At 36.6% G+C, this 63,659-nt stretch overlaps 1 protein-coding gene and 1 pseudogene across 1 annotated transcript; one reads left to right on the top strand and one right to left on the bottom strand.

Annotated features, from left to right (window-relative positions):
* Positions 1 to 15,101: 15,101 nt before the first annotated feature.
* On the bottom strand, positions 15,102 to 32,630 carry LOC111901088 (puromycin-sensitive aminopeptidase-like; annotated as a pseudogene).
* A 3,984-nt stretch (positions 32,631 to 36,614) lies between these two features.
* Positions 36,615 to 42,611, top strand: LOC128126899 (protein FAR1-RELATED SEQUENCE 5-like). The gene is made up of 8 exons (XM_052765063.1): positions 36,615 to 36,771; positions 36,855 to 36,907; positions 37,041 to 37,089; positions 37,210 to 38,008; positions 38,089 to 38,254; positions 41,716 to 41,907; positions 42,007 to 42,259; positions 42,340 to 42,611. The coding sequence occupies exons 1-8, from the start codon at positions 36,615 to 36,617 to the stop codon at positions 42,609 to 42,611; spliced, it is 1,941 nt and encodes a 646-aa protein (XP_052621023.1).
* Positions 42,612 to 63,659: the final 21,048 nt, after the last annotated feature.

Below are 63,659 nucleotides of genomic sequence, written 5' to 3'. Positions count from 1 at the left end.
TGGAGGATTTTGTGGTGTTCTGCGATGCATCCATCACGGGTTTAGGGGCGGTCCTCATGCAGAGAGGACGAGTGATAGCCTACGCATCGCGACAGCTGAAGTCGCATGAGACGAGATATCATACTCATGATCTAGAGCTAGGAGCGGTGGTGTTCGCTCTCAAGATATGGAGACATTACTTATATGGGGTTCGTTGTACCATATATACGGATCACAAGAGTTTGAGAAACATCATGGATTAGCCGAACATGAACATGAGACAGCATAGGTGGCTGGATTTAGTCAAGGACTACGACTGCGAGATCCTTTACCACCCCAGTTAAGCGAACGTGGTGGCGGATGCTTTGAGCCGCAAGGCAACTGGGTCTTCCACCCTAGTAGTGTTGTATGAGGATAACGGTGGATTTAACGCTTATGAGCTTGATCAGGGGTCCTCAGGTTGAGGGCATGCGACCGGAGAACTGGAAGTTGGAGAGGATCAAGGGTGAGAACACCTGGTTTGTGCAGGATAGTCGGGGATTATTGACCCGATGCGGTCGGGTGTGGGTTCCGATGTCTGGTGGGGTCAGACAAACAGTCATGGAGGAGGCTCATAAGTCTCACTTCTGTATTCACCCGGGACCACCAAGATGTACCGAGACTTGAGTTTGAGTTACTGGTGGCCATGTATGAAGCGAGAAATCGCTTGGTATGTCGATAGGTGTTTGACCTGCAGGATGGTCAAGGCCGAGCATCAGAGGCCGAATGGTATGCTACAGCCTCTAGAGATTCCCATGTGGAAATGGGAACAGATCACGATAGACTTCATGTCACACCCCCAAACCAAAGATGGCGGAAACGTCCGAGGGTGGAGGACTTCATGTATAATATCACAACAACGAGTATAATAGTGCTCAAAGTAAAAACAACCAACATAAATATAATTGAAAAAGTTACACCATAGTATGAGTTTACATGTTTCTAAATCAATTACATTATGTTGACAAAAATGAAATGTTTAACGTCTAAGCGTTCCATCCTCAAAAGCCGCTGATTTCCTGTTTTACTGATTCCCTGAGAATACAAGTAGTTTTGAAAAAGTGTCAACAATTAAGTTGGTGAGTTCATAAGAGTTTTATTTGATAAAGATGTCATTTTCCTTGTAAAAGTGAATGAGTATGATTCCAGAAAATCCAATATTTTCTTTATAAAATGTGTAAGGAAAACTCCTATGTTATGCAATAATGTACCCTAGAAGGACCTATAGATTTCCTCTATAATCACCCACGGTATATAAGTTATATAAAATTTAAGTTAGATAAACCGTCGAATATAATGGGTCTGCCCTAGGTCCACAACCAAACAAGGAACGAGAAGTAAAGCGGGCCCACCAATTCTAAGTCGATCACAGCTAAATTCTTATATAACGCTAACATATACACTTAGCAATTATAACCAGAAAACTAACAAATTCAAGATGGATTGTAGTTCTAATATCATAAAACCATTTTGTGTAAACCCGGTACTTTGTAATGTACCCCTTTAGTTATGAAAACCCGGTACTTTGTAATGTACCCCTTTGTATAGACCCGATACTTTGTATTTGTACCCCTTTTATATGAAAACCCGATACTTTGTAATGTACCCCTTTGTATAGACCCAATACTTTGTATTTGTACCCCTTTTATATGAAAACCCGGTACTTTGTAATGTACCCCTTTGTATAGACTCGATACTTTGTATTTGTACCCCTTTTATATGAAAACTCGATACTTTGTAATGTACCCCTTTGTATAGACCCGGTACTTTGTATTTGTACCCCATTTATATGAAAAGAAAACCTTTCGTAATGAGTTTGAAATGTAATTGTAACATAAACTATACCTATTATAGTTTATCATAATGTTTGTAATGCATATGCAACCTAACTATACCTATTATAATTTATTAATATTATTTGTAAAGGTAGTAACCCCTTGTATATGATTCGTACCTTTAGACTAGGGTAAATAATATGTACTATCAACAACATGTATATATATATATATATATATATATATATATATATATATATATATATATATATATATAATAAAACACACCTTGCTCAACAAGCTACAAGGTGCAAATGAAATTGTTTACCATTTTCTAGTTTTAACCTTGTTGTTTATGTTCTTACAAAAATCATAGAAAAATCATTTGAAGTCGAAATCAGAATCCGTAAATTCTGAGAGCTTATAAAATATGTCTATTTTATTCATAATTTTTATCATGATTTTTAGTGACCTTTAACTTGTGTAAAAATGTCCAACTTCACAGACTGGTCTGAAGTGGTTTCTAAAATGATAGGATGTTTTGTAAAAATCGCCATAAATTGTAGAAAAATAGTGTGGAGATGCGCAAGTAGTCATTTTAAAGGTATTAACCTAAACTATTTGCATATTAAACAGTTTTGGAAAATAAAAAGTTTATGAAGGTCAAAATAGTCCGTTAATGGGACTCAACTTTCCTGTTGAAAGCTGATGATAGAGTTTAAGTTATATTATGGTGATTTAACTTGCATTCCCCCATGAAACTTGAAGAAAACATGAAAATGTAGGGGTATGAACTCACCTTGTGTGATTTCAGTGGATGTATGTCGAATAAAAGAAGTGTTCAACTCAAGAACACTTAGAAGATGCCTTGAAGATTTGAAGATCTAACACAAATATGAACGAGTTTGTGTAAGAAATCTATGATTTGAGTAGAAAGGAGTGAAATGATCATATGGAGGATGATAATACTTACCAAAAGTAGAAGAAAAGTTTGGAGAATAGCCTTGAATCTCAAAATTTAGAGAGAGAAAGTGAGAGAGAATGGAGTTTGTTCTTTGGTGGAAAAATGAGAGAAATGTGAGGAGAAAGGGGAGTTTTCCAGCCTTTGATCAAGGATGTGGCTGGAAAAATGATGGAAGGAGTACAATCAAAGGACTAGGTATGGTGGAAGGACAAGGGTTGGTCATGGAGTGGGAATGGGTGGTTGCTTGTGTCATACTCTAAAGTAAAGTCAACACTCCACCAATAATATCCCACCCACTCTTCTTGGATAAGGATTATACCCCAAAAACGTGATTAATTATGAAGTATCGGGTTCTATATGTTAAAATGTGATTTCGGGTGAAAATCCCGTGATAAAATCATGTAAAACGGGCCTAAAATGAAGTCGTAGTCGAAAACCAAGTGAATTTGGCCTATCTGCGAGAGTTCTCGGTACTGGGCCTTGGTTCAGTCCCTACTGTTGTTGGGCCCGAAGGCGAAATGGAGCGAAGGGGAAGGGGAGGTTTGGTCCGAAGGGACCTTCGGGTTTAGCTCGCAGGCAGCTTCGGGTTCGGTCCAACACAGGCAGTTTCGGGTTCGGTCCTTAGCACCTTCGGTCCCTATGGTTTTGGTTCTTAATTGAGAGGCTTCGGTTCTAAAGGCTGTTTTTCCAATAATTAGTCTGTTTTAAGTGGTTTTTGACCCGGTTAAGGGTGGGGATGACCCGAATGATTTCAAAAAGTTATAGGAACTTCTGAGAGAGATTTGGGAGAGATTTTTAATAGAGAGAGATAGAGTGAAAGAGATTGGGAGAGACTTCTTTTGTGACCTTTTTTAGTGTCCGGCTTCGCAACGCAATGCCCGTAAACCCCGTTAAGCCATGTTCAAGGATCTTACACACGCCCGATGAGTATGCAATAGTGTTTTATCGCTTTAGTTCATTACTTACCACAGTTTTAGGTTAAAGAAATGTAGATACACGAACTTTCCAAATGATGATTTCTCATTAAAATAGTGAGTTGTACAGTAAATACATAACGTAAACCCTAGTATACCAGGGTTAACGGAGTTGACCGGTTTGACTTGTTGACTTTGTTTGACTTTGACTTGACCAGAATTTGATAGTTGTCACACTTCATTACAAAGTTACCGAGGACGGCGAAGGGATTTGATGTTATATAGGTCATCGTTGATCGATTGACCAAGAGTGGCTATTTCTTGGCTATTTGGGAGAGTTTGTCAGCCGGGAGGTTGGCCGACATGTACGTTTGCGTGATCGTGTCTCGCCATGGGGTTCCGGTCTCCATCATGTCTCGCCACGCGGTTGCATTTTAGCACGACGTTCCATCCATAGACCGACAGTCAGAGCGAGCGGACCATTCAGACCCGCGAGGATATGTTGAGTGTGACAACCCAAAAATTTCCATTCTGTAAAACCATCCATAGCAATCGAAGTCAAATCCGTTCTGCTAACTTTCAAACTTTTGGGATAAGTTTGAGTATTTCAGGATTTACACTTAAAGGGATATCAGGAGAGAGGATGCACTAGGGTATTGTGCAACTCTGTTTTTCAAAAACTCATTGATATTAGAGTTCAATGCCTGAATAAAATATTTTCTGCCAAAAACCCTAGGGGTATATATATGGTTCTTAGCCATATTTATTCATTTCTTACATTTCCAACTAGAGAAAAGTCGATTTCTCTCTCAAGGATCTTCATCCGTTCACCCCCAATTGTAAGTACATCGACCCTAGAGTGTATTAAAAGGGTACTACATGACTAGATAACATGGAAATCATCCATAAAACCCAAGGAAAGGGTGTTCATGGCCCAAGATCCTCTTGGACCGTGAACACTAAATTTGAGGCCAAAAGTGTGCCTTATGCCCCTATAGACCTTGGAACCGAACATAGAACAACCCTTGACATATATAGGCCTTAAAAACACTAAGAAACAAGGGTTAGAAGAGAGTTCACGGCCAAGGATGTTCTTGGGCCGTGAACTCCCTTTCATGGTGCCAAAATGCCCCAAATGCCTTCCTTAAGCCAAGAGGCTAGCCTAGCACTTTACCTTGATGTGTTTAGGACTCAAAACAATCAAAATACCATCACCCATAGGTGATTACGGCCGCAAACACAAGCCAAAATGGTCGAATGGCCGAAAACTCAAGTTAAGGGTGTTTTGATGCCACAAACACTTCCTAAGGCTTAGACTTGAATTTAGGATGCTTCATTATGACCTTTAGGACCCTCATAAACATAAATGGCCATGATTTTACGGTTGTAAACTCATTTGGGCCGTAAACACCTCAACAACTCCAAAGAAGGTGGTCTTCCTCATCCTAGGGTAGAGTTAAGGTCCCTAAATCATTCCCTAGCCTTCAAACTTGCCTTCATACATGAGTAACCATGAGTTTACGGCCGTAAACTCCCTTGGGCTATAAACCCATGGTAGTAAACTCATGTGAGTGCCATTCTACCTTCCTTTGTTGAATCACATGTGATTCCAACACTTGGTCAAGGTGTTTCCTAGTCCCTGAAGGTGTTTCCTTTCATATAGTTGTTATAAACACTATATTCATGCCGATGTGTGTCATTATATATCATTTAGGACTTATTGTGTCTCGGGACTTCATTCGTGGAACTTCTCATCCTTACACGCATACCCGTTTGAATCACCCACAACAGGTGAGTTCATACCCCGTAATGAATCATTTAACTATTTTAACTGTTTTAAGGGGGGGGGGGAATACAGGTTGAACACAATGATAATTGTGTAAATGTTTGTTGTTAAACATACTTCAAAATGTTACTTATGTTATTTATAATTTGTCAACACATTTCAAAACTCGTTTAAGGTTATGTTACTTTATTGTTATACAAAACTTCGTTATTAAAGTAAAAGCATAACTTAGTAGAGAAATGAGTCATTTCAGTAACAGTCCAAGTAGAGCATTAGTAAACTATTATAGGTATAGTTTAGGAGAATGTTATTCATTACTTCTAGTACAGTGAAGCACACAAAGAAACAATACCACAACAGAACAAACAGTGAAGAGAATCAAACAATACCATAACAGAACAAATAGTGAAGAGAATCAAACAATACCAGAACAGAACATAACAAACAAGTTAGGTTGCTATAGCATGAGAACACACAAACAGGATTTAATTATACTAATGAATCACTAACGCATTAGTGATAGTTATATTGGGTATACATGATCATATAAATTTAATGTGAATTACACAGCTTGTAAGAAATTGTTGGGGTCGCGTTTGGTTCCCTCAATCTCTTTACATTAAGAGCGTTTAGTAAGGGTTCTAGCTTTCACATTATGACCGTAATAAAACAAATATGTTTTTAGGTTATTAGTACATCCGCAGGTCATTATAAACGACATATGTGTACTTACTTCTCCCATTACTTTCATAAAGTGTCGGTACCACTTGAAAGTTGATCTATTTTCTAGTCAAGATAGTTATAAAGTAGGGAGAATATACTTCTACATTTGACAAAGGAACAGTCGGGTTTAACTCAAAACAGAAGATGCCTTGGTAGAAGGCTACGATTAAAGGTTAGGATCATGATGCTAACTTTATGATTCCATAATGTATACCCTATAGGATACATATATGCTAGTAGATTCCGACAACTAATAGGATGTGTGCTCTTTGCTGCAATTCCTGTTCCCGTTGGATGTGGGCTTGCATTGAGGTCACCCAATCTATTATCTACCCGAATCTATATATATCTATGCTTAGTATACATTAAGTCATCATAAGGGTACCAGGTATGGATCAGGTCATAGGACACAAAGTCAACGCACAGTTATTCTAGTACAAAACTTACTTATCAAAGTCAGTATTTTTGGTAGACAAAACTAGAGATTTCCCAGAAAAGGGCTTAATCCATTTTATTAAGCCAGTACAGTTTTAGAGACTTTAGGTGAGTTAACTCTATAACACCTTAGTTTATACACCATGTTTATATATAAAACTAATATCCAATAGATAGCTAAATGTGTGTTTTCCCCCCGACGTCTTGTTCCTGTTGGATTGTGGGCTTAGGGCAGATTCACCCAATTAACTTTCTACCCGATATCAGATTATATATAGCAATATAAACAAAGCTATTATAAAAGTAATCACCGTAGTCATTATTTTACTATAAGAAATATAGGTTTTCTTAAAAGAACTCTCCATTAGATATAAAGGAACCATTACAAATAACTCCATGAGTAACAAGTGAATACACCAAGGTTATGTATGACAATGATCTAACAACCAATGGAATGTGTGCTATCCACCTTACTTGTTGTTCCCCATTAGGTTGTGAGTTTAGGGCAGATGCGCACAATCGATTGTTTATTTACTCTAATTATATATAACTTGTACCCACTTAGTACGCATAGAAAGGCTTGTAGTGTCATTTTACTTAACTTCCATTAAAGTAGGAAATATAGGATTTTCTAGAGGAACAGGCGAACATTTCAAAACAGAACTTACCACTTACATCACTTGTGCATATACATTTTCAACCACATTTTATAGCTTACTCATATCACTAAAATCTTATGAACTCACCAGCTTAATTGCTGATCAACTCTTTCAAATAACTTGTATTCTCAGGAGACTATTAGACAGGTGCTCGTGCTGGGACTTCAGAAGATGGAGCTTTACAACTTCAAGTCATGTTTTGTTATTTGTTTATGACTTCTATGTTTTGTGAACACACACATTGTAAACACTTTCTTTCTAAATGAAATGGTTGGTCATTACTTGCTTACCCTATACATATCTCGTGATACTTGACATGAAGTCCTCTACCCCTGAACGTTTCCGCAGTTCCGGTTTTGGGGTGTGACATTGAGGGCATGTGTCATTGACTTCGGTGGGAGTTGGGATTCCCACCTACCGCTTGTAGAGTTCGCTTACAACAACAACTATCATTCCAGCATTGGCGCCCCGCCTTTCGAGCTGTTGTATGGGCGGAGATGTTGCACCTCGGTTTGTTCGGGTGAGGTTGGACACATGGTGATGGGGCGGACAGAAGTAGTCTTGCAGACTACCGAGAAGATTCAGCAGATTAGGCAGCGATTGCAGACCGCCCAGAGTCGGCAGAAGAGTTACGCCGACAGAAGACGATCTGAGTTAGAATTTCAGGTGGGTGATATGGTACTCCTGAAGGTCTCACCCTGGAAGGGTGTGATCCGCTTCAGGAATATGGAGAAATTGGGTCCCCATTACATTGGGCCGTTCAGGATCATTTCCAGGGTTGGCAAGGTGGCTTACAGGTTAGAGCTACCAGAGGGGCTTTGTCGGATCCACAACACTTTCCATGTTTCGCAGTTGCGGAAGTGCATTATGGATCCGGAGGCAGTGGTGTCGTTGTAAGATATTCAAGCTGATGAGCGCCTGAATTACATTGAGAGGCTTGTGGCCATTCTGGAGAGGAAGATGAAAGTTCTGCGGAACATGGAGATACCTCTGGTGAAGGTTCAGTGGGAGCATCGGAGGGGGTCCGAGTGGACATGGGAGCCAGAGGCAGAGATGCAGGAGCACTATCCGGAGTTGTTCGCCACGACAGACTTCGAGGACGAAGTCTAGTTCAAGTGGGGGAGAATTTTAACGCCCCGATTCTCAGGTATTGATTCTATAATAATTTTCTTGTTTTCAAGGTCTACTCGACGAGTTGGTTGCCCTAATCGTCGAGTAGCAGTGGGTTGGTCCGCGTGATTTAGTGACCTACTCGTCGAGTCCAAGAGGGGAATCGACGAGTAGGAGCTGGCAGATGAAACCCTAAATTCCAGGGTCTTACATCCTATTTAAAGGATCATTGGCCTTCCCCAGCCTCCCCTTTACAGCTTCTTGGCACCCTTAAACCCTAAATCGTGTGTGTGTGTTTCTTTGGTGGGTTGAAGCTTAGAAGAGGAATCTTAGTGAAGAAACATTTGGGAAACAAGTAAATTGAAGCAAGGAAACTCATGGGAAGCAAAGATCTACTCCAGTAGACACCCTTTTTGAAGGTATTAGGTTGTTACCTTGGCTCATTTCATTCTAGATCTCTTTTGGGTGGATTTTAGGGCTTTCCTAGTATGTTTGGAAGCTTTGCTTGTGTATAAGCTAAGATCTAAAGTTTTAGCTTCAGATTTGAACTCTCTTGGTTCTCTAAGTCCATAAAGCTTCCAACTTTTACAAAGATGAGACTCTCCTTAAGTGCAAAACCTCCATTGCAAGCTTAGTTTGTCATTTTAAGACTTTAGGGCCTTGCATGCACGTAAAGTTTGCAACTTTACGTGATAAACATGCCTTGGGGGACTGGATCTAAAATATGGAGCCTTTGTATGGTTTAAAAAGCCTCTGTATGGATGAAGGACTTAATGGACTCGGCGAGTCGGATGAACGACTCGGCGAGTCTGATGAAGATTGCCTTGGGCTCGGCGAGTCAACCGATGACTCGGTGAGTCGGCTAGGGTTTTCCCAACCTTTGGACATGTATGAACACGGGGATTTGTACGGGAAAAACTCGCCGAGTTGGCCAAGGAGTTACGACCACTGACACTAGGAACTCGACGAGTCACTCAAGTGACTCGGCGAATTGGTGAGTATGCAAGTAACTTGGCGAGTGGTTGGCTGTACTCGACGAGTCGAGGTCAACATGGATTGTTGACTTTGACAGTTGACTTGGACCTTGACCAAGGGTTGACTTTTGGACTTTTGGGACATTTTGGGAAGTTGGAAATTTACAAGCATGGTTCTATGGTGCATTTAGGTAGTGGAGTTGTACCGGCACTCCAAGAGCTTGAGTTTATCTTTGAGTCGACAGTGCGAGGTGAGTTATCCTCACTATACCAATGGGTTTAAGGCACCAAGGCCGACCCTTTATATATTTGTATTTGGATTATGGCATGATATGTTTATTGATTACATCCTGGTAGTTAGGATGTGGTATGCTTATGCTTAGTGACCTGGTTAGGTCAGTGTCTTGGTTATAGGATGATGTTATGTTAGTGACTGGTTAGGTCTGTATCCCGGTTATTGGGATGTTGCTATGAATAGTGATATGTTAGATCAGTTTGACTGTTATATGATATGAGCTAGCGTATGATATTTATGTGCACTTGTTTGTTTGAGTGGGGGTTGGGTTGAGGCGGTCCTGCTTTGTGTTGTAGGCCAACATACCCGGTGAGCGGTCCGGATAGGCTGTAGGCCATGTGAGGCGATCCAGTCATGCAGAAGGCTCGGGAGCGGTCCAGATAGGCTGTAGGCCTTGCGAGGCAGTCCAGTCAGGCTGAAGGCTCATTATGCATGCTATTCTGTGTTTGTTATATGAAGTGGTTATATTTGTATGGCGTTGGTATTTTGGGGGAACTCACTAAGCTTTCGGGCTTACAGTTTCAGTTTATTGTTTCAGTTACATCAGCGGATCGCAGCAAGGCGAAGGCTGATCATACAACTCCTCATGATTTCTTTATGTTTCTGGGAAAACTCTTGTAACGACAAATTTTTCAAAACAAATTTTCATTTTTAAATCATATTTTCAATCACCAAAAACAATATCCAACAACTGTATCCAATGTCATCATAATAAACAAATCTCAGAATCTCAAAAGATCTCAAATACATAAATCCTCTCAGTGTGTGCGGATCATGTCGACTTCTTCCCGCGATCCTCACTAGTACCTGAAACACATAACACAACACTGTATGCATAAATGTTTAGTGAGTTCCCCAAAGTACCACATACAACACATACACCTTTCTAGGCCATAACTCTGTGTGACCCTCCGGTCCAAGTGTCTCGGGGGACTTCCGTCCCAAATCTCGGTAGACCTTCCGGTCCTACCCATATCGACCTTCCGGTCCGTAACCTCCTGACCTTCCGGTCCATGTCCTCTCGACCTTCCGGTCCATATCATCTTGACCTTCCGGTCATTATCATACATAGCATACATAACACATACATATCACATATCAGCATATATCACATATATCTCATAGCATATAAGACCTTCCGGTCACACATAGGTACCTTTCTAGGTACAGTATAGTGAGAAGACTCACCTCGGGTGACTCGATAATCTCGAACTCGGTAAAACTCGGTCTAGCCTCCGCCTAATCACATGGAATAAGCACTATAATTAATACCACTCTCAAGGCTGGACTATTCCCTTTCTTAGCACCCTCATAAGGGTAAAAGACCATTTTACCCCTCTCATGGCTCAAAGACCCTAAAGTTGATCAAACCCTAAAAGTCAACAAAAGTCAACTCTTCGGGTTACGTTGCGCGTACCAAACCTGTACGCTGGGCGTACCTGGTGACCTCATTTAAACGGGAACGCGACCCCCTACGCCGCGCGTACAGGGATTACGCCCCGCGTAACTCCCGATTTCAGACTCCTTAGCTATTGGGGTCTTAAACAGTTAAGACACACGTCCAACTTCTAGATCTGACCATTTCTAAGCCTCTTAATCCATAAAGTTGGTGACTTTAAGCCTTTGCATGGCTGGACAAGTCACTAACACCCATAACATTCTATTTCCAACCCTATAAAAGCTCATAACTCAAGCATGACCCCATAACAATGACCAAGTTGGGATTTTTATGGATCTTTAACACAAATATCACTGAAATGGGACAGATCTAGGTCCATGGAGTCTCTTACACTCATAAAGTCTCCACCTTTGGGACTTTTAACCCTAGAAATGGTCCATGCAACACCAAACCAAAATAAAGTGGAAAGTTTTGAACTTTATACCTCTAGATGAAGCTCCTTCCTCTGAAGATCTCATATCCAAACTTGCACTTCAAGCCCTAGCCTCCACAACCTCCTCTCCTTCTTCTTCACTAACACACCAAGGCACTTTTAGCTCAAAACACTCACACACAAGCTTAAGGACGAAGGAAGGCTCTCTTAGGGTTTCACTCTATGATATGGTGGTTGAGGAATAAGCCTTAGCATCCCTTATATAGTGCACAAGCCAAATATTAGCGTTTGCATCTGGGCCCTCTACGCCCAGCGTAACCCTGGGTACGCCCACCGTACCTAGGCGAGTCGACGTCCAAATTAAGCGCATGAGTACACGCAGCGTACTCCCCAGTACACCTAGCGTACTCAATTGCCACAAAATTCACTCAAGGGCTAAACTTGACAACTTGACAAAAGAGAAGGGTTAAATAGATTTACCTGAATTTTGGGATGTTGCAATTCTCCCCCACTAGAACCAGACTTCGCCCTCGAAGTCTCATGCCGAAAACAACTCTGGATGTTGCTCCCGTATCTCTGACTCCGGCTCCCAAGTTAGCTTGGACCCCCTACGATGCTGCCACTAGACCTGAACTAGAGGCACCTCCTTGTTTCTCAGAACCTTGACCTTTCAGTCCAAGATCGCGATCGATCTCTCAACATAATCCAGACTTGCGTCCACCTGGATATCCTCCTACGACACCACTGCCGACTCGTCGGCTATACACTTCCTCAGTTGAGACACGTGGAAGGTATCATGAATTTGGCTCAACTCTGCAGGTAGCTCCAAACGATATGCTACCCTGCCCACCCTCGCGATCACCCTAAACGGTCCAATGTACCGGGGCCCCAACTTTCCCCTTTTCCTGAATCGGATCACTCCTTTCCAAGGAGACACCTTCAGGAGTACAAAATCTCCAACCTGAAACTCGAGCTCGGATCGTCGCCTATCCGCGTAACTCTTCTGGCGACTCTGGGCCGTCAGCAACCTCTGTCTAACCTGTTGTATCTGCTCTGTCGTCTGAAGCACTATCTCAATGCTGCCCATCACTCGCTGCCCTACCTCTCCCCAACAGATGGGATTCCGACACCTCTTCCCATACAACAACTCGAAGGGAGGCATACCAATGCTCGAATGGTGGCTGTTGTTATAAGAAAACTCAGCCAATGGCATATACGTGTCCCAACTCCCTCCGAAGTCCAACACACATGACCGAAGCATATCCTCAAGTGTCTGAATCGTCTGCTCACTATGTCTGTCCGTCTGAGGGTGGTAAGCGGTACTGAAAGCCTTCTGGGAAGTATGGATGGGTAACTTGAAGGATTAAGAGTTTAATACATTAAGATGGCCATAACAGTTCCCATGACGTGGAGGTTTAGTTCCTAAGACGTGGTGTTAGGTGGTCTTCGCGACTGTTTTGTTGTGAGGTCACCATTGCGGGGAAAAATCTTGGCCACGACATGGTGACCAATTGATGGAGATTTTACCGTTGACTTTTTGACCAAGTTCGCTTTTGGTCAACTTAAGGGGTTTGGGCTTTGGATTGAGAATTGGTCCCTGGTTGTTTTATATGTGACTCGTAGTACCAATTATTGGATTGCGTGAGTTGTACTCTTATCTGTTATGTTGTAAGGTGAGTTCTTTCATTACACTTTGTACTACAGTATGTATATTTGTGTGTAGGATGTTGGTATGTTGTAATGATCGAGTAGATTGGTAGATATGTTATGATTAACTTTATTGTTTGTTTGTTTGCATATATCGACATATTGTGGTTGGGTTGAGGCGAACCTGCTTTGTGCTGTAGGCCAAGATAATTGGGCAGTCCAGGTGTACGGTAAGCCTTGCGAGGCGGTCCAGCTTCAGTAGGCATTACGAGGCGGTCCAGTAGACTGTATGCTCAGTAGAGCGATCTAGTATCTTGTAGGCCTTGCGAGGCGTCATGTGTGCATGTGTTGTATGTGTATTGTTGTGTGGGGTATTTCGGGGGCACTCTCTAAGCTCTGGCTTACAGTTGTGGGTTTAAATTTTTCAGGTACTTCGGATGATCAGAGAAAGGCGAAGACATGATTGTACATATCATCATATGGATTTATGTTGAGAGATGTTATTGAATACTCTAATTTTTATGACTATGTTTTAGAGACAATGTTTTGTATGACTTATGGTTTTTATGAAAATGACTTTTGATAAATCAAATTTTTTACTATGGTTTTTGGGATGTTACATACTACCTCCTGTCCTTTCTCATCAATATAGTCATATCGCGTCTATCTTTATCATTTCCTATGTGTGATTTTGGTCCATTATCCTAGTCCTGGCATTTCTGCCTCTCCCAGCTCCAAGGGAAATTTTTTTGTCCCGTGTTGCTTTTGCTTAAGAGATTCCTGTGTGTGTTGACATAACCACGTGTAACCCATGTAGTACCCCCACTGGCATGAAACCCAAGCTTTCCAATGTTGGATATATGATCTCTAACCCCAAGCGCGTAGCTTTTTTGGAGCTTTATAATATTTGGCATTCACTCATCCGGATATATCTTATGTTGTCTAAGAAGTTTGTCCTCCATGTTATGCACTTCATCACTCTCAAACGCATCCTACGGTACCTCAAAGGCACTTTGATGCACGACATTGACATTCTTCTGCTATTCATCGACCACTTGGTCTCATATTCAGATGTTGATTTGGTTGGTAGCTCCATGACATTTCAGTCCACCTTTAGGTTAAACATATATCTTGATGATAAGATCCTCCTTTAGGTTATACATATATCTTGATGATAAGCTCCTGGTCCTCCAAATGACAACATGTTTTTTCCCGTTTCAGTGTCGAGTTTGAGTATTAGGGGTAGCTAATGTTGTGCCAAAAGTTGGTTGCCTTAAAAATCTTCAACTCAAGCTTTCTTGTTCACTTTTCTGAGCCACTGTTGTTTTTTGTGATAATGTTAGTACCATGAATTTAGATTCAAACCCAATACAACACCAACATACTAAGCATGTAAAAATTGATTCACATTTTTTTATATTGAGATCGATACAAGCATAAACCATACAAGGGTTTTCTATGATATCAAACAATAATACAATACTAACTACCAATTTTTTTGTTCAATTGATAACATGTTGATTGGTTTTTCTTAGTACAAATAAGATCCCTAGCCCGTATTGTATGAATTGTTACATCACACATGAAGAACAAATACTTTTGTTCTATGCAAACTATCAGAGTCTTTCATCACAAAAGCATTACACTGCCTTCTCTTATTGTATCCATCTTTTAATATGTAAGAACTAGTAGAAAGTTTTGTCCATTTTCACACTATACTCGACCAATTATGATATCGATCAAAACCAAACCAAGCAAAACCATCTCCATTTACAAGGTTTGATGACTTTTTTCAAATGTATCCCCTCTAACCGTGATACATAATTCATCACATATATTATACATGACACACTTTGTAAAACAATATACCTTGTTTTTTTATTGTTAAAGTGATCAATTCAATAAGATTATAATGTATTATAATTATTTTAAAAATAAGAACAAAAGGACTAAACCAAGAAAATAGCATTTCTTTTTCACCTAAAGATCTTGAACAAAATATAGGAAATTTTTTGTAAAATTATTCACGTTCTTGCCATTTACCATTATTATAATTCATGTTTATGTGATTACCACTTTGATTCTTGATAAAAAAATATAGATTCTAAGCCAAACTCTTTAAGGCGATTTCATATACGTTCTCTGAGAGCCCATTAGCCGACACAATCATCTCCAGTTGTGCCTGATTTTCCATTTTCGTCAAGAATTAGCAACATACTTTAAATTTATTATTTTTTGTTTATTATATCATATGATAATTAAAGGTCAAGACTCATTACCTTGGCAAGATTTTGGCGGGTATCGTCATAGCGCTTCCATCTAGAAAAGGATGAGACCACCCCAGATGCCATCTGGATCAAGACAAGGGTAAAATGGTAACTTCAACGACCCCATAAGTTTTGTATTGTTAAATGGTTAGATGCAGGAGATGGCAACATAGTTTTGTTTTTTTGATCATTATATACCATCCTACTTTCAGTTCTCCCTACTATAACATTGTACTTTATACAATCTACCTAATTATAGGAATTTACTTTCAATTTTTTTTTTCTTATTAAGACATTGTAATTTGAAAATCTACCAAGTATAACGATGTCATCAAAATACAAAGCAATTTTCAGAGTATAATGTCCAATAAGAAAAAAAACTAAAATACAATGTTGCAATATAAAGAAATGTAAGCAAACAACTACAACAAAGAAAGTACGTTGCAATTCGTTTTTTCTTGCATCTATCCCTATTGTAAAATGTTGTATATAATTTAAGGGTATCTTAAAATTCTTATTTCGATCTGACCCAAACAAAGAAAAATAAAAAAGGTAATTAAGTTATTTTCACCTGAGGGTTTAGTTTGTCAAGCTGTAGAACAAGGTCTCCCACGAATTTGTAACCTGAACCATCTTTAGCATGGAAGTTAACATATGATGAACGAAATCCTCCAATAAGTGAAAACATCTGTCCAAAATCAAAGTTCAAGAAAATACATAATCACATTTAATATATTAAATGCAATCACAAAAGCTATCATCAAAACAGTGATATTCAATTTTAATAATTCTTATTGTAGCCTTAATTGGGATTGGGTTTTAATCATCTTTTATTATGAATTTATTTAGTTTATAATTACAACATGTATAAAGTAGTTTAAGATAATATATAATGTTTAAATATAATAAAAAATTCATATAAAAAATCATTCCATTCCTACATGCTAACCAACAAGCGTACTAGACATTTGAATGTAATTCCTCATTCCATTACCTTGTCCATTTCATTCTTTCCAACTAAACACACCATTAGAGTATGCTTCAACTTTTAAATCATTGAAACCCGTTTATTTTTTCAGTAATTGTTTTCTTTTTCTTCAAATTCTACCCAATTGGTCCTTATCATTCATATATAAACTCAAACCAGCTCATATTCCCATACAAAAAATGGTGACCAAAATGAGACTAGAGTTCTGACCTTGTTGGCATTTGTTAGGTCAAATGATAGATGATCCAAAAGTTTCTTAACGTTCTCAACGTTCCCAAGAATATCCGATGCAGATTGAAGCGAAAGCCACTTGTTAACCACCTGAAAAATCAAGAAAACAAAACCAACATATAAAAAAGATCCCTTTTTTACTTTAATATATCCAAATTAAATTACATAAAACAAAATTTTACCAGGAAGTCATGGTGCCATTTGTTATAAAAGTCAGCCAAAGCATCTTCACGGGCATTACCTGGTTTTTGAGCGATGGTTGTAAGAGCTGAGAATTGATCTGTCATATTTCCTGCACTTTTGTATTCATTCAACACAAGCTCACTCATTTCTTCATCTTCAAGAGATGCAAGATATCCTTTTTTTCCAAAAAAAAAAAGTCAAAATCATAAACATCAACACTTGTCAATATAAAAAAGGGATAAATGCAAGAAATAACAACATACTTTCGTTTATTTGTTTATGGTACTTATAACATCCTACTTTAATTTCTTTCGACTATTAAATTGTACTTTTGATTTTGATTAAGGCATTATACTTCCAAAATTCTACCCTATTATAACATTGTACTTATAACTTTTTCTTCTTATCAGGACATTGTACTTCAAAAATTCTATCAAACTATAGCATTGCATGTGAAAAATAAAAAATATAAAGACACTTTAATTTGAAAAAAACCTACCCTGTTATAAAAAATGATGTGGTTGGTTGGCATTTGTATAATTGGTTAGAGTTTTCAACATATATCATTTTAATAGGAGGAAATTAAATAAAAAAATAAATGAAAATGTTGCTATTTCTTGCATTTACCAAACCACTATCAACAAAAAAAGAGAAAAAATAATACCAAGGGCTGTGTTCTTAAGAGTACGTCTTGCCATATTCACATGATCAAACTTATACTTCTCCGAGCTCCTGTTTTCTTTCACCTATAAAAAATGTCAGCATTAACTAACACAATGTTCACAATTCAAAGGGGGTGGGGGTAGGTAGGAGGCATATTTTTACCAAGTTTATGAATTCTTGCTTCAACTCCAAAGCAAGCTGCTTTCTGATAAAAGATCGAACAACATGAACAACATCAGGGTCTGCTACTTCCATCATGTCCATAATTTCGCCTTCACTAGGGAGTGTTATTGCTTTTGCAATAAATTCCTAAATATAAACGAATCGATTTAGTGTTCAATTACCTCGAATATTGAAAACTATACGAACTAAAAAATCATTCAAGAAAAATACCTTGTCTAGACTCGAATCCAAAAGAATACATTTGATACCATGCACAAATTGTGGATCAAGAACCAATTTATTATATTTTTGAAAGTTAACAACTTGGTTGAGCATCAGTTTCCTTGCCAATATTTGTCCACCTTCCCAACTGCAATAGTAATAATAGTTCAATAGCTAAATCAATAAAATGGTGAAACTACATAACATTATATTCTTTTGTGTTTTGTCCTTTCTCAAAAGTTGATAACTGGAAAAATGGTTTCTTTAAAGTGTCACGTAAACGTATGATGGTGTATTACTAATTTACTACAGAATAGTAGAGTGTCTGCAATGATAATACGGGTTAAATCCAACAAATAACTTGTTTATTATAACATCATTATTTCATTTATTCTATTACAACATTGTATTTTGAAAAGATCACCCTATTTTACAATGCCTTAATAAGAAAAAACTAAAAATACAATCATGTGATATAAAGAAATGAAAGTAGAATGCTATAACACACAATTATATGAAAGTACGTTGCAATTTCTTACCGATTAAATTCATCTGAATCATGAGCAAGAAGGAAAAACAAATCGTTTTCTGTAAGATCAGAGTGTAGGTGAATAGGAGCACTATAACCCCTTAACAGTGATGGAATCGGTTTTTCAGCCACGCCATGGAATACAAATTCTTCTTCAGCCTAAATTTAAGACACAAAAATGATTTAGTTTGTAAGATGTATAACTTATAAAAGTTTTCAGGGCCCTTACGAAGTGTAAAATTACCTTTGTAACCCTGAGAACTGTAGTGTAGACAGGCTGACCACTAGATGTGATGGACACTAACTTCCCATCTTGATAGAAAGATGATAATGGCATGTCTTTCCCACTTGAATCAAGAAGCCCCATAGCTACAAGAATGAACATTGGCTCTTTTATAGGCTGACCTGGCGTAGGTGGCACCGTTTGACTGAAAAAAAAATTACAATGGTAATTTAACCTTAGCCCCACATGATTTCTTTTTGGGTGAGACAAAAAATATAATTTTGTCCCATTAACATCGGTTACGCTCAACCTTTTTGGGTGGATATGACAAAAACTTATACTTTTTGTCCCATTATATATCAGTCTCAATCCAATGCATAGAATGTCTTAAAACCTCACCTAAACTTCAAAGAAAATGTATGAGCTTCAACATTGTAAGAAGATGTAACTTTCACAACAGGGGTACCAGCTTGTGAATACCTAAACACAAGTCATGATTGTTAACATAATGAATTTTTTAACAAAGATTGTAAAAATAAAGGTAGTAAAAGTGAAATACCATAATAAGAAATTAGCAAAATCCACATTGTTAGCATCTCGCATAGCAAGAAAGAAATCTTCACAAGTTACTGCTTGCCCATCGTGCCTTTCAAAGTACAAATTTGTTCCCTAAAACAACAAACATTGATTTTACAATAAAACTAAGTGCTAAACGCAAAAAAAAATTGCAACATTCTTTCATTTGTTTCAGTATTATAGCGTCCCACTCTCGTTTTTTCTATTATAGTATTGTCTTTTGTAAAATTCTACCAAATAATAGTTCTGCACTTCATTACCTCCAACTTTTTCCTTATAAAAATCTATTACCTTCCGAAACCCTTCACTTCCCAATAAAGTTTTGTACATGCGGACAACTTCAGCACTCTTTTCGTACACCTGTAAATATAAATTACACAAAAAATAGGAATTCCTAATTTATCATCTTTTTGTTTATTCATGTCGAAATAAAACTAAGAGTAAACCAAGGGTGAATATATCAGAACCATACCGTTGATGTATAGAAATTGTCCACCTAGAGGAGGGAAAAGAAAAACAATTGAAAGTAGAGGGTAAGTTTTGAAGCTTTAATAGAAAAAAGAGAGGTTTAAAAAACGTAAATGAATTATAAACCTTAATGTAAGAGTGGGGCCTAACAGGGTGAGCCATGGGTCCCGCATCCTAGAAAAGACAATGTTTACTACAATTATTATAAAAAGGAAAAATAAAAACAATATTTAATTGATGTCCAATTAGATTAAAGATGAAAACCCGTGAAAATTGGTATGTACAAAGCTTTGAAACATCACCGATTCTCTTAACTGTACGACTACCTAAATCAAATGAAAATTCCTGCAAAACATGTTATAATCATTAAACACGTATTAATGATATAAATATAATATATTTTTTTTAAATTCTGCAACAAGATCTTACTTGATCACGAAAAACGGTAAGACCTTCCTTCAAACTCAATTGGAACCAATCACGACATGTCACTCTATAAAGGTATATAAAAATTAGAAAGGTATTTCATATTTTTTAGAATATAATCAATAAAAATCACATAAGCGAACCTGTTGCCAGTCCAGTTATGGAAATACTACAATATATAGAAGGGTATACATACAGGTTATTATTTAAGCAATTAAGTGATATAATTTTTCTTTAAAAAAAGGACCAAATGAATAAAAAATCTCAAACCTCATGACCAATAACACCCAAAATTGCAGCATAATCTGCATCTGATGCAGTCTCCGTTGATGCCAGAATAAGCTTAGAATTGAAAATCTATTAAAAAATGAAAAAAAAAACATTAATAAAAAACATTTTTTTATTTGGAAAAAAAAGTTTATAGACTTTATAGCTATATAATTTACTACTACATGTCTATACACATACATTCAAGCTCTTGTTTTCCATGGCTCCCTGTCAATTTAAAACCAATTAAAATGTAAGTAAAGAAATAAAATCCGGACAAATAAAAAAAATTCGCTTACAAGAAATCGGAAACAACCACGATGTTGAAGAGATCAAGATCATACTCTCGCCCGAAAACCTAAAGTAAGAGATGAAAAGACAAAAACGCTCTTAAGTGAAGATGTAAGAAAAAAAAAGACAAAATGAGTATATGGAAAGAAGAACGAACATCTTCATCCCATTTCATGGCGGCTTTGAGAGAATACACGGCGTGTTCGGTTTTTGAGAGATCTTGTGGTGAGGTCCATATTCTTAAAGCAACTTTGTGACTCGAGCATGTTGTGAAAGTGTCATCTCGGCTCTCTAATTGTCCTGCAACTAAGGCAAAAAGATAGCTAGGTTTCTTGAATGGGTCCTCCCAAACAGCAAAATGCTTTCCTCACTGCAGTTGCGAGGACTTAATTTGATAAGCTATATATGGGTGTTTCTTTTTTTTACTTAATGCAGACAAAATGACTTGATTTGGTAATGTATGTATAAGTGTTTTTTTCTTTTTTACTTGGTGAAGAAAGAATGACAAGATTTTGTAAGGTATGTATAGATGTTTCTTTTTCAGTTAATAAAGAATGATAAATCTTGGTAAGGTTTTACATGAGTGTTTCTTTGACTTAATGCACAAACAACGACTTAATTTGGTAAGGTTTAATTAAGTTTCAAGTGCTCCATTGAATTCAAATACTCCATGAGAATGCTCCAAATACTCAAGTCACATTTAACACACACACACACACACACACACACACACACACACATATATATATATATATATATATATATATATATATATATATATATATATATATATATATATATAGACACACACACATACATATTCGCAAAAAAAGTAGTTATTTTTCGACCATAACGTGTGTGTGCAACTTTGCGATGCATTAAACCCGGTTCAAAGTTACAAACTGATAATGCCCCCCAATTTTGCCTCAACCATCCTTTAGCCTCGACTCCACAATCCCTACCACGTTTCTCTTCCAGTGTTATTTGCTCTTATTCCCACATTCTGCAACCACCACAATCTCTCAACCTCTCGTTATATACTCGATCTAAACCATATTTCTCAAGTTAGACTCTCGATCTTCTGCTTTGGATCCCTCTTTCACTTGATTTTCTCTTGTTTCATTTGATTTAAATACATCAAGTATACATTTCTAATTTGATTTGATTTTTTTACAGGTTAATTTAAAGAAAAAAAATGAACAATAATTACAAATATAAATATACCGAGGGCTCAAATATGTAATTCACTCAATTTTAATTAATTGGTAGACTTAATATAAAGAAATGTTAAATATGATTATACATAATAAACGTTTTCAACCGGTACAAATTGTTTGTTATAAAATTATAATAAATGAATTTATATATAAATGTGATGTGGTATGTGATGTGACAATTTTATAGTGTTATACCTATACCTACTAGTCTAAGCCGTAAATAAAGAAGACAGAGATGTGAATGACTCAATCAAAGAGGAATTCACATTCTTAGCTTTGAAATGTATTTGGTAGATTTTCGTGCATGCTAAAATTTCAAATCTTTGCTTATAGATACAATCTCTACTTTTCAATCAAATAGTTTGAAGAAAATGTTCATCTGAGCCTCCTTTTTTTTATTCCATAATCAGTTTTAGCTGATAAAACATTTTTTCCCCCAATTTCTTGCTTTTACTATGGGAATAAAAAGGTAATTTCTCTCATTTTTTTTATGCAAATTATTCTGGAACAAGTTTTTGATGCCCATCTGAATCAGTAGTCTACAATTCCAATCACCAATCCATCTAAAATCAAGAGAGTTAAATTTATTTACTTGTGATATCTTTCTATCTCTTTTTCTTGTTCTTTTATTCATCCCCTGTTTGCAACATTTATTAAACCATGTTAATATTCCAATTTTCGATTATAAAATTGTATTTTTACCTCATTTCCTTTATTTGTAATGCTAATAGAACTTAAGCTTGACAGATAAGTAGGTGTTTAAGGGAATTATTTTTTTATTTGACTGAATACCCAACCCCATGATAGATGGAAGAAGAGGTAAATGTAATATAGCATCTCTTTGTCTGAGACGTGTATGTAATATAATTCAGACACCATATTCTATTAAAAAAAAACAATATCACAATTCAATCCTCCTCTGACTATAATAATACCACAATCCAAAACTCCATTTCACTATATATGTCTTGATTTGTCATGTCTAATAATATCACGATCCAAAACTCCCTTTCATTATGGTGTATCCATGCATTGTTTGTCATGTCTTAAAAGACCAAGTGACGATATTTCCATTTCAAACGTTTATAATTCCATTTTCCAATTTTACCCTAAATTTAAATGTACCCTTTTCAACATTTAGTGGAATGTTCAGTCTAATATCATCATTTGATATTTATTGTTGGTGATATCTATCTTTTCTAATATTTTAAATGTTTTTTTTTTCACACGTTTGATGTGGTTTTCCCGATGCTTAGAGAACTTATGGATTTTAAATGCACAAATTCGTAATAAAATAAAACTGACTTTCGTGGGTCCATAAGTATAAAATATAAAGATGTATTTGGGAAATGTATATGGGAAAAGAATCGGGAAAACAAGATGGAGAAAAAAGTAAAAGAAATGAAAAGAACTTTGAGGGGTGAGGGCAAATGTATATGGGAAAAGAATAGGGGATGTGGGGTTACTTATTCATTTTAGGTCTATTTGGGACTATTTTGTGACGAACAAACATTGAAGATGCTCTATGTCCAAATTAAAAACTTAGGACTTAATTCAAAAAAATATATAATCATATGAACAATTTTTGTAATTTACCTTAATTTTAATGATAAAATTAAAGTAAGACAATTATATAAATAGTCCACATGCTTGACAAAAAATCACATGTTCGTTCCTAACCCATGTAAAATATCCGTACTATCCTTTTTTAATACTTTTTTTTTGTACTTATTTCTGTTTATATTAATGCTATATTAGAAGGCCATCCCGCCCCTTTTCTCCTTTCCCTTCACCACCACCACGATAAATCACCAAAAAATTAGATATTTGGGTTTTTGGATTCGAATAATAACGTTTACAATTTCTAATATTCGGGTTATCACACACACACACGCATATATATATATATATATATATATATATATATATATATATATATATATATATATCGGATATTCAAATTAGTTATGGTAGTTAAAGAGTCGAAAAGTTGGACATCATATGATTTTGAACATATATAAATTGCTAACTCATATAACACATTCACTTGCTTTTAACCAAAATAACACTGTATTTATGATTGGTTTACCAAAACAACATACTTAGTCATTAAATATAGAAATCTAAAAAGGGTTCAACTGGAATAATTAGTTCCAGGTCGTGTGTTTTATTCAATTGATAAAGAGTACATATATACCAAAGACCCAAACAGATAAACATGAAAGAAGAGATCATAATCCTATCAGGAAACTAGGAATAAATAAATATAAGATAAACAAAATAGAAGATAAGATAATCTCGTTCATATTCTTCACTTCCCCTCAAGATGGAACGTGGAGATCACGAACGCCCATCTTGCCCAACAGAGAACGAAATCTGTCAGTCCCAAGTGGTTTGGTAAAAAGGTCGGCTAGTTGATCTTTGGTGTGAATAGCAACTGTAAATATTTCCCCAGACTCAACTCGCTCTCGAACGAAATAACAATCCATCTCGACATGTTTAGTACGTTCGTGAAATACCGGGTTGTTAGCTATATGCCGTGTAGCTTGATTATCACAATAAAGTCGAGTAGCAGCCGTCTGAGAAGCTTCAAGGTCCGCTAACAACCAACGAAGCCATAAAATTTCACTCACTGTAGTGGCCATGGATCTATACTCAGCTTCAGCAGAAGAGCGGGACACAACGGACTGCTTCTTTGTTTTCCAAGAGATAGGAGCACCTCCAAGAGTAATAAAATAACCGGTCTTTGCCTCGTGAAAGGACAACCAAGCCAATCGGAATCACAATAAGCAACCAATGTTAAATCACTATCAGCCGGAAGAAAAATGCCTTGACCAGGCGTAGCTTTAAGGTATCGTAACACACGAAGAGCAGCGATCCAATGAGTTTCCCGAGGGGCCGAAACAAACTGGCTGAGCGTATTTACAGCAAACGCAATATCAGGTCGGGTGACTTGTAGGTATAGAAGACGACCAACAAGCCGCCTGTACTTCCCAGCATCAACTAGGGGTGAATCATCTTCGGTAGTCAAACGAATATTCTGCTCCATATGAAAAGAACTTAGTCTACATCCTTCCAAACCACTGTCAGTAAGTATATCAAGAGTATACTTCCTTTGGCTAAGAACCATTCCATCCGGTGTCCGGGCCACCTCAATTCGAAGAAAATATTTCAGCGTTCCCAAGTCTTTGATGCTGAACTTGCTATCGAGAAAGGTTTTAATTTTAGCAATGTGATGATCATTATTTCCCAAAAGAATAACATCGTCCACATAGATGAGTGCTGAAATAAAGATATCTTTTTGCTTAAATATAAAAAGAGAGTGATCAGCCTTAGAATGTTTGAAACCAATTTGCAAAAGTGCTTCAGTGAACTTGTTGTACCAATTTCGTGAGGCTTGCCGTAAACCATACAAAGACTTTCGTAGACGACAAACTCGAGTATCCCCTTCCTTTGCAAAACCTTGTGGGAGCTTCATATATACTTCTTCATCTAAATCTCCATTAAAAAAGCATTATTTACATCGAGTTGATGAATTACCCATCGTTTCTGACAGCAATTGCTAATATGGTTCTGACCGTCACTAGCTTGGCGACCGGTGCAAACGTCTCATGGAAGTCAACGCCTTCAATATGGGTGAAACCCTTTGCAACTAATCTTGCTTTGTAGCACTCTACTTCACCAGTCGGTTTTATATTTGATTTTGTAAACCCACTTTGAGTCAATGGCTTTCTTTCCAGGTGGCAAATTTGTCAACGTCCATGTGTTGTTATTTTCAAGAGCTTGAATCTACCTTTGCATAGCATCCCTCAAATGCTGATTTTTAACTGCTTTAGAAAAGTGTTTGGGCTCATCTTGAGAAGAGATGGCACTCAAGTAAGCCTTGTGGGAGTTAGTAAAATTCTTATAAGACACAAAATGTGATAAAGGATGTACCGTTGAAGAAGCCGTGTTGACATGAGAGTGAGAATGGTCAATGGAAGGTGGTAATTCGACTTCAAATTCTTGCAATCGTGTAGGTTTGGTTCGAGTTCGCTCAGGACGAGTGTTTTGGGCTGGATGACGGGCTGGGTCAATATCAGATTGACTTGTTTGGGATAATGTTGGCCCATCGGTAGAAGACGTCCTGTCTGGGTTGTGTTGTGGGCTAGCAGAAACACTCGAAGTGTTGTTTGGAACCGGCTGATCAACAACAGGCGCATGATCAGCAGTATCAAGAATGGCAACTGTCTCATTATCATAAGTATTGTCAAAAGGATTTGAACCTGTATGGTTCCTATTTTGATTTTCATCCTCAATATTTTGGAAAGGAAAAATGCCTTCTACGAACTTCACATCTCGAGAAACAATGATCCCTTTGTTTTGGATATCAAAAACTCGATACCCCTTTTTTCCTTGTGGATATCCTACGAAAACACAAGGCCTCCCCCTTTCTTCAAACTTGTCCTTTCTAGCTTTATTCTCCTTGACATATGCCAAGCAACCCAAAACTTTCATATGATCATATGAAGGCTTACTTTTAAAAAGAATTTCATATGGGGTTTTATTTTGGATGGATCGAGAAGGTAATCTATTTATGATATAAGTGGCCGTAAGAACACATTCACCCCAGAACTCGATAGGAAGACTAGCTTGAAAACGTAAAGCTCTAGCTATCTCTAAGAGGTGTCTATGTTTCCTCTCAATTATTCCATTCTGTTGTGGGGTATGGATGCATGAAGTTTCGAGCAAAATCCCATGTTCTTGATAGAATTTCTGCATATAGTTTGAAACAAACTCTCCTCTATTATCACTTCTAATTCTTTTAATTTTTCTCTCAAATTGGGTCTTGATCATTTTGTAGAAAGTTACAAGACCCGAGCTTGCATCTGATTTGTGCTTTAACAAATAGACCCAAGTGGAACGACTATAATCATCAACAATTGTAAGAAAGTATCGGGCCCCAGAAAGTGAAGGAACTCGATAACCACCCCATATATCACAGTGAATTAAGTCAAAAGGTGCAGAAGTTTTAATAAAACTATCTTTAAAAGGTAATCTAGTTTGCTTGGCTTTAATACATGAATCACAATGATCTGTTTCTCCTAAACTATTCAAAAAACTAATATGTTGAAGTCTAGAATTTGAAGCATGTCCCAACCTTCTATGCCAGATTTCAGCATCAACCTTGACTGCCATAGCCTTGATGCTTGCATCCATCTCTTCCATCTTATAAAGACCATCCTTACACCTCCCCATGCCAATCAGCTTCCTCGAGTGTAAGTCCTGTATGTAACAAAAATCCGGGAAAAATGTTACAAAACAATTGTGATTTTTAGTGAATTTACTAACAGACAAAAGGTTGCATTTGAAATCTGGAATGGAAAGGACATTATCGACACTCAAATCACTTGGCAAGCAAGCACTCCCTATTCCTTGAACGGGGATACTGTCACCATTTGGTATTTTAACAGGAGCACCATCAGGTGATTCCTTTAAATTGATTAGGACGGAATCATCACAGGTGATGTGTTCGGTTGCTCCCGAGTTGATGACCCATGGCCGATGAAAGCTAATCTTACCAGCCATGTTAGCCTCATGCTTAGTTTCGCTGCTTAACTGTTGTAGCAACCTTTTATATTGTTCAACATTAAGCCCGGGAATGGGACTGAATTCAACTCCAACTGCAACAGCCTTGGGTTTCGGTTTTATCAGTTTCTTCTGATCGTTTGGAGCTCTTCGTTGTCGATTTTCCCACCAGTCAGGATACCCGATCTTTTCAAAACATCATCAATCGTGTGTCCGCTTTTATTGCAGTGCTTACACTTAAGGTTTTCACGACTGACGCGTTTTCAGGATAATTGACTTCAATTTTTGGTGGTGTTCGTATCTGATAAGCTGCTGCCTCCACCACTGTTTTCTTTGTGGTGCTGATGTTCTTTTGCTGTTCATCTTCGGATACCAAATGGTAGACAGTACCCAAGCTTGGTATGGGTTTAGTGCTGAGAATTTAGGTCTTAATGGTCCCAAAGATGTCATCAAGGCCCATCAAAAATTCGTATATATGTTCCTTTTCTTTGGACTCCATGAGTCTTTTTCCTAAATTGCAGGAACAATTGTTGCAGGTGCATGTTGGTGGAGGCGAGACAGAATCAATTTCATCCCATATTCCTCTCATCATTGTGTAGTAGGCAGACACTGATTGATTGTCTTGTCTTATAGTTGTTAGAGTTCGTTTTAACTCATAAGCCCTCGGAGCACTTTCTTTTCCGAATCTCTCTTGGAGGTCTTCCCAAATCTGTCTAGCAGTCATTGCGTATTTTACGCTATTTCTGATTTCCTTTTCCATGGCGGTAGTGATCCATCCCTTCACAATAGCGTCACTGCGCAGCCATGCTTTGTAGTCTTGTGCATCCTCTGCCGGTTTTGGAAGAGTTCCATCGATGAAGCCGACCCTATTCTTGGCGATAAGAAAGTCACTCATCTCCCGAGACCAGTCTGCGTAGTTGTTGTCGTTTAGAGTATCATTCACATGCATCTGACGTGGATAATCAGTGGGGTGAATGTAATACGGAGAGTCTGGATCAGAAGAAGGATTCTTGGTTTTGTCTTTCCCACTCCCTTCAACGCCATCTATTGGTCCTGCCATGGAGAAGGTTTCCGATTTTGCGATTTTGGCGGATCAGAGGACCCGCTCTGATACCATATAGAAATCTAAAAAGGGTTCAACTGGAATAATTAGTTCCAGGTCGTGTGTTTTATTCAATTGATAAAGAGTACATATATACCAAAGACCCAAACAGATAAACATGAAAGAAGAGATCATAATCTTATCAGGAAACTAGGAATAAATAAATATAAGATAAACACAATAGAAGATAAGATAATCTCGGTCATATTCTTCATTAAATGAAAACAATTCGTTGAAGTTAAACCATCGTCGTTGTATTTTGCTATTATATACATGGGTGTTTATTTTTTACTTAATGAATAAAAAATGACAAAATTTGGTAAGGTATACATGGGTGTTCCTTTTTTTACTTGATGTAGCAAAAAAATTGTAAGCTATATACGAACTATTTCCCTTTTACTTGATAAATAAAGAATGAAAAACTTAGTAAGGTATATACAATTATTTTTTTACTTAACGTAGAAAAAACGATTTAAAACAACTAATACTAATTTGTAAAAGTGTTTATTAGCTTCTTCGGTGTAAAACGGAGATTAAAAAAGTAATGAGATTAGCTTATCCAGTATCAAAACGTAATAATGTGATAAGTTGTTTTTTAGTATTTGACAATTTCTGCTTATAATGTAAAATGAATATATATATATATATATATATATATATATATATATATATATATATATATATATATATATATATATATATATATATATGTTAGGTTCTTGTGAGACGACCTAATTTTGTGAGACCGTGAGACGCAATCCTAGCCACTCATTTGGTAGATAAAAAAAACATTTTAAAATGCAAAATAATTGAAAATTTTTGATTTTTTTTTCAAATATTATTTTATGAATTTATATTTTCCAAAAACAAAATAAAAAAATACCAAAAATAATAAAAAATACATTTTTTTTACATATTTTAGTAGAATATTAGATATTAGTATAATCTACATATTTGACAAATCTAGTAGAATATTCTAACATTCTAAAAATCACATTAGAATATTTACAGTGTAATATTCTATTAGAATATTTCACGTATTTTTCAAAAAAAAAAAACGATAATTTTTTTTATGTAATTAAAGTTCCGAAAATAATAATTTAAAAAAAGAATTTTTGGATTTTTCATTTTATTTTGCATTTTAAAATTATTTTTAGATTTGGTCTCACTGTCTCAGAAAATTAGCATGTCTCAAATGAACCTGAACATATATATATATATATATATATATATATATATATATATATATATATATATATATATATATATATATATATATATATATATATATATATATAGGGCTAGATTATTTTGTTTCTTACATTTATTATGTGTTAGAATACACCAATAGAAATTTAGTAAATTAAATAATTATTTAATTAAATAAATATAGATATTAAATGATTTCTATAATTATACGTATATTAAATGATATCCATAATTATAATTTTCTTTTTATGGAAACAAACTAAATTCCTCATTAATCTCAACAATAACATTCTTTCAGAATGAATTCGCATCTATGTGTTTATATATGAGTTCGTATTTTGTTTCAGGACCCACCCACTTAAACTACAATAAAGTTGTATGGAATATGATGAACAAGAGTGTATTCTACTAAAATATACTCTCATTCTGCTGGAATACACTCTAATTCTTCTAGATATGAATTCATTCTGAAAGAATATTATTGTTGACATTAATGACAAATTTAATTAGTTTCCATAAAAATGAGTTATAAGTATGGATAGCATTTAATATACATATAATTAATACTAAATTCCTATTGGTGCATTCTAGCACACAATAGATGTGAAAAACATTTGAACCTATATATATATATATATATATATATATATATATATATATATATATATATATATATATATATATATAGAGAGAGAGAGAGAGAGAGAGAGAGAGAGTTAATATTGTAAATGGTGTAAATAAGGCATACTTTTAGGTATGTTAGAACCCATTAACTTATGAAAAACTCCTTATTTACGTAAATAAGCACTTATAATTTTAATCTAGCCAAACACTGAAAACTACTTATTAATGGTGTCAAACTATAATAAGCACTTATATATATATATATATATATATATATATATATATATATATATATATATATATATATATATAGAGAGAGAGAGAGAGAGAGAGAGAGAGAGAGAGAGAGAGAAAAGTAGGTTTGTTGAGATTCCGAAAACATAAAGATATTGAGATTCAACCTCAGCCATATATTTCTCATATAGTGCTTCGACGCATCAGTGCGACAACAGAGTTATAATCATAAATGATTATTCAGCGATGACAATTCCTTTTTTCCCCACCACCATAACCGCCATTACTGCCACCTTCGTCGCCTATACCATCGTCATCTCTGCACTAACCACCATAATCATATATGATTAATCAATTTGTGAACAAACATATATATGTATAATCATTTATGATTAGACATAGATCTATAAACATGTATAATCATATATGATTATACATCTCTGTTATATAGACATTTATGATTATACATATCCCGTTGCTGTCGGTACGATGGTGCATTAGAGATGCAATGAGAAATATATGGCTGATGTTGAATCTCAATATTTCTACTTTTTAGAATCTCAAGTAATATATATATATATATATATATATATATATATATATATATATATATATATATATATATATATATATATATTGAGAGAGAGAGAGAGAGAGAGATCTGCACAAACATATCTATGGGTGTTGTTTTTTAATTTAATATAGAAAGAATGAACTAATTTGGTAAACATTGTATTATTTATATGGAAAGAATTTTCACCTCTAGGTCTCCTTGCTCAATGAGGTTTCCATTGGACAACAAAACAGGGTAGAATGACTTGTCAGCCTCAATACGACAAGTATATTTCGCCAAAATATCCGGGCGATCCTGAAAGCAAAATAATAATAATAATAATAATAATAATAATAATAATAATAATAATGATAATAATAAAAGAAAAATAATAACTAGAAAACAAATCAATAATCCCTTCATATAATGAACCTGAAAATAAGTTATCTTTCTGAAACCTTCCGCTTCACATTGTGTGCAGAAATTACCAGACGACTTGTAAAGACCCTACAATACATTACAAACATTAATCAAATTTTATTAATTTTTATAAAGAAAAAACTTGCATAGTAACTTTTCTTTTACCTCAAATGATGAGTTCTTTTGTAAAACTTCGGTTACGGTTTGCAAGATAAAACTTCCACTTGGAGGTGCTTTGAGAATTAGATGCCGAACATCTAAATGATAATCTCTCTCCTTAAGAAAAAGAATGTAAGATTTGGGTGTTGTTTTTTTAACTTGATGAACTTATTGAGGACATAACTTAATTTGAAAAAGAATGACTTAATAAATAAGCTCAAGGAAACGAGGATTTCCACATTAAGTAAAACTTTTCACAAATTTTCTCTTTATCTTTTCGTTCCATTTCCAAAATGCATAGTCATTTTCTCAATTTACAAATAATTAACATCATTTATCAAGAAACTTAATGGGAAATTTAGTGTTTCCATACCTCCAATTCATTTCCATTAATCTTAACCGAAATCAGCTTGAGATCAATCCCATCCAAAACCAATGGAGCAGGGACACCTGTCGAAACAACATCCATTCACTAAACAATCAAGAAAATAACATAACTTTGACTCTGTTACACATATTTTCCTTTAATTAATACTATACGTTATTAGAAGTTAATATACTTATTTTGGAAAGAAAAAAAGTGTATCTCAATGAAAATCACAAAGCATATATACCATCGACTCTAGGAACAACACTGATTTTTGCACACACGATCGTCTTTTCTTCACCCAATGAAAAACTTAAATCCACCTGAATAAAGAATTCATTAACACAAAACAAAAACCATAAAGATGCAAACTTTAAAAAAATAACATGCATTTTAGTTGAACAAAGTACAAACCGTATCAAAGTAGAAATCGGGTAATTTGTAATCTTTTAGGAAAATCTCTTTAGGACCCTCCATTTTCGATTCTTCAAATGATTTTGACAAGGATCCGGTTGCCACAGAACAAACGAGTTTCCTACTCGTTTAATTAGTTCTCTAAAAACCAAACATGAATCATTATTAATAAAGAATCTTATCTGTTAGTTAGATATGTGGAATCCTAGTCTCCTAGATTATACCTAGATTATTATATATAAAGGTAGCATTAATAGGAAAAAGACAAATATAGTCCCTATACTATCAATTTATTCAGCTTTTTCTATAAAAAAAAGTATCTAAGTATTTACTTAAACTAGTTTAAGTAAAAAAGACGAGCAGCTGAATAACGATATGGCAATCGGCAACTTTCGTGGAAATTTTTATTAAGTCAACCAGATAACAATCGTCAATCAAGAACACAAACGAACTTAAAGATTAATAAATGGTATTCGGTAATCACATGTGCAGACGAAATCAAACCCAAGAGACAAGTCCTCGGCAAGCTCGGACCTTTGCAATGAAAATCAATCGAGCCATGGTCAACTAATCAAGATTCCAGTAAATTCGCAAAAAATGTATAAATGATTTCAAAAAAAAATCCAGATAAAAATAATACTTAAAAAAATCTAACCCTTTTAAACCCTTCCCTAATTGATATAATCGACTGTGAAGTGAGCTACCAGTTGGTGTTTCTTATACGGCTTGTATACAAGATAGGGTTAATTTGAAGTAATGGTAAAAAAAATCTGATTAAAAACATGAAAATGAAAAATGAAATTACCTTTCTTTGATCTGAGTGATCAGTGATGGGGTGGGAATCAGAGAGCCTCGAGCAAACCTAAGATGAAACAAAGATAAAAAAAGAATCGGACCAAAGAGAAAGAGGGGATATTTACATAAAGTTTTGATGATGATAACGTAAGGATGGGTATAGTCAGCGTGTTAGTTGGATTTGTAATTTTTTACAAATTAATTACACAATTTTTTTTCTTAATTAAAAGATTTATTTTGTAAATAGTAATAATCTATAATCCCCTGTAAATAGTATTGGGCATTTTTGGCAACGTAAGAGGTGTAAACGGACCGAACACGACTAAAATGATCCAACTGGAATTGGCATTTTACTAGAATCAGGAACTTGATCGGTATCAGGAAACCGGATACATCGAGTTAACGCTATAAATGAAGTGAACGTTCAGCGAAGAGTTCTGCAAAAAATTTGTTTATGTTCATTTATTTAATAAATGAACGCAATGAACACAAATTCTCGTTCGTTTATTTAAACAAACGAAAAAAAACAATGGTCTCGTTCGTTCATTTATGTTTGTGAACGTACGTTAATGTTGTTCATTTATGTTCATTCGTTTAAGTTTATTTATGTTCAATTGTTTTTATTACATTATTATATTATATATTTGTTTATGTTAATATACGTTCAATTGTATTTGTTTACTCCGTTCGTTTATGTTCGTTTAGCATGTTTACAAACATAAACAAACGAACACGAACAAGATAATTTGTTAAACGAACAGACATGAACAAGAAAATCGTTTGTTTATCCATTCGTGTTCGTTTGTTTGTTCGGTTATATGAACAAACAAACATAAACAAGCATTTGGTCAATTCGTTTACAACCATATATCAAGTTATGGAACCACTTTGGATTGTTTGGAACAAGGTTTGGATTTGGAATCGGAATTGGTTTAGAACTGGAATTAAGGCATATCACGACTCTTGAAAAGGAAATGAACTACATTTTAGAAAAGTTTTAGAAAAATCAAATTTGTCAAAAATCAACGGTCAACGGTCAAAATATTGCAACTGGTCCGCACAATCCCCGACAACGAACCGAAAAGGGGGCACACAAAGACTGTGAAACCGGACACAAAGGACTTGTCTAGAAAAAAGAATTGGATCATTCTAAGACTGGTCTTAAAAAGATTAAAGATACGAGACCGGTATGGAGCCGCCAATCATGCAATTGGGCCTCTAATTTTCCTCGATCTTTTATTTGGATTAATTATTTATATTATGAAATTAAACAATTTCCCACAGAAAGATATAAATCAACATATTTTTAGCTTGAAGGTGCGTGTAGGTAAATTTTATTCCTCATGCATATCATATTGGTTTCCTAAAAAATCCATCTGAATTATAAGAAATAAACATTCCGCAAATTTGATGAAGTTTATATCAATATTCCAAGAAACAAATATGCATTAAATTCTTAAGTTAGATAAAATTTATGATTTGGATTCATATCATTGTTACATGAAATAATTACAACTATGAGTCACTGTCATAGAACTTTGTTATGATAGAGCTTTGTAATGTTCACTAGCAATGTCATAGAACTTTTGTTATGATAGAGCTCTGTAATGTTCACTAGAAATGTTATTTTCGTTTATTTAGAAAACTAAAATCCATAAATAAGTTGGGTATAATTTTTTATCAATTGATTAATGTAACATGACATATCATTTTTATTAAGCATTATTATTATTTAAATATTATTGGGTATTGACCCCAGTAGATAAAGCAATTTGGGTCAAGAACTGACGATGTAAATTGTTTGGTGAATTGTTGGTGTTTTTAGTATATTTGTAAGCCCACTATCAAGTAAATGGAGTGATTACCTAATAGCACAATGCACATTCCTGTCAAATAGTTAATGAGGATATATATATATATATATATATATATATATATATATATATATATATATATATATATATATATATATATATATATATATATATATATATATATATATATATATAGAGAGAGAGAGAGAGAGAGAGAGAGAGAGTGTTAGGTTCAAATGTTTTTAATAAGTATTGTGTGCCTAAATGCACCAATCACAATTTAACAAATTATTAATTAATTTTTTTTAATCCATAAGGGTAATTATGTAATCTTTCATTTTAATTCCTTATTTAATCTAGATATTATCCTTTTATATTAGGCAATTTTTTTTATTGATTTATTTATCTTTAATGTAATTTTCTCTATATAATTGATTTTAACGTCCGGTCCACAAATACAGATCACAATTCTCGAATACATACTCTGCCGATCAATTTGTGTTAATCATTCGATGGATGTTCATTCTGGAAATCAGAACCAGGTATTGCTACATATATACAAGCTTTTGTCAACGATATTACTGATTTTGTTTCAGATGTATTAAATCTGATAATCTTCCAGGTAAACGATGATCAAAATCCAAGGAAGGATTTGGGTAATGTCAATGATTCTAAGAATCCGATGAATAAAGTTGTGAAGAAAATAAGAAGATGTAAAACATGCTTTGGAGTTGGTCATGATAGTAGGAATTGTCCTTCTGGATTGAAGAAATCATAAAACTACAAGAAATTCATCAAATTGGACGTTTTTAGATATTATTTAGTTTGATTTCAGTAAAATAAAAGTAATTTTTGATGAATTATATGGTATTATCAAGTTTCAGTTCAGTGTAATAAAGTTGTCGTTTGATGAATTATATGTGGTTTTCTTTAAGTATTATGGTTAAAATTAATAAGATGTTCGTGTTCTATGATATATTTATGTGTTATATGATCATACATGTTATCTTTCCAATAGAATATCATAGCAGAGTCGAGTTAACAAAAGTTGTTAATGCTTGCATTGATTCGAGTTAACAAAAATTGATATGTTTTATAAGTCATACTTGCGATAGTATTCTGATAGAATTATTTCATTCCGATAACATGCAGAGTTTTGTAATGCATATTTATATATCATTCTAATAGAATACTTTCGTCAATAAAATATTCTGCAACTTTTCTTTTAAAAAAATAGATAATTTTATTGTTAAATAGTTAATATAATGTAATGTTGGAATTTTTTATAATTGGAATGTGAATATAGTACCGTTTTCATGTTTTTCCCTTTATCATGTTTTTTAAAAAAAATCAAGTCGGAATCATTTATTTTTATCACTGATCCCTAATATCAAGGCTTTTAATTTGCATGAAATCCGTTTTCATCCCTATCTAGTTTGTATGACATTTTTAAATATTTTGATTTTTCAACTAACAAAGCATAGACAAACACTCTCGGAATTTCTTAGCAATGGGCGATCAAGAACTAGATGTCAATAATCATATTTATGAGGAACATTATTTGGCTAGTGATGATGGCAATGGAATTGAAGATTTCGATTTTTCTGATAATGATACACTATATAATGACGGATTTCAAACAGGAGAAAACAGTAATCCTAATTTAGGTTAGTTTTTTGATTTTTTTGTTTGAGTTCTCATTCTATTTTCAGATTCTATATTGTTCATACTTTCATTGCTGAACATACAGAGGACGCAAATAATGATGAAGACGAAAATCACTTAGTTGATGAAGACATAGAGGTTAATATTGATTACAGTGAAGGTAATAAATCCAATTCATGATACTGAAGTTGCTACAGAAAAAAGTTAATGTTTTCAGAATAATATTTATATAATTCTTTCAGAATGATTATGTATTCTCTATTTTAAACAGGACAACGTTACTCATGAAGATACAGAGTTTAATATTGATTTCATTGAAGGTACCAATTTCAATTCAGATTTTTTTTTTTTTTACTTTTTTACATAAAAAATAAAATTGTGTCAAAATAAAAGTTATATAATTTTTTCATAATAATTTTGTATTTGCTATGTTTAAGCAGGACAACCACATGTTACTCATGATTATGTTTCTCCTGGTGGCACCTTGTATTGGACTCCGATTGTTTTAGACGACATCAAACCAAAAGTTTCATCAAAATTTAATTCATATGGTGAAGCAAAAACAATGTATAGAAAATATGCATTAGAATCTGGTTTTGATGTCAGGCTTGGAAGAGTCCAAAAAATGAAAAATGGGATTATTACAAATAGACATCTTGTGTGCAATCGGGAAGGTAATCCGAATACTAGTAACCTAGATACTCTAGATATTCAGCATAAGAAGACTCAAAGAAGGAAAGATCTATTTAGGAGGAATTGTAAAGCGAAAGTTGTTTTAGAAATAATTCCCGGTACTCTTACATATGTCGTGAGTGATTTTGTAGAGCGACATAATCATGAGTTGTTTAGCAAAGGCAATATGCACTTATCTCGTTCAAAAGGAAAACTTGATTATTCCCAGGAAATTTTCATTCATAATTTGTCAAAACAGAACATTGGTCCTGTAAAAGCACATAGATTGTATAGTGCTCTTCAGGTTGCTCCTTCGGTTCGAGGTGGATTGGTTACTGATTTCAAGAATGCTAGGAGGAATCTTAATTGTTACATAGGTGGGAGGGACGCAAAATTCCTTGTTGACAAGATGAATGATAGGAAGAAAAATGTCCCATCATTTACTTTTGAGTATAAAGTGTCGAACAAGAGATTGAATTCTTTATTCTGGGCTGACGAAACAGCAAAGTATAATTACAATTCATTCGGAGACGTTATATCACTCGATGCCACATTCAGCATGAATAAGTATTTATAACCTTTAATACTTTTCAATAAGAATTTCATTATTTCCATTTATGTAAACTAATATTTTATTTTTTAAATAGGTATGATATGGTTTTTGTACCGTTTACTGGCATTGACAATCACAAAAAATGTGTAACATTTGGTGCTGGTCTTTTAAGTAAAGAAGATGGAGTTTCTTATGAATGGTTGCTTAGAGCTTTTTTGAAAGCTTTTAGAAAACAACCTCAATTGGTTTTATCTGATCATGTGACATCCCCAAATTTCTCGGCCAGAAAAGACCGATTTAATTTATGCTTTTTAAAAATCAAATCAGAGAAATCTTTATAAAAGATGTTGCGGAGTTGGTCCCCAAAACAAAATATGATAAAAGTTTGTCAAAATCTTTCTTTAAGAAATATATCATTTCCTTTTATATCAAAACCTCGAGATGTCATGTTCCAATACAGATCAAAAGCATAAACAAGACATTATAAGCCTTACGACAATTATTTGTAACTACTGGCCTATAATCCAAAATTCACTCATCATCATCATCCGACTATGCTCGGGGTCCTCTACCTGTAATATAAACAGCTGAGTGGGTCAGGCTTGGAAGCCTGGTGAGCATATAGGGTTTTCAACCCATAATACATAAATTTATTATGTTTATACATCAATCAATCAACCTAACTACCCCAAACCCCATTATTTTATTTATTTCTTAAGGGTTTACCCTAAGAATCAACTATCACTCCTTCCTAAGGATTCATCCTAAGGAATAGACACAAAGTCACCTCGTGACCGGGGTTTATACAACGGGCACTAATTCCATAGCTGCCAAAGTTTATTCAACATGTGCTAAGTCCATAGCTCTCATTTATCGACAGTATTATTTACAGGTGTTCTCTCCTGCAATACATGTCAATGGGTTTTTAGAGTACAGCAAATGAACATATAGTTCATTACACCTACAGGTTGCGGGCCTGCTAGTGTTCCATAGACTGTCTAGAATAGTCCATGGTTGTCATCCATACTCTGCTGAATGACGGGGGCCAACAATTTGGGTAAGTGATTCTCTCAAATTTTCACCACTCACCCTTAACTCATGATCAATATTATTGATCATCTCCTTTATCCAACTCACCTTTCATCATACCCACTATTTCATCTACCCATGTTCTACCCAACATATTTTGTAGATAAAAAGCATATACAGTTTAAAACTTGTATAAAACATCAATTCAACAGTCACATCAGTCAAACAATTAATATATTTACACATAACACGTATTTCAAGGTAAATACTTCATATCTATGTGTAAATTGAAAGTAACTACACACTCACTTATTTTGGTGAAAATCGGGCAGCAATTCGTTTCCTAAAACGATCGTTTCTAATAAAACCGGGAGTTTTATTGAGAAACCGGGCTCTGCGAATGGTCGGGCTTTGAAACCGAAAAGATAAATTTTCCGGGCTTCTCGGGCACTTCGTGGGGTATTCCGGGCTTTACAATCGATACCGGGGCTTTGCGGGATGTTAAGATGGAGAAAATATGGAGAAAGAGGCTAAAAGTGGCAAAATTCCAAAAGTAACCGGAAACCCTCGCAGGTACCCTTCTATTTATAGGGTCCAAAGTTTGATCCAACGGCTGAGAAGTCTCCGGATCCGACGGCTAAGAGGCTTCGCAGAGGGTCTCGCACATGCCTCGCACCTGGCTCGCACATGCGAGGGCTCGTTGTCGGCTTCTAAGTGGACCGCGGCTTGCTGGCGCACCTGCGAGGCTCGGAGCTAGGCTATGCGAGGCTCGGACACACGCGGCAGCTGGGCGAAGCTTCGGCTGGGGAGCTGGCTGCTTCGGATTGGGCCTCCTCCTCGGTCGAATCAGAAGAGGACACGTGGCTCGCATGACTCAGCAGCCTCGGTGACTCAGCAGCCTAATGAATCAGCAGCCAGGTGACTCAGCAGGACACGTGTCACTTTCTAAGCGAGGGTGACGTGGAAATTGTGTGACTATGCGAAATTTCTCGATTTTCGTGCCAAAACTTCTAAAATCCTTAACTTTCGCATACGAACTCCGTTTTTGACGTTCTTTATATGAACGCGTAGCTAAAATTACGATCTACAACTTCCGTTTAGACTTCGTCGGCTAATTTTGACTTTAAATTTTATATTATTATTTTTAACAGACCGGGACAGGAAATCCGTTAAAAATTCATAACTTCTTAATCCGACGTCCGTTTTTGTCAGACTTTTTACCGTTGTGCTCCTAATGACGAGACCTTCAATTCTCGTTTAGGTTGTGTCGGCTAAAAACCGCTCGATCTAAAATTCGAGTTTTTAGCTGTCTACTGCTACGCTGAAACTTCGAAAAATCATAACTTCCTCATACGAAGTCAGATTTGGGCGTTCTTTTTATCGAACTTTTCGGTTTAACGAATACTACGACTTTCGCTTAGATTACTAAGGCTAAAAAATATTTTATCAAAAACTCACTTTTTACGACATTCAGCACCGTGCCGGTTTTGTCACGAAACTTCAATAGGTCATAATTTCTTCGTTATAACTCGGATTTTGGTATTCTTTATATCCCCGAAATCCTTGTTTCGACCACTACAACTTTATGTAAAGATATCGGGCTTATCTCACACTTTAATTTTGATGCTTGTTTTTATTTTTAATTAATCAAACCCTAATAATTAAGCATAAAACACATAATTCACATAAAATTCACATAATTCCTTTTCATTTCTTCTAAATGAGTTACAAAGGTTAACTTAGACCATTATGTCAATATTAATGCCTAGCCTAGAAACACGGGCGTTACAGATCAAGATCCAGCTTTGAAAAAAGCTATAGATAAGGTTTTCCCATTGACACATCATAGGTTATGTATGTGACATATAACGAAGAAGTTGCCAAATAAGGTATGCATAAAAAGAATATTATTCTTATTTTTTTGGTATGATTCTACAATTGTTTTTTCATATTCTGCCAGAATGTTTTGTTTTAAACAGAATCAATTGCATTAACTCTTAATTTTTCTTATCATTCTACAATTTCTTTTAAAATTCTGCATTCATTATCTCATATTCTAACAGAATCAATTCATTCTGACAAACCCATTGTCTTTAAATGTTCCTTTTTGTTATGATTATACAATTATATCATATTCTGACAGAATCAATTGGTTTAACTCTTAGTTTCGTTCTGACTCTAAACTTATTTTTCCACATTCTCCCTTCATGATATCATATTCTAACAGAATGAATTTATACAGATTTTATCAATTGAAGATGCAACAACCTATCAAAAATTTCGAAAGCGTTTTCACTCTATAATTTGGAATTCTAAGCTGGAACCACATGAATTCGAGAATGTGTGGCGTCAGATGTTGGAGGAGTTTAAAATTACTGATAACACTTGGATGAATACAATGTATGGATTGCGAAAATCTTGGATCCCCGCATTTTTCAAGCACATTCCAATGTCTGGTCTTATGCGGACTACATCGCTGTCTGAAAGTCAGAATTGGTCATTTCAAACCACGACACTAACCGGTTCTTATCTTGTCATGTTTATGATGACATTTGAATCAGTTATGGAACGGCAACGACATAACCAAATTCTCAATGATTTTAATACTGCCACCACTTTTCCTAAATTCATTACCCGTACTCCGTATGAACCTCATGCTTCAAATGTATATACACGAAAGATTTTTTATCAGGTTCAGAAGGAGATATCAAGATCTGAAGATAATTGTTTCCAAAAGAATGTGATATCTTCCAACGGTGTTGACACGATTATTGTTATGGAGAAAAGAAAGAACATAACTATTAGGCAAACAAATGATGTCGATGTTGATGACAAAGATGAGGAATACAATTACGATTGTCTTATAAGGGATACTGAATACACGGTATGTTTTTTTTCACATTAATTGTCATTTTATCAATTACATTTAAACACTAAAATTTTACAACTTAATTATTCTCAATAATCATCTTATATTTTCCAGGTCACACACTCAACCAAAGATGATTCGTTCAAATGTACTTGTATGCATTTTGAACATTTAGGTATCTTATGCAGACACATATTCTGTGTGTTTAAGTTTTATGGCATCAAACAAATTCCTGAAAAGTACATTTTGAAACGTTGGCGTAGGGATGTCATTCCAACAGAATTACTGAAAAGACGTTTCACTAATTCTTTCGCCGATTCTACTTCCGACATGACTGCTATTGATATTTTTTCAATTGTTGACCGTTGTGTGTCTTTTTGAGTCACGATGCAGCAAAGTTAAAGTTATACCTCGACGAACAGAATAACTTGAAAAAAAAATTCGTAGACGACTGTCCAAATCATGATCTACCGACCAGAGCAGATCATTTCAAGCAGCTTTTAGGTGTGGTTGGTCCTGATGTAGAATCTGATGTTAATGACATTCAGAATCCTACATATATTCGTAATAAAGGCTGCGGTAGTCGTGGGAAAAGATTAAAATCTACAAAAGAGATGATAGAGAAGGAAATCTCGAAACCTAAGAGAAAATGTGCTACATGTGAACAGATGGTTCATCATGACAAAAGAAATTGTCCTCTAAAGAACACCAAGAAATAAGTTCCTTTTTTTTAGTTTATTAGAATGACATTTGATTTAATTCTGTCGATTCATACTTATTGTTATCTTTTATGTCGTTCAATAAAGTATTCACTTTTATTACTATTGACTATTGACGATGACATTGTCAATCAACATAACAATATTTATATTATCTTATTACTTAAAAATACTCATAAAACGTAATACAAAAATTCATTCCATCGACTGTATAAATTCATTATTTTCAAAAATTCTAATACAAAATTTCCATCGATTGTATAACTTACAGCAACATACACAAGTTCTTTCAATCATTTTAAGATTGATTTTAATGTTAACAAAAATGTTTTATTATTTACTGTAATATACAAACGATACATGCAATTTGCAGACAAGAATTCATTATATTTATATTCTATTTCATAATATCTACATAACATATTCTAACAGAATCATAACAAATACTATTTTGCATCATCATCATATAATTTGTAAAAAAAATATTCTGGTCACAAAACATTATTAACCACAGCATTGAATTATATTAACAACATTATTAGAAACAAAAAAACATCAACACATGCATTAGTAATGTTAACTTGCATTATATGAAAACTACATTACTAACAAGAACCTTTGATTTTCACAATGCACAACGTCAACATCCCATATTTTAAACAACGCATCAAGACACCCATTATACGAAAATTAACATTCCATTATAACATATATCGAATACTACTGATAACATTACTTCATAACATCTGATAGACAAACTACTATTTCAAACATCTAACATAAGGCAGATTCATGTTTCAACATTCAAAAAAACAACTTCAGCTCATGACATATCAAAGTTTATCTGTCAACTTATTAAATACCACGCCAAATTCTTACCTACGACCCTTTGTTTTTATTTTTTCTTCCTGTTTTCAGCTGACTTTCTTAGAAGCATATCTTGTTCCAAAATATCAAGCTTACGAAACGATTCAAAATCTTTAACTATCATACTCTTGAACTTATTGAAATCAGATGTCAACAATCTTGCCATGTATTTCGTCCTTAGCTTAATTGCAGCACTCACATCAGCAGACATTTTACCTGTAAGACCACACTCCCAACGCCCTTCATATTCCCCCATGTACGTTTCCATATGCCTCATGAGGTATATTCCACATTCTGTTCCAGCTTTTTCGACTAGCCAAGATATGTTCATCACACGTGCTGCTTTAAAAGTTAACGTTTTTGCCATTGGATGATGTTGTGATGTCAAGTAGTTGCAAAACAGTTTTTTCTGGCATTAATTACAACAGACACATATAAAATACTCTTATAATATTAATTAGAATGGAAAACTATTAATCAGAAATTTATTGATTATCTTACCACCAGGTTTGGTATCATGCCATACTTTCTTTCCAAAGTTCCTGTTCTCTTCACATGATCTACTATGTAGTACAAACTTGATCTCAGATCAAAGATGAGTAAGTAATACTTTCCATCATCAACTATTGGGAAGAAAACCTTGTACACATTAAAAGAAGAGGTTAAGTTAATATTAATTGATGCCACAAATATTATATTTATAAAAGAATCTTACAAGTGCAACGTCTCTAAAACTTGGCTTCACATCAAATTTCTTAGTGTAGATTCGCAATAAAGTAGCAAAAAGCCTACATTTCATATCTTCCGACTTTAGCTCATTCAATATATCTTCTGTCTGAAAAACCCCAACTCAACATCAATATTAATTCTACAGAAATACATTTGAATTATTAAATTTTTTTACAAAATAAATTCATACCACAATAGTTGTATCGAAGAAAAATCTCGAAAGCGATGATTCATCCTTGTAGTTCTCCATTTTATTTAAAAACGCAGCCCAACAATCAATTATTTTAGAATGCAAAAACATTCCTTGATTAAATTGATATGCAAAACCCTGGTGCAGCACCGTTTATATGCCCAATAAAAGGAAACCTTTTGTCTATCTTGATAGAATACTTCATGTTATACACGTACACCAACTGAATAAAAAAAACATTAACTTAATCAATACATCAATAATAAATCGATACGAAATATATACATTCATATAAAAATATTTCAAACTTACAATCAGAAGTGTAATAGGACCACTGTATTAGCTTGATTTGTCATCCATTTTCCATAGTTTTTTTCTAGATCCCAAACAATCAAGCATATATTTACACCAATTTAACTTTGAGAAGTCTTCTACCAACACCAACTTCCTTACCACTTTTATTTGATTTGTTCCCATCAACATTGACTCTATGAAGTTGTTAACAAATAGGGTCAAAAAATTCAGCCTAAACATCAAATTATCCTTCGTTGTAGCCTGAATCCTTCTTAAATACTCCTCACCATTGAACTTATCACCACTATATTGTCCCCTCCATTCTTCTAGAATTTGATTTCCCTTATCACACAATGGTAAGTCATTGATGTCTTCTCCACCAAATGGCAACCCCATCATATCATGCACTGTTTGTTCTGTTATCTCAATAACAGAGTTTTGTAGGACAAGTCTTTTACTATCTGCATCATAAACATCTAAAAGATAGTAGCTAAGTTGTCTCGGATAACTTGTAATATTCACTTGCAGAATTGATCCAAAACCCATTCTCAAGATTGCTTGTTTCTGTTCCGGCGACATTCCCATAACAGCTGCAGTGATGTTATCACATTTCATTCTGGTTGGAAGGTATCTTAAACCAGGTGGGTATTCCTTATTTGTTTTTCTAACATTATCTTCTTTTTCTTCTTTGATAGTTTCAGCAATTCCCTTATTTTTTAAATGTTTTACAATTGGAACTCTATCAAATTGCCTCTTCGACCTTATCTCTCTTTCCAAAATTAGTGCATTTAAAGGTTTAGGAGTTGTCTTTTGTTCAACTGATTTATCAAGTTTTTTCTTTGACCTTCTTTCTCGGTTCAAATGTTCTTCTTCCTGAATTTGTTCGTCTATAACTGTAACAGCCGGAATTCCAGGTATCTTTATTGTTTGATTATTTTGTGTTTTGAGAGGGGACTCGGCGAGTTGGAGCTCAGACTCGCCGAGTAGGGTCGTGATTCTGGACGCGGGATCCGTCTGGACTCGGCGAGTCCAGGATATGGACTCGGCGAGTCTGCGCTGTTTAATGAAACCCTAATTTCCCGGTCCTTAGCCCTATTTAAAGGACCTTATGACCCTCATTTGCGGCCACCTTGAACCCTAAGAGCCCCCATACGTCTGTGAGCCCTTGTGAGTGTATTTGGAGGCCATTGTTCACCATTTTGTGTGATATTGCAAGAAAGGAGGGAGAGGATCAAGCTTGAGGAGTTGGGGAGCTTGGATCTGTTGCTAATTCATCAAGGGAGTCTTCTTGAGGTAAATTTCAGAGCCAAACTTCGTGTTTTGTGTTGATGTGTCAAATCTAGGGTTTCTTCTTGCATTTTTTGGCTTAAATTGGAAGTATGAAAGGTTCCATGGAGATATGGAACCTAGATCTGGGCCTTAGCAGGTCCAGGAGACCCCATATGACTAGCTTTATGTCCATCCTTTTGAGTTAGAAGCTAAGGTGGTCATATTAGAGGTTGTTTCCCCAAAATAAGCCTTGTACGCATTGCATAGCAACCAAGACTGAGACTTTACGTGACAAATAAGCTTGGGAAGGCCAGATCTATGAATGTATGGAATGGATCTGACCGCTAAAGCCAGTTTTAGCTGGTGCATGGCATGGACTCGTTGAGTCTGATGAACAGACTCGACGAGTCGCTTGAAGATTGTCCTTGAGACCACCCATTGTGTAGTCCTGATCGAGTTATGGGTGACTCAGTGAGTCGCAGAGAGTTGGAAAGGTTTTGGCAGGTGGCCGAGTCAAGCTGGGACTCGCCGAGTTGTTCTTGAAACTCGGCGAGTTGAGTCGGGGTGGCCCCACGATTCTTCCAGGTGGAACTCGTCGAGTCAGGGGGAGTACTCGACGTGTAAGAAGGGAATCCTTGGGGGTTGGCGAAAACGTCTAGACTCGCCGAGTTGCCCTGTGCACTCGCCGAGTCCGGTCAAGTTGACCGTTGGCCGTTAACCAGAGTTGACCTATGTTTGACTTCTTAGGGATAGTCAAACTTAGAAGATAAAAGGGTTAATAAGAGATGTATGATGTTATAGGGAGATTGTAGCTCGGCGGATCGAGCACGAGTGACTTCGGGATTTGCTAGCTGTCGATATTCACGAGGTGAGTCTTCTCACTATACTGTACCCGGAAGGGTTTGACTGTGTAACCGGAAGGTCGGATGCGATATGAGATATATGTGCTATATGTGATAAGTTAATTGTTATATGTGCTATATATGTTATGTGGGCCGGAAGGCATTATGTTATGGGCCGGAAGGCGAATATGTTATGAGCCAGAAGGCGTTGTGATGTGGACCGTAAGGTTGGCATGGGTAGGACCGGAAGGTTTACCCAGCAGGGACGGAAGTCCCCTGAGACACATGGACCGGAAGGTCAGGGCCTGGAAAGGCGTATGTGCGTAAGTTGTATTTTGGGGAACTCACTAAGCAATAATGCTTACAGTTGTTGTGTATGTGTTTCAGGTACTAGCGAGGACCGTGGGAAGGCGCCGGCGTGATCTGTACACACTGATAGATGATTTGGGATCTTGGGATTCATATGATTTGTATTCTGTTATGACACGTGGAATGTTTATGCCTTGTTTTGGATGAAAACACTTTATTTAAAAAAAAATGAAAAATTTAATTGAAAATTTACGTTGTTACAAATTGGTATCAGAGCCTTGGTTTGAGGGATTCGGGTGCACCTACGGGCGTAACTGAACTCAAACCGAGGATTTGAGGAAAACTTTTAAAATAAAGGCATAAACTTTTATAAATGATTTTGTGGTAAACAAGAAAGAAGCAGTGTGTACGATCAGTCAGCGCCCGAACGGTAAAGATCCCCAAAATACCTTACAACGCTATGTTAAGAGATAAGATATGATGTGAACTGTTATGCATGCTAGAAGACTAGGGATTCATGATAGGACTAGAGTGGCCTGATTTGTGATGCCTTAGTCTAGGGAAGTTTGCCGATATGAGATGCTTTGATAGCGTGCGGGTAGTTAGTGCATAACAAAAGTAGAGTACTCACTATCCGGGGTTTGGGGAGGAAGACTTGGGATGAATGCTGATGCGGTGTGGTCGGTAGTATTGGGCCCATACTACCGAAGACACCGGGTCAGTGGGAAACCCAAGTAAGAATCCCTAGATATCGGAGACTGAGTAGGGTTGCGTTATCAAGTGCAATTATACTCGATGGAGTCTCTGATAGTTTTATGTTGTATTTCAGAGACATCATGGTTGGACCACGCCACAGACCGAGTACGAGCGGTGTGAGTGACGAGGAGATTCGTCGGATGATTCATGAGGAGGTGGCTGCAACGATCCGGGCTAAGATTCCAGAGATGTTTGGGTCTATTAAGACCACCTTGATGGAGACTTTTGATGAGCGGTACGCCGCAATGACTGAGGCTGCAGCCGCTGCAGCTACCGCAGTTGTGGCCGCTGCCAGGCCACAGGGGGTGACTCGTTGCTGTTTCGGGAGTTCAGCAACACGAAGCCACCTGAGTTTGATGGGACGCAGGATCCGATCGCTGCAATGAGGTGGATCGCTGATATTGAGGGATGCTTCTACACTTGTTCATGTCCGGAGCATCTGAGGGTACGGTTCGCTTTGAACCAGCTCCGTCTGGGAGCGAAGGATTGGTGGAAGTTCGTGACGGCGAACTTTACTTTGGCAGAGATTTCAGCGGTGACATGGGAGAGGTTTACCTCTATGTTCAGAGACGAGTACATTCCCCCTGGTGGAGAGGGAACGATTGGTTCAGGAGTTCTTGACCCTCAAGCAGGGTACTGATTCGGTTACAGTGATCACGTGGAAGTTTCATGAGAGGGCGATGTTCTGCCCCGAGTAGGTGTCCACAGAGCAGGCTCGGATGAGCCGGTACTTGGGTGTTTTGAGGAGGGATATCCGGGAGTTTGTGTCAAACTCCACCTATCATACCTTTGCTGAGCTTCAGGCGAATGCCAGGAAGCGCGAGATCGAGTTGGAGACCCAGGCCAGGGAGGAGGTCGAGTCTCAGCGGGTGGACCGGCGGCCGGCTCAGTCTCAGCCGACAGCCAAGCGAACTAAGTCCGCCGATTCGAGGACGGGAGGTCCGAAGGACCGCACTTGCGGAAAGTGCGGCAAGGGTCACGAGGGGACATGTCGATCTGGTGCTTGCTACAAGTGTGGCAAGGAGGGGCACATCGCTAGGGATTGCCCCAAGGGGTTTATGGTTTGCTTTCATTGCAACCAGACCGACCATCGGAAGGCCGAGTGCCCTCAGCTTCTTCAGGGATCTGCACCTGCTGCCAGGGCTGCTGAGACTCGACCGGTGAAGGTTGAGGCCCCGAGGGCTCGTGGGAGAGCCTTTCAGCTGACTGCGGAGGAGGTCCGCGCTGCGCCCGATGTTGTGGCAGGTATGCTTTATTTCATGTATTTATTTTGATGATGAGATGTTATGCTTATGTTATGTTATGCGTAGGTACTTTCCTTGTGAACTCTGTGCCTGCTTTAGTGCTATTTGACTCGGGTGCGAGTCGGTCTTTTGTATCTTTGGCCTTTAGTCAACATATCAGCGTTAGTCGTAAGCCGTTGAGTCGGCCTCTGAGAGTTTCTATAGCTGACGAGAGGGTGATTTGTGCCACGGAGGTTCTCCGGGGTTGTGTGTTAGAGATTTTCGGGGTCGAGTTTTCGATTGATCTGATTCCTATTGCGATGGGTGATGTCTGTGTCATTGTGGGCATGGACTGGTTGAGCCGATTCGGCGCCGTCATCGACTGTGAGCGTCAGCTGGTGACTATACGAGACCCTAGTGGGGGAGTTCTTTCGGTGTACGACGAAGGTACCCGTTCAGGATCAGCTTTTTGTTCGGCCGCTAGGGCGAGGCAGTATCTACAGCAGGGCTGTAAGGGTTTTGTGGCGTATGTGATGGATACGCGGGAGGCTTCCGGGAGACCAAGATCAGTTGAGGAGGTTCCAGTGGTGCGTGAGTTTCCAGATGTTTTTCCCGAGGAACTGCCGGGAGAACCTCCTGTGAGGCAAGTGGAGTTTGGTATTGATCTGGTTCCGGAGGCCGCACCTATCGCTAAGGTGCCCTATCGTCTTGCACCTCCAGAGATGCAAGAGTTGTCCTCGCAGCTTCAAGAGTTGCTGGGGAAGGGATTCATTCGGCCGAGCAGCTCGCCGTGGGGAGCACCTATTCTGTTCGTCAAGATGAAAGATGGTTCACACCGGATGTGCATTGATTACCGGGAGTTGAACAAGTTGACGGTCAAGAACCGTTACCCGTTACCGAGGATCGACGATTTATTCGATCAGTTGCAGGGAGCATCTTGGTTTTCCAAGATCGATCTGAGGTCGAGGTACCATCAGGTGAGAGTGCGGGATGAGGACGTCCAGAAGACAGCGTTTAGGACGCGATATGGGCATTATGAGTTTGTGGTGATGCCTTTCGGGCTCACCAATGCCTCGGCTGTGTTCATGGATCTCATGAACAGGGTATGTAGGCCGATGTTGGATCGGTCAGTGATTGTATTTATCGATGATATTCTGGTGTATTCGAGATCTAGAGAGCAGCATGAGGAGCATTTGAGAGAGGTCCTTGGGGTATTGAGATCGGAGAAGCTTTATGAAAAGTTCTCCAAATGTGATTTCTGGTTGCGGGAGGTCCAGTTCCTAGGACATCTCGTTAACCAGGAAGGGATTCTGGTCGATCCGGCCAAAGTCGAGGCGGTGATGAGCTGGGAGGTGCCGAAGTCACCATCGGAGATCAGGAGTTTCCTTGGGTTGGCAGGGTATTATCGGAGATTTATCAAGGATTTCTCCAAGATCGCAGTGCCGCTCACCAGATTGACCCGGAAGGGTGTTGCTTTCTCATGGGGTCCCGAGCAGCAGACCTCCTTTGAGACACTTGGCCAAAGGTTGTGCGAATCCCCGGTATTAGCTCTCCCGGAAGGGATGGAGGATTTTGTAGTATATTGTGATGCATCGATTTTGGGGCTGGGTGCGGTGTTGATGCAGAGGGGTCATGTGATAGCTTATGCGTCGAGGCAGTTGAAGCCTCATGAGACGAGATATCCCACACATGATTTAGAGTTGGGGGCAGTAGTGTTCGCTCTCAAGATTTGGCGTCACTACTTGTATGGGGTTCGATGTACGATATACACGGACCATAAGAGCTTGAAGTATTTGATGGATCAGCCCAACCTAAATATGCGTCAGAGGAGGTGGTTGGATGTGGTCAAGGATTATGATTGTGAGATCCTGTACCACCCAGGCAAGGCTAATGTGGTAGCCGATGCGTTGAGCCGCAGGGCGGAGAGCACTCCACTGCGAGATGTATGTTTGAGATTGACCGTGATAGCCCCAGTATTGGATGCTATTCGTGGGGCACAAGCCGAGGCTGTGCGACCGGAGATGCAGAAGAGAGAGCGGGTCGTTGGTTTGGTTTCAGAGTTCGTTACGGATGGACGAGGGCTTATGACGTTTCAGGGTCGGATTTGGGTACCGTTTGTGGGTGGTACGCGTATTACTTTGATGGGAGAGGCTCATCGGTCGAAATTTTCGATCCATCCGGGGGCTACGAAGATGTATTTGGATTTGAGGAAAGAGTATTGGTGGCCCTATATGAAGAGGGACGTCGCATGGTTCGTTGAGAGGTGCTTGACCTGCCGTAGGGTTAAGGCCGAGCACCAGAGACCGCATGGCAAGTTGCAGCCATTGGAGATTCCCGAATGGAAGTGGGAACAGATCACTATGGATTTCATCACCAAATTTGCCGAGGACTGCCAGAGGAGTTGATGCAATTTGGGTGATTGTGGATAGGTTGACGAAGAGCGCTCACTTCCTTGCCATCAGTGAGAGTTCTTCAGCGGAGAAGTTGGCGGAGTTGTATGTGAGAGAAGTGGTACCTCGGCATGGGGTGCCGATCTCGATTGTTTCAGACCGTGATGTGCGCTTCACTTCCAGATTCTGGAAGAAATTTCATGAGGAGCTGGGTACTAAATTGCATTTTAGTACCGCATATCATCCCCAGACAGACGGCCAGAGCGAGCGGACGATTCAGACGCTTGAGGACATGCTTCGAGCATGTGTGTTAGATTTCGGGGGTAGCAGGGATGCGTATTTACCCTTGGCAGAGTTTTCCTACAACAACAGCCATCATTCGAGCATTGGTATTCCACCCTTTGAGCTGTTGTATGGTAGGAGGTGTCGGACCCCCATTTGCTGGGGAGAGGTTGGGCAAAGAGTGATGGGCAGTACAGAGATCGTGCTTCAGACGACAGAGCAGATTCAGCAGGTCAGACAGAGGTTATTGACCGCCCAGAGCCGACAGAAGAGTTATGCAGACAGACGCCGGTCCGAGCTTGAGTTTCAGGTCCGCGACTTCGTTCTCCTGAAGGTCTCTCCTTGGAAAGGAGTGATTCGATTCAGGAAGAGGGGCAAGTTGGGGCCCCGGTATATTGGGCCATTTCGTGTGATTGCAAGGGTAGGCCGGGTACCCTATCGTTTGGAGTTGCCAGCAGAGTTGGGGCAGATCCACGACACTTTTCACATTTCGCAATTGAGAAAGTGTATAGCCGATGAGTTAGCAGTGGTTCCATTAGAGGATATTCAGGTGAATGCGAGTCTGAATTATGCTGAGAGGCCTGTGGACATCAGGGATCGGAAGATCAAGGTTCTGAGGAACAAGGAGGTACCTCTGGTGTTGGTTCAGTGGCAACACCGGAAGGGATCGGAGATGACCTGGGAGTCGGAGCACGAGATGCGGGAGCAGCATCCGGAGCTATTTTCAGAGCGAGACTTCGAGGGCGAAGTCTAGTTCTAGTGGGGGAGAATTGTAACAGCCGAAATTCCAGGTATCTTTATTGTTTGATTATTTTGTGTTTTGAGAGGGGACTCGGCGAGTTGGAGCTCAGACTCGCCGAGTAGGGTCGTGATTCTGGACGCGGGATCCATCTGGACTCGGCGAGTCCAGGATATGGACTCGGCGAGTATGCGTTGTTTAATGAAACCCTAATTTCCCGGTCCTTAGCCCTATTTAAAGGACCTTATGGCCCTCATTTGCGGCCACCTTGAACCCTAAGAGCCCCCATACGTCTGTGAGCCCTTGTGAGTGTATTTGGAGGCCATTGTTCACCATTTTGTGTGATATTGCAAGAAAGGAGGGAGAGGATCAAGCTTGAGGAGTTGGGGAGCTTGGATCTGTTGCTAATTCATCAAGGGAGTCTTCTTGAGGTAAATTTCAGAGCCAAACTTCGTGTTTTGTGTTGATGTGTCAAATCTAGGGTTTCTTCTTGCATTTTTTGGCTTAAATTGGAAGTATGAAAGGTTCCATGGAGATATGGAACCTAGATCTGGGCCTTAGCAAGTCCAGGAGACCCCATATGACTAGCTTTATGTCCATCCTTTTGAGTTAGAAGCTAAGGTGGTCATATTAGAGGTTGTTTCCCCAAAATAAGCCTTGTACGCATTGCATGGCAACCAAGACTGAGACTTTACGTGACAAATAAGCTTGGGAAGGCCAGATCTATGAATGTATGGAACGGATCTGACCGCTAAAGCCAGTTTTAGCTGGTGCATGGCATGCACTCGCCGAGTCTGATGAACAGACTCGACGAGTCGCTTGAAGATTGTCCTTGAGACCACCCATTGTGTAGTCCTGATCGAGTTATGGGCGACTCAGTGAGTCGCAGAGAGTTGGAAAGGTTTTGGCAGGTGGCCGAGTCAAGCTGGGACTCGCCGAGTTGTTCTTGAAACTCGGCGAGTTGAGTCGGGGTGGCCCCGCGATTCTTCCAGGTGGAACTCGTCGAGTCAGGGGGAGTACTCGACGTGTAAGAATGGAATCCTTGGGGGTTGGCGAAAACGTCTAGACTCGCCGAGTTGCCCTGTGCACTCGCCGAGTCCGGTCAAGTTGACCGTTGACCGTTAACCAGAGTTGACCTATGTTTGACTTCTTAGGGATAGTCAAACTTAGAAGATAAAAGGGTTAATAAGAGATGTATGATGTTATAGGGAGATTGTAGCTCGGCGGATCGAGCACGAGTGACTTCGGGATTTGCTAGCTGTCGATATTCACGAGGTGAGTCTTCTCACTATACTGTACCCGGAAGGGTTTGACTGTGTGACCGGAAGGTCGGATGCGATATGAGATATATGTGCTATATGTGATAAGTTAATTGTTATATGTGTTATATATGTTATGTGGGCCGGAAGGCATTATGTTATGGGCCGGAAGGCGAATATGTTATGAGCCGGAAGGCGTTGTGATGTGGACCGTAAGGTTGGCATGGGTAGGACCGGAAGGTTTACCCAGCAAGGACGGAAGTCCCCTGAGACACATGGACCGGAAGGTCAGGGCCTGGAAAGGCGTATGTGCGTAAGTTGTATTTTGGGGAACTCACTAAGCAATAATGCTTACAGTTGTTGTGTATGTGTTTCAGGTACTAGCGAGGACCGTGGGAAGGCGCCGGCGTGATCTGTACACACTGATAGATGATTTGGGATCTTGGGATTCATATGATTTGTATTCTGTTATGACACGTGGAATGTTTATGCCTTGTTTTGGATGAAAACACTTTATTTAAAAAAAAAATGAAAATTTTAATTGAAAATTTACGTTGTTACAATAACAAACAATAGATAGCATAAATTTTCATTACAGAGTTAACTAATAACACAAGTAGGCTAAATCTACAAGAATCAAATACATTTAATTTAGAATTCTATCAGATTCATACAATCAAATTTCACACTCATATATAATATCACATTCTATTTAGGAGTGTTTAATAGTCAAACAAGTAGACTTATGCTAGCAGAATATCAACCATTTTCAATCTCATGTACACAGAACATTCTTTTAGAATATGAAACATCTAAGCTTATTCCACATACAAAAACAATGAATTTTTCATTTTAAAATGCTAATTAACTACTTAAATATAGAAACTTAGATTACAATTCTACCAGAATATGAAACATGTTCTATATTGTACATACAGTAACTTTCCATTCTTCAGTATCAGTCATTAAACATCTACATACTGTGGTTCCATTAGAATTAAAATTACATATAAAATGCTACTTAACTGCTTCAGTATAGAAATTTATCTTACAATGCTAACTAGTAAAACAAATACACTTATGCTATCAGAATATCAACCATGTTTAAGTTCTTATACACATTACTTTCTAATAGAATGTGTTTTTTGCATACTTATTCCAAAGACAAGATCTATGAATTTTTCACTTAAACATGCTAACTAACTATTTAAATATAAAAAATTAGATTACAATTCTACAAGAATATTAACAATATTTAGGTTGTCATACACAAAACATTTTATTATAATATGAAACATGTAAAACAACTAGACTTATACACATTATATTCTAACAGAATATGTAACATGTATACTTACTCCACATACAAGAACTATGAATTCTTCAGTTTAACATGCTAATTAACTATTTAAATATAAAAAATTAGATTACAATTCGACCAAAATATCAACAACGTTTAGGTTCAAATACTAAGAACATTCTAACAGAATATGAAACATCTATACTTACTCCACATACAAGAACTATGAATTCTTCAGTTTAACATGCTAATTAACTATTTAAATATAAAAAATTAGATTACAATTCGAACCAATTATTGAACAGGACGATTTATAAAGTAAAATTGGTTGATTTCATTTTTATAGCGGTATTTTTAAGAAAACAAATTTCCAATATTTTGAATTTATTTTCAATAAAATCTAATTCTTTTTTAATAAATCAAATAAAAAACTTAATCATTTTTTTAAAATCCAATATTTTGATCTGTTTTTCCGAATAAAATCTGATTCCTTTTTTATAATTCAAATCAAAAACCTATCAATTTTTTCTTTCTACAAGGTTTTCAAGATCACTATCCAGTAAAAAGAATCAATTTTATGCAAATAAGAATCAATTTCAAGAGTGGTCCATGGGTTATAATAAGGTTGAAGGTTTATTTTAACAAGCTTTTTTGTAACAATATTGTCTAAAGTATAACCCATCTAAAATGATATTTTTATCCCTTTTCTAATATACTTTGCGTATCACCTTTTTTTGACTTTGAGTTAAGTAAATTCCAAAGGGAATAATAAGACCGTGTATTAACATTTTTGTGGGATGTAATGTTGCGATATTTTATGGCGTTTTAATTGGTATTTTATGAAATATTCAAGTCTTGTATTTTGTTATTGCTAAAGCTTTTGTTTGTTGGGTTGATCATTTAACACTATTTTTCTCTAAAAATAAATGTTTCAATGTGGCGTTTCTCGCAGATTTGAACCATTTCGTCTTTTCGCAATACATTAATTTTCAACACTCAAAAAACGAGAAAGGAAGACATGTAACATGTTGAATAATATTGTGCATCAGTCGTTTTGGTGAATCTCTAGTACATTTCCTATAACGAAATTGGATCTGATTGGTTGGATTGAAGATCCAGTAACATTTTTATATTATTTTGAATTTGAAGCAATGAAAAAATTAATAAGTCAATATATCTCCTGTTGTTCGATCCGTATAGCTTGCCTCTCTTAAGTCTGCTCAACTAACAAAGACTTCTTTTAAATTTGGACTTATAATTGGAAGCACTTACTTCAACTCTTGAGTCAATTTGTTTTTGTTTATTGTTATAGCAATGATTAATGATTATTGGTTTATATATTTAACAATTTCCTTTTATGTCCTTGTTTGTCTGTATGTAATTTGGTTATTCGTAATTGACAAATTATTTGATTTTTTTATTGATTTCTATGTTTAGTTTCTTTAAATGGTTTTCTCTTACGAAGTTTATGTCCAATGACTTTTTTTTTTCCTTTTTTTTTTGAAAACGTCAGACGTTTTAGTTTGTATATTATTTTATATGTAATATTTGTGTTAATTATCGAAGACATAAAGTTGCAGAATTTTTTTTTTTGAATTTTAAAGTTGTAGTCGCGGACTTGACTCAAGAAAAATTATACTTTTAGTATTTAAAATCAACTTTTTAACAAATGTAAGTTATGATAGGTTAATTGATCTATGCAACCTTTAGTTTGTATGGATATAATTTTATTTTCAATAAAAATGAGTTGTATTTTTGTTTCATAGATTTATGTTATATGTGAGATTATACATAAAAAGGGTATTATTATCATTTTTTGTATGGGGTATTGGGGTATGAAAAACCAATAATTGAACTTCTAGAACAAAATGATTGATGTAGTCGTTGAGTTCTGCATATATCTTTAATTATTTGGTGTATTCAATGGATAAATGTGTCTTTGATTTTTTATGTGATGGAGGATTGGAGGGTATATACTATGTAATAACACTCACTTTAATTTCACTATAAATTAATTTATTAAGTGATCTAATTATTTTAAATATATAATAATAACCAAAAGATATAACCTGAAAGTTCGCGCCAAAACCATATCCATATGGAGGGAAAATAACAAAAGGAAGATCATAAAAAGGAGAAAAACACACACACACGAGATAACGTTTGGCTCTTTTCCCCCTTTCAATTTTCTTGGATCTCCTGTTTAAACCTACCATTTATACCTTGAGTCAAATTTTGCATACTCTTTTTTGTTTTATCAAATAAAACAATGAAAATATTTATTGCATTTCACTACTTAAGATACCTGAAAGTCCGTTTTTTTGTCGATATGTTTCATCTTTCATATGTTCGGAATGTATTTTTCAGAACTTTTAGTTTTTATCATTTAAAAAAAAATTGGTAGTAAGAGCTTATAGTTTTTCTCTTAAAACAAAGCTCTTTAAATTCAATAATTATTTCAAATAGCATTTAACAAAAAAATGGTAATTTTATAAATTAACTTATTTTTTTTTTAAATGACATGTTTTATACAAGTTCTTTATATAATTTTATATGTTTTAAAAGTTTTCAATTATTTTTGTCAGACATTTGTATACAAATAAAATCTACAACCTTCAGGTTTCAACTGGTATTGTAGAACACACCTATTATGTAATTTTTAGATAACAATAACTACATGTACTTTGTTCGACCTCATATACGGGATTAAAAAAATCCATACATGTTTCGCTTTTTACATACTACATATAAGTTGTTTAATGAGATATGTGTTTAGACTATAATCCACATTATTTTTCCATATATAGATACACTACAACATAATAATTCCACATTATTTTTCCATATGTAGATACACTACAACAACACAAGTATAAACTCGTCAATAATTAATAAACAATTATTTCCAAGCATATGTATATGATTTGCTTACATTTCTATAACTTTTATATAATGAAACTATGTCATTTGGTTTCAGTTACACTTTGTTTTACAATGTTTATCGTACTAAATGCATACTCAACTACAAAAGAAGTAATTCAAAATTTAATAATGTTCTCTAAGTGATGGAATATGTGCATACAAAACAAGATCCGCAAAGGCAGTGAAAACATACAATCAAAATAACAAAAACATATATCCCATGAGAGGATCACATGTTCAAACAACATAATGCAACATAACATAAAACAAAGATCAATATCACATACCCTTATAGTCTTTATTTTCCTTGTTCTAGCTAGTGGAGTGGATGTATATAATCCAAACTAGGATTCTTCTATCCAAGTCGCACCCAAGAAGCATAACAGTATATAATCACTTGGCAACTTTGGATCTTCTGATCACTAAACCCTAAATGACACCGTGTAGAATGGTGGAACATGACACGTTCTTCAACATATCGGCATATAGAGAAAAGGGGAGAGAATGGAAGCCGAATGAGGTATTATCTACCCATAGATCCGATTTCATCACTATTATTTATGGGGTGGGGTTTATCAAGATGATTTAATGTAATGCCTATTTTTGTCAGGTATGATTGTTTTCAAGTATTTTTATATATGTTTGAGTGTTAGGGTTTTTGGTTGAACGCGACGTGTGTTTTTAATATCGTGATGCATGTCACGTCTTTAAGTATCGACGTATTTAAGTGTTGTCCATGACGCGATGATGGTTGGGCTTAAAACCTTATATCTCGGGATTTGAGCCATATTTAAGCAATGCGTTGATTATGGTTTGTTCTTATCTCAACCTCCAACTCTCTAAAACGAAACCCTAGCCTTTCCCGTATGCCTGTGAAGAACCTTGTGCCTTTTGTGTGTTTTATAAAGGATAAGTGGAATGTGGATATTGCAGGAGTAGTTTGTAGTTGAAGTTCCACCTTCTAGAAACTTTATATGTTCTTTAAGTCATAAAGTTTCTTGATTTTCTCATTTACATGCATAGATTTAGGTGTAAAGTGAGGTTTTGGTCCCTTTTGGTGTTTTCCTTTGAAGTTCTTGGAGTTTGGAGAACTACATAACTTTATGCTTGATCTTGGATGATTTCAATACCATAAAAAGTTGTGTTAAATGCTTATTTTAACACATTTGTTGTCATGCAAATAATTCAAACCACTTTTGGACATATAAAGGAGTTAGGGTTTGAGTTTCGATCATTAGTTGGGTGGGGAATGGATAAAGTTGGAAACTTTATCCATTAAGTCCTTCAGAAGAATCAAATATGAAGTTTTGAGTGTTAGACTTAAGCATTTATGATCTTAATGAAAAGTTGGTTTAATAACGTGAACCGCAACGTGACTGCTGGCGGTGTCGCGGCACGAGTGATTATGGCTAATTATGATTGTTTTGTCACTTGGTGATCGCGACGCAACCAAGATAGTAGTCGCGATGTGGGGCCATTGGCCATTGTGTAACATCCCGATGATGAAGTATTTTCAATTTTAACCCTACGTATGAAGAATTATTGCATTTTGGCCCTTGTGCATGAGAAAGCTTACAAAATGGCCCATACTGGCGTTTTTTGTAATTTTGGGGCGAGCTCACGTATGCAGGGCTTACGTACATGATTCCCAAACCCTAATTTTTAGAGTTTTTACCCTATTTAAACATCCTTAAGTCCCCAGCCTACCTTCTTTCATCAGCCTACAACTTGCTTTTCCCCAAACAAACCCTAATTCACTTTCGAGTACTATTGAGCTTTGTGTATGTGTGTGTGTAGGAATGGCAAAAGAAATCGAACCCGATAGTGAAAACCGAAAAATAACATATTAGGGTCAGGTTTTGGGTCGGTTAATCTGGGTTGGGATCAGATTTGGTATGCTTTTAGAAAAAAAAAATTGGGTTCGGTTATGGGGATAGTAAACATAATACCCGCCCCGATTACCCGAAACCGAAACTGAAACCTAATACCTAAAACCGTTCATATGATTATACACACACACACACATATATATATATATATATATATATATATATATATATATATATATATATATATATATTTCCTTGAGTTATCTTCTTTGTTGTGAACGATTTGAAGATAATTTCTTGAGATAGCTTCCTATTTTATTTGTGGTGCTAGTGTTTTTCCATTTTTTTTTATTCCTAGTACTTAGAGTAATAGTGATATTATGATTTATGAATGTTAGTGTCTTTATTGCTTTTTTCCCCTGGTAACCACTTATGTATCACAACAAGTACGTCTCTCTTAATGGTTTTATACATTATCAAAATTATTCTGAATATGAATTTTTGCTTGCATCACTGAGTCTATTGGTTTTGTATTCTCATTGCGTCAAACTTATTCTTAATTTGAATGTTAAACGGGGATCTCCACTATCCCATTGGGATACCTGCAAACCCGATAGTGTTTTGTAAACGGGTACCCGTAGGGCATCGGGTCGGGGATGGGATGAGTTTTCATATTCAGGAACAAGGTCGGGATTATCACAACCCGTCCCAAACCTGCCCTATTTCCATCCATATGTGTGTGTTTTGGTCACCTTGAAGAAGAGAAGAATAAGAGAAGATCTTCTTGGAGGAGTAGGACACTTTGGATCCGGAGTCTCATCACCATTTGGCATCATTTAGAGGTAAATTTTTTTGAACTTGATGAAGCTATGCATAGATCTAAGTTAGTTATGAAGTTTGTGTCCTTTTGGTCCCATTAGTTTGGTATTTTGAGTATGAGCTACTCCAATCCATTTAAGTTATCCTTTCAGATGTTTGAGGTGTTTAGAAGCATACAAATGTGGTCTTGATCATTTCTTCCCTTCCATGCATGTGCTACAAGGTCTTAATGGTTTAAGTAGTTAAGGACGTCATTTGGGGCTTGGATATGACTTTGGACGTAAGGACTTGAAGTATTAAACTTTAATGAGAAAATGGCTCACCAAGTGCGTACGCTAGGCATACCAAGTGGTACGTTGTGCGTACGCGGTCAAGGTCCCGACTTTTGGGTCAATCGGAGTATTCCCCGCGTACAGATGAGTACGTCCAGCGTACCGGGTTGACTCGGTTGGTTTGTTGACTTTGACATTGACCAAGTTTGACCTAAGGGTATTTTAGGTCATTTGAGTAATATTTGAGATTGGTCATTATTTGGTGTTTAGGTGACCAGTTAAGTTATCATTTGGAGCAGTGTTCTGTCAGATACCTTTTTCAGGCTGAGAGATGAGTTTCCTCACTGTACTCGTGGGTTGAAGTTACCAATGTCAACCCACTGGATTATTTATCCTGGTTATAGGATAGTGTTTTGTTAGTAGTAGATTTGCATGGTTATTTGTATTTGTTGGTTATGTGTTTATGTTTGTTTGTTACATATGTTGACATATTGCAGTTGGGTTGAGGCAGTCATGCTTTATGCTGAAGGCCAAGACATCGAGGCAGTCCGGATTGGCTGTAGGACTTGCGAGGTGAGCCAGTCAGGTCGAAGGCCCGTAAAGCGGTCCAGATATTACAAGGCGGTCTAGTCAGGATGAATGCTCATATTTGTATGATTTGTTTGTTTTGTAGTGTGTTGGTACTTTAGGGGAACTCACTAAGCTTTGGTTTATAGTTTTAGTTTATTGTTTCAGGTACTTTCAAGGATCGTGGGAAAACGAAGGCATGACCGTGCACATCTTCCTGTTATATGTTATTGGGTCTTGGGAAAACTCTGATTTTGAATAATACTTTTGAAACAATGACTCATTTTTGTAAACAATGCTGGTTAATGGTTGATTTTTTTTTTCAAAAAGAAATCTATGATTTTTGGGGTGTTACAAGTTGGTAGCATAGCCTTGGTTTGAGAGAATTGGATAAACATTTGTGTGAATCCAGACTCAAACTAGGGAACTGTAAAAGTTTTAAAACTAGTTTTCAAAATTGTTTTCAAAAGTAACTAAGGAAGGATGTGATGTGTACGATCAGTCGGAGCAAGAAAGTATACCCCAAGTTACCCACACTATTATTGATATTATATTTATGTTAGAACAACATGATAGTGGTAAGCAAGGGATCTCAAAGAATTGCATGATAGAATTGCCTGATACGTGATGCCTGATAGACTAGGATTATTTCTTATGTGGAATTAATGTGACATCCCCATTTTTGTGACATCCCCATTTTAACGGCCAGAAAAGACCGATTTTGTTTATGCTTTATAAAAATCAAAGTACCTCTTTTAATAAAAATGTCGCAGAATTTGTTCCCAGTAAAACATGATAAAAACGTTATCAAAGCATTTCTGAAGAAAATTATTTTTATTCATTTTAAAACATTTGGGATGTCATCGTCAATACAGAAACATAAGCATAAACAGAACTTACATTCATTATCACTAATGATTTATATCTCCTTAATCTCTCAATGTAATGTGACTTCCTATCAGCACCTGTGATATAAATAAACTGAGTGGGTCTGGTTGGGAAACCTGGTGAGTACATAGGGTTTTCAACCCACACTAATATAATTATTATGTTTAATCATCAAACTGTTAACCCAATTACCCATCCCCATTATCTTCTTTACTCTTAAGGATCTACCCTAAGAATCAATTATTTCTCATTCATTCATTCCTAAGGATCATCCTAACGATTAGGTACGAAGTCCATCGTTGTCAATGACACAGCTGTCAAGCACACCTGCTAGTTCTATCACTTAGGCGCAGCTGCCAGAATTGTGACATTCTACATGAGGCGCAACTGCCAGTATTGTCCTTCGAGCATAGTTGCTAGGGTTATCTCGTTTATTGACAGTATTGTTTTTGAGAGTCCACTCGCAATACATGTCAATGGGTTTTTAGAGTACATCGGTGAACACATCGTTCACAACACCTACAGGTTGTGAGCATGTTAGTGTTCCACTGGACTGTCTATAATAGTCCGTGGTTGTCATCCATACTCTGCTAGATAACGGGGCCAACATTTGGGAACAACACTTCTCACATCGTCCACCTCTCACCCTTACCTCATGGTCTATATCACTTCTTAACTCATCATCCAACTCATATTTCATCTACCCATGTTTTACCCAATATATTATGTAGATATAAATACATATACAGTTTAAATCATATAAAAATTGTATAAAATTGTTCATCCAGCATAGATAGCAAGTATACAGATAATATGTACACATAGCACGTAGTTTATATAAAATACTTCATATCTATGTGTAAGATGAAAGAGACCATGCACTCACTTGAAAAGGTGGTGATTTCGAACTCAGATAGCGCTTCGTTTCTTAAAAATAATTTCCTTCGACGAAACCTAGTATTATTACCACTAGAGTTTAGTCTATTATTCGTCGAGACTAATTAATAGTCTAGCTATAATTGCTATTATACAAGTGTTAAACAATACTTATATAACCCATAATAATAGCCCAAGTACTTATTATAAGTTCCTAGTAACGTTACTATAATTAAATAAAAGCTATATTAAAAATAGCGTAGGCGTAGCTCACTTACAACGAGTTTTATAGAAAACCGGGATTTGCTTGGAGCAACGTTCCCGAGCCGAAAAGCTCTTCTTCACGGAGCCGTCGAGCACTCCGGGGCTTCCGCCTCGTGCTAGGGAGGTTCCCTAGGCTTTTCGGAGGGTTTCGGGGCTAGAGAG

Source organism: Lactuca sativa, chromosome 6 (assembly GCF_002870075.4).
Source record: "Lactuca sativa cultivar Salinas chromosome 6, Lsat_Salinas_v11, whole genome shotgun sequence".
Taxonomy (NCBI): Eukaryota; Viridiplantae; Streptophyta; class Magnoliopsida; order Asterales; family Asteraceae; genus Lactuca; species Lactuca sativa.
This window is presented reverse-complemented; position numbering and strand designations above follow the sequence as displayed.

What these genes read in the sequence shown, in the direction of transcription:
- LOC128126899 (XM_052765063.1), top strand. Translation starts at nt 36,615, where the DNA reads ATGGGCGATCAAGAACTAGATGTCAATAATCATATTTATGAGGAACAT. An exon ending in AAACAGTAATCCTAATTTAG is followed by an intron (nt 36,772 to 36,854) that starts GTTAGTTTTTTG and finishes CTGAACATACAG; the next exon opens with AGGACGCAAATAATGATGAA. An exon ending in GCCACATTCAGCATGAATAA is followed by an intron (nt 38,009 to 38,088) that starts GTATTTATAACC and finishes TTTTTTAAATAG; the next exon opens with GTATGATATGGTTTTTGTAC.